The sequence below is a fragment of the Mustela nigripes genome, chromosome 13, assembly GCF_022355385.1.
Source record: "Mustela nigripes isolate SB6536 chromosome 13, MUSNIG.SB6536, whole genome shotgun sequence".
Lineage (NCBI taxonomy): Eukaryota > Metazoa > Chordata > Mammalia > Carnivora > Mustelidae > Mustela > Mustela nigripes.
In genome coordinates this window covers 30643673-30714092 of record NC_081569.1, presented here as the reverse complement: position 1 = coordinate 30714092, position 70420 = coordinate 30643673, and the positions used below count along the sequence as shown (strand labels likewise).

Below are 70420 nucleotides of genomic sequence, written 5' to 3'. Positions count from 1 at the left end.
TAAGGGAAGTTTTATTACTAACTTAATCTCTCTGCTTGTTCTAGATCTATTCAGATTCTCTATTTCTTCTTGATTCAGTTTTGGTAGTTTGTATGTTTCTAAGAATTTGCCCCATTTCTTGGGCTTATCTAATTTGTTGGCATACAGCTGTCCACGCTTTACCCCTCTGTTCCTTTTTCTTTTAGGTAAGTAGTAATATCCCCTCTCTTCTTCCTGTTAGTATTTCGAGTTTTCTCACTCCTTCTCTTCTCTGGTTTTTTGTTGTTGTGGTTGGTTGAGTTGGCAGCCTAGATTTTTTTTATTATTTTTTAAAAGATTTTATTTATTTATTTGAGAGAGAGAGAAGGAGCATGGGCAAAAACAGAGGGAGAAGCAGGCTCCCTGCTGAGTGAGAACCTTGATGTGGGGCTCAATTCCAGGACCCCTAAATCATGACCTCAGCCGAAGCAGCCACTTAACCAACTGAGCCACCCAGACACCACTAGATTTTTTTTTTTAAGATTTTATTTTATTTATTTATTTGACAGAGATTACAAGTAGGCAGAGAGGCAGGCAGAGAGAGAGAGGAGGAAGCAGGCTCCCTGCTGAGCAGAGAGCCCGATGTGGGACTCGATCCCAGGACCCTGAGATCTTGACCTGAGCCGACCGAAAGCAGCGGCTTAACCCACTGAGCCACCCAGGCGTCCCTAGATTTTTTTTTTTTTTTAATGCCAAGTTATGAGTCCATTTTCTCTATATAGCATTAACAGGGTTAATTTGATGTCACAAATGAGGTAAAACTGTAATATTTGCATATGAAAACTTCCTTGAAAAACTCAGATCTTTGTTAAAGTTATTGATTGTCAGATCAAAGAAACTACAATTCAAGTTTGTGCACAAAAATTAAAAAAAAAAATTTGCTACTTGGGAGGTTCCAAATTGGCAATTTTTGTCAAAATTACCAGGGGGAAATATACTCTCTCTACTAAGAGTGTCAACAGCACGTTAATGCTCTCTCTAAATCTACTTTATACAAAATGATGTGCATTTTGCGAAGAGTACGTAGGTACCTATTACCTCATTTTTGGAACTGGACTTAATTGCCTTACAGTCTCCAACAGGGTCAGCTGTCAAACTGTCAAAATTTGTCAATTTTGTTGATCTTTTCAAAGGAGCAACTTTTGGTTTTGCTGATTCCTGTATCATTGTTTTGTATTTCTGCTCTAATCTTTATTATTTCCTTCCTTCTACCTGATTTGTTTAGTTTGTTTTTCTTTTCCAAGTTTCCTAAGGTGAATGTTGAGGTTATTGATTTAAGGTCTTTTTTAAACTATGGTAGCTTATTTGCTATAAATTTCTCTCTGAACACTGCTTTTGCTGTACCCCATAAGTTTTGGTATGCTGCATTTTGTTTCCATTCATCTCATTTTACTTTCTAATATTCATTGTGATTTCTTCTTTGAGCCTATTGTTATTTAGAAGTCTGTTGTTTAATTTTCATACAGTTGCAAATTTTGCCGATTTCCTTCTTTTTTGTTTTTTTAAGAAATTTATTTATTTATTTGACAGATAGAGATCACAGGTAGGCAGAGAGGCAGGCAGAGAGAGCAAGGAAGGGAAGCAGGCTCCCTGCTGAGCAGAGAGCCCGATGCGGGGCTCGATCCCAGGACCCTGAGATCATGACCTGAGCCAAAGGCTGAGGCTGTAACCTACTGAGCCACCCAGGCGCCCCTGCAGATTTCCTTCTGTTATGAACTTCTAATTTCACTATGTGGTCATCAGAGAATATTCTTTGTACGATTTTAACTCTTTTGAGACTTGTTTTGTGGCTAACACCTGTCTATCCTGGAGAATGTTCCATGGGTACTTGAGAAAGGTAACGTATTTTGCTGTTGTTAGGTGGGGTGTACTAGATGTCTGTTAAATCTAGTTGGTTTGGGGCACCTGGGTGGCTCAGTGGGTTGAGCCTCTACCTTCGGCTCAGGTCATGATCTGAGGGTCCTGGGATCGAGCCCCGCATCGGGCTCTCTGCTCAGCAGGGAGCCTGCGTTCCTTCTCTCTCTGCCTACTTGTGATCTCTGTCAAATAAATAAATAAAATCTTTAAAAAAAAATAAAATCTAGTTGGTTTGTGTTGTTCAAATTTTCTGTTTCCTTCCTGATTGTTTATCCAGTCATTTTACCCATTATAGAAAGTGGTATTAAAGTCTACAACTGTCGCTGTTGAGTTATCTATTTCTCCCTTCCATTATGTCAGATTTGCTTCATGGATTTTGGGGCTCTATTGTTAGGTGTATATGTGTTTTTAATTGTTAAATCGTTTTCATAGATTGACCCTTTTATCATTTTAAAATATTCTTTGTCTTTAGTACCTATTTTGTCTTAAAATACACTTTGTTATTAATATAGCCATTCCAGCTCCCTTTTGGCTAAAATTTGTCTGATGTATCTTTTCACATCCTTTCAACTTGTGTCTTTGAATATGAGATCTGTATCTCTCATAGACAGCATAGAGTTGAAATTTTATATGTATAGTGTATGTTTAATATATTAAATAATACATCAATAAGGAGTATTATTTAACATATAAATATATTAATACATATTAATGTATTTATAGTATATTTTGATTATATTATATATTAATACATATCTATCAAAATTATAGAGTTGTATTATTCATTCTGCCAATTTCTGCTTTTTAATTTGAATGTTTACTATTTGCATTTTATATAATTGCTGATAAGGTAGGATTTACACATGGCATTTTGCTATTTGTTTTCTTTTTTTTTTTTTTTTTTTTTTTGGTCCTTCTATTACTCTGTTACTGCCTTCCTTTGTGTTAAGTAAATATTTTCTAGTGTACCCTTTTAATTCCCTTGTTCAAAGTCACAAATCATAAAAGAAAAATTCAGTAAGTTGAACATGATCAAAACTGAAAATGTTTACCTCTTGGGGAACTTGAGTGACTTAGTCGGTTAAATATCTGATTCTTCCTTTTGGTTCAGGTCATAATTTCAGGGTGGTGAGATTGAGCCCCACTTCAGGCTCATGCTGGCCATGGAGTCTGCTTGAGATTCTCTCTCTCCCTCCCCCTCTGCCCCTCCTGCTCATGCTCGCTCTCTCTTTCCCTCTCTAAAATAAATAAATAAAGCTTTAAAAAAACTGTTGAAAAGGGGGTGCCTGGGTGGCTCAGTGGGTTAAAGCATCTGCCTTCGGCTCAGGTCATGATCCCAGGGTCCTGGATCAAGCCCCACATCAGGCTCCTTGCTCAGCGGGGAGCCTGCTTCCTCCTCTCTCTCTGCCTTCCTCTCTGCCTACTTGTGATCTCTGTCAAATAAATAAATAAAATCTTTTTTAAAAAAGTGTCGAAAGGCATGGTTAAGAAAATGAAAAGGCAAGCCATAAGCTAGGAGAAAATATTTACAAAACATACATGCTAAAAAGGGCTTATATTCTGAATATATTATTTATAACTTAATAGTATATTCAGAATACAAGCAAAAACCAATGGGTAAAGATTGGAATGGTCACATTACCAAAGTACAAATAAATATTGATAGCAAATAAACACCTGAAAAGATGCTCAGCACTTTAGTTATTATGGAAATGCAGGCTAAAACCAGGAGTTAATATAACACAATCTCTTGATGGTAAAAATTAAAGACCGACCATATCGATTGGTGCAAGGATGTGCAATAACCAGAACTCTTCCACAGCTGCTGGTGGATGGGAATGCAAAACATTCCAGCTCAAAAAAATAATCTAGCAGTTTCTTATGAAGTTAAACATATACTTTAAACATATAAACATATGACCCAGCAATGCCACTCTGATATTTATTTTTTAAAAGATTTTACTTATGTATTTGAGGCGGCAGTGAGCAGGGGGAAGGGCAGAGGGAGAGGAAGAGAGACAAGCAGATTCCACCTTGGGGCTCAGGGCTTGATGTCACAACCCTGAGATCATGACCCCTGCTGAAACCGAGTCAGTTGTTTAACTGAGATATCCAGGTGCCCTAGTTCTTTATTCAAGGTAAATGAAAATCCATGTCCACATGAAGACTTGAACATGAATGTTCATAAGAGCTTTATTCTGAATAATTAAAGACTGGAAACAACCCAAGTGTTCTGCAGTTAGGGAATGAGTAAGCAAATTGTGGCTTCTCCATAAAGGGAGTGTGGCTGTGCAGTACACATAACATGGACAGATCTTAAAAGCTTAAGACTAAATGAAAGAAATCAGACACAAGAGACACATATTTTATGATTCCATTTATATGAAATTCTAGAAAAAAACAAAACTTTAGTGACAGAGGCAGACTGCCAGGGGCCAGGAGTGGGAGGACAGGGATTGACTGCAAAGGAATGTAAGGGTTTGGACGAGCGATGGAAATGTTCTCGATCTTAACAGTTAGGGGGAGTTGTAGGACTGTGTACATTTGTCAAAACTCAGCCTCTGTGAAGCAAATAGATACAATCAGCAATCACAACATAATGATCAAGGTACAAGGAATAAATCTAACAACATGTAAAAATCGTCATGAAGAAAACGATAAAGCCGTGTGAATGATTTGGCAGAGACAGTTAATGCCCAGCAAATATACCATACGCTCCCTCATGTTTCACAGCCTCCTTGGCAGTTCCATGGTGGCCAAGTGACAACAGACTATGAGAGGAAGTGGAGTGCACCGCTGCTGGAGAGAAGGGTTCGTCATCACTCATCTCTTCCAGTTGTCTCCGCTCCTCCCACAGTGATCAGAGGACTGGGGGGTTCCAGCTCGCATCTGTGAAGACAGGGGCTGCCTGGCCTGCACAGGAATCTACTTGAGCTGGAATAATCCCTTATTGTGTGAAACCATTGAAATTTGGAGCTTTTTCTGTTGGGGCAGCGAGGGCTAATTAGCCTGAATAGTCAAAAAAAAAAAAATTAAAGAAGACCCAAGTGAGGGGGGGGATTTGTGTTCTGTTCATCCATAGGAATATAAGTATTAATATTTACGTAATTTCAAATGAGTCCATTGAATTCTTCATGCATCTTACCAAAGTGATTTTACAATGTATATATGATAATACAGAACCTAGAGTAGCCAAGACATTCCTTAAGAGAAAGAAGGTGGGGACTCGCTCAACATACTTTATAAAGCTATAGTGACTAAGCAGGGTACCATTTGGACAAGGATAGGCAAGCTAATAGTACTGAACACAGAGCCTCCATATGGACCCAGAAATGAAGTGTAAGTGACAGTGCAAATTACTAGGAACAACTGGTTGTCCGTATGGGGCAAAAATGAAGTTGAATTCTAGCCTGACAATAGACCAAAGTTAGGTCAGGTAGGTTAAGCAACACTTCACATTTTTACAAATTAATATAGAAGGATATCTTTAAAACAGCAGAGGCAGATGGGTTTCTTAAGCCAGCAGAAAAAAGACACTAAAGAAACACTAGACATTTTAGAAAATACATTGCTAAACTGGGCCTCACTTAAATGTAAAACCTCTGCTTATCAAAACCAAAAAAGTGAAAATCAAAGCCATAAATAGGAAGAAGACATTTGTAACATCTCAGGAACAAAGAATGTGTTTCCCAAATAGACATGTGTGCATGTGTGCGTGTGTGTGTGTGTGTGTGTGTGTGTGTGAGTAAAACTGCTACAAACCAATAACAAGATCATGGGAAATCAGGCAAAACACATGAAGAAATATTTCTCAGAAGAGGAAATAGGAATGGCAAATGAATATGTGAGAAAACATTCAACCTTACTAGTAATTAGGGATTTGCGCATTAAAACATACTCGGATATCACTAGATTGGGAAAAATAACAGAGTCTGATGATTCCACTTACTGGCAAGAACGTGGAGCAAGAGTAGCTCATACACTGCAGCTGGGAGTATAAATTGTTGGAACTACTTAAAACAGTTTGGCCTGATCTTGTAAAGCCAAGATTAATTCACCCTATGACTCCATTATTCCGCAACTGGATACAGAGCCTAGAGATCTTTTTACGCATCTTTCTCTGGAGCCACAGACAGAACGTTTCTTTTCTTTTCTTTCTTTTTTTAAGATTTTATTTATTTATTTGACAGAGAGAGAGAGAGAGAGAGAGAGAATACAAGCAGGGGGAGTGGGAGAGGAAGAAGCAGGCTTCCTGCTCAACTGGGAGCCCGATGTGGGGCTCCGTCCCAGGACCCTGGGATCATGAACCTGAGCTGAAGGCAGACGCTTAACCACCTGAACCACTCAGGCGCCCCAAGAACATTTCTAGTAGCAGTGTTTATAATAACGGGAACTGGAACTGACCAAGAGAGCTAGCTCCAGAAGAATGCCTATGGAAATGGGGGGCATATCATACACTGGAATGTAATGCAGTAGTGAAAATGAGTTAACTATGCTCCGTGCATCAACAGGGTCTCAAAATTACAATATTGAACAAAACCAGCAAATTGCTGGAGACCATATACGGCAGATACCACTTACGCAAAGCTCAGATTTTTACAAATGTACTTAGTGGTATAGGAAAGTGGAGGCGAGCAGGCAATGAAAAGGTAGATCATTTGTAAAGAAATGGAAAACAAGAAAATGAACTAAAACTCGGTCTGCTTTGAATTATCCCCAAATCGTTGATTCTGAGTGTTATTGATGAAATTCTTCTCCTTGCAAAGACAGCTACTTCCAATCCCCACCCCTCCCCCAACCTTGGTAAGCAACTGAGTATATGGTTGAGAGACATTTTATTTCGGCAATAAAAGTACCAGGAAAAGTAAGGGAAGGAGAGAAAGTTCAGATGAGTGGTTTTCCTTGGAGAGAGGGAGAGAGATACAGTTGGGGACCAGCACCAAGGCCTTCAAAGGAATTCCTTGTGCTCTGTTTTTTAAACTGAGTGACTGGTACATGGCTGCTTATATTTTTAATGTCTTATTTATGTACTTATTTTATGTATGTATTATGTGTTTATTTATATCTTCTTCTGTGTGTATGAAATTTCTACCCTCAGGAGAGAGAAAACTGGAGAAGCGGAATCTGCAGAGCCCAGGGCAGGACTAGAGCCCGTGGCTCTGTGGGGCCCTGGAAACTCCAAACTCAAGAAAGAGTAAGAGGTGGTTCAGAGAAGGGTCAGAGAAGGATGAGGAGCCAGGGGACCCCAGCAGCAGGGGTCCAGGCTGAAGCTCAGGGGCCCGGGGGCCCGAACAGAGGGGGCAACCAGGAAGGCCAAGGGCATGGGTGAGATCTCCAGGAAGCATATGCACAGTGAGAAGAGGAGGGCCTGGGGTGGTCTGAAATTACCCACCCTTGAGGACAGAGAAGTAGCCCTCTCATGCTGAGGCTGACCACAGAGGTAGAACAGAAAGGCAGGAGCGGGGTCTCAGCAGCCCCGGCGAGTCGGGTCAGCGGGGTCCCACCATGCAGGCAGCAAAGCTGCCCCTCGGGGTGCAGGGAGGGCCGCCCATGACCTGGTCTGGGGCCCCCAGAGGCAAGGAAGCAGGAGCCAGATTGCAGTGGAGGAAGAAGTGACTGGAAGGAAGGGACAGGAGGGTGGGAAGCTGAGAGAGAGCTCTCCAAGTCTGGCTGAGAAGCCGAACACCAGCAGCTGGGAAGAAACAGAGTTGAGGGAGGGTTTGTCAAACTTTTTCAGCGTTTTTTCACCAAGGTCATTCTGGCTTATTGCTGTGAAGGTGGAAAGGGGGCTTTCGGGCCTGCACCCCCTCACCCCCAGGCTGGCAGCCCTTGGCAAGGCTTCCAAGCAAGGGGCACGTCTGGTGGGGGGCTGCTCGTAACAGTGGGGAGGGAATATTGGATCCCCAATGTTGTTCAGAATTGCTGGTAGGTGGTGATGATGACAGATAAGAGAAAGCAACTGACTTTCGTCATTTTTATTCTTGCTTTTAAAATTTTCCAGACAACACAAGCTTTCTTGCTTGCACCCAGACAGACTGCTCCTTAGTGTGGCACCGGCAGAAAGGGGCAGGTGTGGAGTCCCCAGGACTCGGTGTGCATCCTGACCCCTTCATATTCTAGCTGCATGGTTGGGGGCAAGTTCCTTGCCCTGCTGAGCGTCCTGCCCTTTGGCTCACTGTAACGGAGGTGAATTCTGACTAGTCAGGGTGGTGTAGGTAGAGGGAGAGAAGGCGGAAGCACCCAGCGACTGGCACAAGGTGGGTATTTACTTAGTGTCCTTTTGGAATCAGGGAGCAGAGAAGACAGTGCCGGTGTCGCCTGCCCACATGCCTCCCATAGCCCACAGTGGAGGAGAAAGGCCCGGTGCCGGTACCTGGGGGATTTGTCCTGGGTGGGCAGGGGTGGTGGGTGTGGGTGACTTTCATTGGGACCACCCAGGTGCACTTCTGCCCTCGAGGTTTGGCTGGACTCCATCACTGTTGGAAAAGGCTTCCCTTTAGCCTCAAAGGCCAGCCCCGCGGGCCACCTCTGCCCTCCCCACCACCGGTCCCTAAGGAACCACGCGGCCTGGGCCGCAGGGGGCAGTTGTCATGGGGACACTGGGCCTGTGGAGCTGCCTTCCTAGCAACGGGACTCCGAGGCCGGTTCCCATGGAAACAACATCCACTTGGCAATCAGTGATGGGGACCGGGTTCCCTGCCCTTTTCTGAGGACTTCCCCTCCTCCCGCAGGCAGCCACATGGCAGGCAGTCCCCGCTCTGAGCCGGGAGCCCTGGGGACTTCACCGTTCCAGCCACAGATGGCTGCCTCTCCCTTATCCAGCAAGGCACAGGACGGGTGGGCACCCTCCACAGACCGGGGAGGTGGGGGAGGGGGTAAGGGCACCTGCCTGAAGGCTTCATGGAGGGCCTGGGGGCCAAACCCAGGGACCCTCTCTGTCAGCAGGGATTGGGTGCCCCACCTCCCAACAGCAAAGCCGCCCATCCCCAGTGTGCCCTCAGATTCCCCAACCTACACAGGGGCCCAGCAGCTGTGCCCCACTCTTGGCCTGAAACCCTCCATCCTGACCATGACGCCCTGCCCCAGCCATCACCTTTGGTCCCCCAGCCACCCTCTGAGGGCCCATCTTAGTATTTCCCATACTAAGTGGGAAATGCCACCTTAGTATCCCACTGGAGTCCACATGCACAGTGACTGTCCTCCTTCCCCTTCAGGGAGCACCAAGGAGTCCCATTCCTGGCAGCCGGTGGGGGCAGGGTCTGAGTCAGGGTCTCACATGTCCACCAGCTGACAAAGGACACACACACTCACTCACACTCCTCCTTAATGAGTCACCAGCCCCTAAACAAAGCACACCTGCACCCACAGCCAGCCCTCTCACACTCCCTCACATCTTTGCTCCCCTGCTCTTGGGGTCACAGGTTTGTGCCCCTCAAGTGCCCACATGTGCTCTAGGGGCTGTGCCCTCCCCACTCACCACAGCCTGGCTCTTGAGCCCTCCAGCCTACCCTACTGACCTTACTCGCTTCTCCAATCCCTGACCCCTGAAGAAGACAGCATCTGCTGGCATTTTTTTATTTAAATAAAATATACAACACGGTGCATTTACCGTTTTCTGTTTTAAAAGTGGTAGATTTGAAAATTGCTTGTGGGGGTTTGGAGATGGGTCGGCCCACTCATTGGACCTGGTTTCCCCAGTTTCTAAGGAGTGGCTGGGCTGGATCAGAGCTTTTATAAAATGCATGTGTGTGCGCGTGCGCACGCACGTGTGCAGAAAAGAGGGTGGTGAGGCCAGGCCCTGATGGCAAGGGGGATGGTCCTCACGCCTCATGCCCCTGGACACTCCACCCCTGCTCCTCTCCCTTCCCCCACCCCCTCCAGGACTAGACTGGCTTTGGATCAAGTCCTATGGCCTTCCTTAGTAGGGTGGGGGGCAGACTCAGGTGGAGGCTGCCACTCAAATCCTTCCAGCTCTGAAAACTCCCTAGGCCCAAGGGGCATTCTTAAGGGGCATTCTCCTGCCCAACAGAGACCACAGCTGGATGCTTTGTCTCTCCCCAGGTTCCCAAGATCTCTCACTACCTTCTGTCCTGGATGACTGCCTCCCTCTCATGTGGCCCCTCCATGGAGATATGGACCTGCCCCACATTCCAGGACAACTCAGGACCAAATCTGATCTTGACTTCATTCTGGCTGGAGCATGGAGAGGGGTTCTGGATAGACATGGCGGGACCAGCCCTCCCCACTGTGCAGGTCTTGGCAGCCAAACCTGTTCCAGCCTGATAGGCAGGTGGAGGGAGACCACTAACCTTGGCTCTGGCAGGGTCTGGTTGGAGAAGAGGAGTGTCCCTCAGGAGGCATCTGAGCTGCTTTCACATAGGCCCCCATTCTGAACCTGCTTCTGGCTCCCGGGTGCCTTCAGAATCAAGGCCAGTCCCCTCCGGCTGCCCTCCAACACCTCTGGATCCCCACCCCAAACCCTCTCCACACCTGCACATCCACCTCGGGCCCATCCTGTGTCCTCCATCCCACCCCACTCCCCTTTCTTGCTTCCCCCCTTCTCTTACCTTTCCTTCCTCTTCCTTCCTTCCTTCCTCCTAACTCTTCCCACCTCTCAAGGCCTGGCTCAAGCCCGCGGCTGGCCACAGGAGGCCCTTCAGGAGGCCCAGCCACCTCCTGTGTCCTGAGATCATAAGGTCCTGGAGCCCTCAGCCAGGGTTCTCTGGGCTCTCACCATAGCTTGTTGGAGCAGTGGGCTGGGCACATGAGGAGGGAACAGAAGAGATGTGATTTATTGAGCACCTACTATGGTGTGTGCCAGGCGCGAGGCTGGGCATTTCACATCTGCTACTTTTCTCATCTGGTCCTCATAGGTTCTTGTGAAGTGGTACCATAATCATTCCCATTTTACAAGCGAGGGAACAGACTCATGTCTGATAGCTAGCCCAAGGTCATACAGCTAAGAAGTGGCAGGACTGGGATTTGAACCCAGGTCTCATTGCTTCCAAAATCTGGTGTCTTTCCATACCACCATGCCTGGGGAGTCACTCAGTCCCTCTCAACAGTTGCTTCCGGAAGGGAACTAGGATTTGGCCTCAGGCAGTCATGGATTTAAATCTCCTGGCACTCCTGGCTCTGCCACTCCTAGTTACGCAATTCTGGAAAAATGGCCTCAAACTCAAGTTTCCTCACCTGTGAAATGGGGAGAATCAAAGTACCAACCTCATGGTCTTTGTGAAATTGAAGGGGTTAATGTGTGTAAAGTGCTAAACCAGTGCTTGGCACAGAGCAGACTCAATAAATAGAAGTTCCCCTCACCTCCCACCATACAGATAGGAAAACAGAGGGCCCGGAGGCGAGAGGATGTGCTTGAGCCCCACAGGGAAGGAGGGGGTCTTCTGCTTCCAGGTGGTGAGATATTGAGCTAGGACTGGACTTGAGACCAGAGATGGTGAGGAAGGGAGCCTGCTGAGAGGTCTTGGGGTCCTCTTCCCTGAGGACTGGAAAGAACACTTCCCCAGACCCTGTGGTGCCCAGCCTGAGGGCCAGGACAGGTTGCTGAATGTAAGGTGACCTGGGTGTCCTGGCAACATGGGGTTACAATGTGCACACATGTGAGTGGCTATCTACACAGCTCTGCAGAGCGCTACATAGCTATACATATACACATCTTACATACATATACATATACATGTTCATGTTCATATACATATCTTGCTAAGTTTGCAGTAGAAAAAAAATGCAAGACTCTCAGGGCCCTGGCCCCATTTTGTCTCAAAGACCCAGATGACTGAGGCTCCCCAGGAACATATCCAGGGGCAACCCCTTCCTGTGGGGGAAGAAGATGACCCCCACAGAATGGGGCTCCAAGTTCACAGCTACGGGGCCGGTGGTGACTGTTGCCATAGGATACGATAACAGATCTGCTCTAAGAAACCCCAAAGGTGGGTCACCCCTGCTGCCGTCAAGCCCCAGAAACCCCCACCTGCCTTCTTCTGGCTTTTGCCTTCGGGCCCTGCCTGCTCCCTCCCCCCTCCCTCCCCCCTCCCTCCCTCTAGTGCTGAGTATTAAAATAGTCTATAAAAGCAAGTGACCAAAAATCTATAGCTCTAAGAATACCTGGTTATTTTCTGCTGTCTTTTGTTTTTCTGGTGTGGGTTTTTTTTTTTTTAATGATAATTATTATTGTTATTGGTATATCTCCTAATCACAGTTAAACCTGAAGGAAGAAAGAAGGGAGAAAAAAAGAAGAGAGAAGAAGGAAGGAAGGGCCCCGCTCATAGATTGGACGGCAGTTTGGAGCGCACGGGCTCAGACCTGGCCCCAGGTTCCCTCTGGGGGGCAGCAGTCAGAGGGGGCCCCCCAGAAGAGGCGGCTCTTGCCCCAAACAAAGAGAGAGGGGGTGGCAAAGAACCTGAGGATGTCTTCCGAGGCAGAGTGACATGCTGGCCGGGGACAGCACCATAGGGCCTCCCCGGGAGAACGAGGCCCCCGCTGCCCCCGCTAACGCCGCCGGCCCTGGGGACGAGCGGGAAGGCCGCCACGGACTCCCCCGAGGAGTGCGGAGAGGCTCTGCGGAGAGTCTGCGCCCCGTCCTGGGGCAGGGCCGGCTGGGAGGCTGAGATGAGCTTGAGGTCCTGGGTGAGGCGGCCCGGGGTGAGGGGTGGCGTGCCGCGGCGCTGGGGTACCTGGGGAGCTGGGGGGCTGGAGGCGGGCGGCAGGAGCAAGGAACCGTGGGAGCCGGAGGCCCGAGGGGGGGCACTTGGGAAAGTTCTTGGGGGGCCGGGGCTGTGGCCGGGGGGGCTGAGACCTCCGCGGGGGGGGAAGGCTACGGGAGAAGCCCCCCCGGAGGCCCCTGCCACGAAGGACGGCCGCTCGGGTTGCCGCGGGGGCGTCTCTGGCGTACTTGGCTGGCCGGCGGCCAGGCCGGGGGACAGCTCCCCAGGTGGCTGGCCCAGCTGCCCGGGGCTGGCCGACGGGGACCGGGAGGAGGGCGGGGGCGGCAGGAAGTGCTCCAGGAGTCCCAGGCCCCCGCGGGCCCCCGGCAGCGGGGGCGGCGGCTGGTTGGCTTGCGGCGATCGGGCTCCGGACTGCAGCGGCGTGAGCAGCGGAGAGTCGGACGAGGACAGGGAGCCGCCCAGCGCCTTGTGGAAGTGGCCGAAGCCGGTGGCCGCGGTGGCGGCTGCGGAGGCCGAGGGCGTGGGAGCCGGGGAGGAGCCGCCGAGCCCAGGGGGCGGGGAGGAGCCGGACGAGGGCAGGAGCGGGCTCAGGCCCGCGGGCGCGGAGAAGCCGGCCAGCTGCTGGATGTGGAAGGAGGAGGAAGACGGCGTGTCCACCTGCGACGGGCTGCTGGCGGGCGAGGCGGAGCCCAGCGCCGACGGGATCAGGGACTGCAGCCGCTTCAGGTGCCGGGGCGTCTGCCCCGCACCGAGGCCGCCTAGCCCGGGGCCGGGAGGGGGGCGGAAGATGGCAGCGGGCAGGCGGGGGTGGTGGGTGAGCGCGATGGCCACCGAGGTGGTGGCCGCGGCGGCTTGCAGCGGCGCCTGGATCAGCGGCGTCCAGATGACCGGCGTGGGGGTCGGGGTGGCCGAGGCGGCGGCCTGGACGCGGTGAGCACAGTGAGCCATCTCGCGGTCATGCTGCACGATCTGCTGGATGATCTCGTTCTCCTGGTAGTTGAAGACGCCTGAGTTGAGGTCGTGCTGGACTTTGTGGAGGAGGATGGAGTTCTTCTTGCCTGGGCCGTGCACGGAACGAGAGCAGGGGCTCAGGCCAGAGCGGGAGGCCAGGGGGTGGGCGAGGGGGTTCCCCTCCCAGCCGCCGCCCGGCCCGGTCCCCTCACCGATGCGGTCCAGGCGGTCCAGCGCCACCGTCTCGAAGGCCCGCCGCATCATGGGGTACTCCTCCAGCACCTCATTGAAGTTGTCCACACTCAGCGAGTAGAGGCGGCAGTATGTGTCGGCCCTCACGCTGGCCGTGCGCCGACCCCGAGTCAGCAAGCAGATCTCTGCCAGGACAGCGGGAGTGGGGAGGGGGTGCTCGAAGGGGCCTCCTGCTCGCCCCTGACCTGGGTTCCCACTGTCTGGTAGGGACGCCTGACGGTAACAAGGCCCCATCCCCAGGGGTGACCACACTAGATGCCCCCAAGTGGGTGCCAGGCTCTTCCCGGGCCGCAGCTCCGCCCCCCACCCCCGCCCAGGGCCACAGGCCGTCACCTTCAGGCAGGGGCCAGAAGAGACCCAAACATCGTCCTCAGTATCTCTCCAGCCCATTCCCCTGCCCCCTAGGGCTCCGCCGGCCACCTCACCTCCAAAGTAGGAGCCATCTGCCAGCTTGGTCTCCTTGTTGCCCTTTGTGAGCACACTGACCACGCCATGCTGGATGAAGTACATCTTCTTGCCGATGGTGCCCTCACGGATGATGTAGTCCCCAGGCTGGAAGACCTCAAAGCGCAGCTTGGTCAGCATGGAGGTCACGAAGTTGGGGTCCGCGTTAGCGAACAGTGGCATGGAGGCCACCAGCTTCCGGCAGTTGAAGTTGATGATCTCCTAATCCCCAGACAGGGTGGAGAAGATGAGGGAGCCGCCCTGCAGGAGGGAAGCTCCCCTCCTGGTCGCCAGCCCCCGCACCCCCCCCACCGCGTACCTCCCTCAGCGGCTCGCTCAGCTCGCCCAGGATGCTCTCCTCATCGAACATCTTGCCCTGGTAGCGGTGCTCATAGTAGTCGTGGATGCGCTGCCGCGTGTCCGGTGGGAGCTTATGGAAGGACATGTACTGCTCCACCTGCTTGTACTGAGTCGGGGGAGAAGGAGAGAGGGAGAGGGCGTCACCTCCTCAGGGCCTCGGCCCTGCTGCTGACCAGAGCTGGCACGGACCCTGTGGGCCTCCTTGGCCCAGCCTGGCTCCTCAATGCTGAGATCCTCAGTGGGGGTGTGCCCCAAACCATGGTCCTGACTCCCAGCTGCCTGGGGCGGGGGAGGGGCTCCATCAGTGTGCCCAGGGCTCTCTGGAGGTGGCTGGGGACAATAGGGGCTATCCAAAGCACCATTCCAGGCCAACCGACCAGAGTCCCTCAAGTTTCCTCTGCCCCTGGCTCTTTCCTATGTCACACTGTGGACAAGAGAAAGCTCACGGGTCCTGGAGGAACTCTTTGCTACCAGTGATCACACTGGCTGGGCAGCAGGGTTGGGCCACATTGGGTTAGTGGGACCCAGAGGCTGAAGTCAGGATGCCTGATGGTCATACACTGTGTATCCAAACATGGCCCCTGGCTGGCTCCAAGGCATTTTGTGGAAGAGTGACTCTAGCCCATGGGGATGGCCAGGGTAGAACAAGTTCCTTAAGCAGAGGTTGGGGATAAGAGCTTTGAGACCTGAAATGCCCAGGGCTCAAGCAAATACGAAATGCTCCCATCTACCCGGGGTGAAGTTGTGGGGTCTGCTCCAGCATCCTGGGACTGCGGGTGCGGAGTGGGGGTCCACAGGGGCATGTTAGGCAGAAATAGTAGGCAAGAGCAGAGTTTTCCCACACTGAGATGCAAGGGAAATTCCTATACCCCAGGAAGAAGCAGAAGAGGGGAGCATGTTTTCACACATTGGGGCTCCCAATAGGCGGGGACACAGTATGGCTGCAGACAGATGCCAGCAGGCAACCGAGGCCTGGGAGATGAAGTTTCCATGCATTCTTCCAGCCAAGCTGGCTCTGTCTGCTCGAGGTTGTGCCCGGCCCCAGGAGACAGGGACTTCCCTGCGGTGTATGGGAACAGGGGCAGAACAGCTAAAGCTGTGTTTTAGAGAATTCCCCATGCCTGGAACATCCATAGTGGTGGGGAGGCAGGGTCTGGAGACGGGGCGGGAGTTGGAAGCTGGCTAAAGTGATCTAGGCGAGAGCGAGAAGTGGGGACCAAAGGGAGGTAATACATTTCAGAGAGATTTATGAGTGAATCATATTGGAGAGCCATTAGCTAAAGAACCAAATAAAGACAACTCCCAAATGGAAAGTCACAAGCAGCTTGACTCTGCCCTCGAATGAACCTTGGTGCTTTTCTAAACTAGAGTCCCGACTGAGCCCCCATCCCGGTCCCACACCAAGCCCTGATCCTGGTTTCACATGGAGTCCTGACCTGGTCACAGGCTGGGCCCTGACGCAGGTCCACATTGATCCTTCCCCTGGCCCTGGACTAAACCCTGGTCTTTATAACCTGACTCCTCCTCTCCTTCCCCTTTCCAGCCCCCTCATTCCTAACCCAGAACCCTTTGTTCAAATCAGGCTGATTTCTTTCCCACCCATCATACTCATCATGTGGCTAGCCTAGAATTCTCGCCTGCCTTCTTTCTCTGCCTCCCCAAACTGCCCCTCCCACCCTGGGCTGGCTCTGCAGACTCCTGAACTTTCCTTCTGGCAGGATGGGACCTGGGCCTCCAGGTCTCGGTCACCCCAGCAAGGGACAGCACATGGGGCAGGCAGGCAGCCAGTTAATCAATACACACTAAGCCCTGCTAAGTGCCGGACATGACACCGGCAATTCAATAGGGAGGGACAGACCTGGGTCCTGCCCTCACGGAGCCACCACCTGGACAGGCAGGACATAGACACTGAACAACAGACTGCACAGAGTAATCAAATATGGCAGGAGTCCCAAGTGTGGTGAAGGGGAATTAGAGGGCACCAGGGGTTCACATGATGGGTGGGGCTGACGGGGTCACAGAAAGCTCACCAAGGGGAAGTGCAGGCTGAGAGGTGGAGAAGTGGTCGGGTGAAAAGGAGCGAGGAGCGTTCCAGGCTAGTGTCCGTGCCAAGGCCCTGTGGCAGGAGGGCACATGCAAGGAGGAGCCTGGCGAGGCTCGAATAGAGGGCTGTAGGGCCCATGGCATGATCTGGGCATGAGAAGGGCAGGGGCCAGATTATGCCCCTTAAATGCCAGGCTGAGGAACCCCACTGCAGGGTTCCTCTGCATCTACAAGTAACAAGAAGATTCTGATGAGTTTTAAGCAGGATGATATGATCAACTTTACATTTTTTAGGTGCCTGATCTATCTGCCATGCAGAGTATGGAGTGGAAGGTGCCAGATGGAGCCCATTTAGCCAATAAATATTGAATAGCCTACGCCATGCTCACACAGTCTTAGCGGTTGGCACACAGCACTCCCTCCTCATAAACCCCATGATATGACCCCTTCTCCTTGCTGTCTCCATCTTACAGATAAGCAAATGGGCCACAGAGGTGGGAAGTAACATACCCACACTCCATGGACAGCTGGGTAGATCACTTGGGCCCCACTGCACAGGGAGAGCTAGAAGGACCAGCCAGAGGGGAAAGCCGAGAGTGTGCTGTTACAGAAACCAAGTGCCAAGCCAAGAAGGGAGTGATAACTGTCAAATACCACTGAGATGCCCAGCGGGTGGTGGGGGGGAACCAAAGGGAACCATTGGCTTTAGTAATGCAGAGGGCACTGGTGAACTTCAATTCCATGGGCCGAGCCACGGATTCAGCAGTCATAAACAATATGCAGTTTTGTTTGTTTCAGGAACTTGCCCATGAGAAAGAGGCGAGCTGCCGAGGCCAGAGGATGTAGAAGGCAGAGCACGTCAGGGGTCTGGTGGGGACCTACCCCGGCTGCCAGCCTGTGCTCCCTGGGGACCGCAGGTCAGGGTCCCCTGAGCCGACCCAAGAGGGACCCCAGGTTTCTGCCCTACCTTTTCCTGGTACTGGCGCCGGGAGGAGTCCAGGGACTGGATGAGGGCCGTGGCATGGCCGATGAACATGGCATAGCAGGTGGCGCCCACAATCATACTGAGCATGGTGAGCCAGACGTCCGACATGCCCACGGGCGCCTGCCGTCCGTACCCGATGCACAGCATGTGGCTCATGGCCTTGAAGAGTGCGTACGAGTACTGCTTTCCCCAAGAGTTGTTCTGCGGACAGGTGAGAGGGGGTGCTGTGAATGGCCGCCACTCTCACTAGCTGCTAGAAAGGCCCCTGCCGCCTCCCACCCCTCAGCCTAATCCTTCCCCAGTGGCTGAGCCCAGGGAGGCCTTCCAACCTTGCTGCTGGCTGATGGCCTCGGGTGAGGTGCAGGAGGCCCACGCTGGTGACCTGCAGTGACACTGAATCCCTGACTCGGGCCTTTCTCTTGCTCTGGGGGGTCAGGGATCAGTCCCCAGCAAAAGGAGGGGAGCCATCCTCACTCCCTCTGACTTCTCAGTCCCCATAGGGCTGCCTAGAGCCCCCCTAAGCAGCCAAAGTCTCCAGGCTGAGCCACCCTGCTGTCCTCCACTTGCTGAAATAGCTCTATCCCCGCCCCCCCCCCGCCCCACCCCTGCAAACTACTGCCAAGTGAAGCCCATTTCCCCACTGACCTCAATTATAAAACCAGATATGCTTCCCCTGGGGGGACAGGCTCCGGCAGACCGAGCCAAAAACACTGTCCTCATTTTGGGTGAGCAAAGTCTAAGCGCTGTGGAGCTAACTCGCCTCCTGGGTGAGCCCTGCCGGAATGGGTCCAGGGCTGAGGGCCCCCTAGGCCACCCCCACCAGGAACTGGGCTGTCTGGAACAGACACTGCTTGGGGGCAGGAGGAGGGAGGAAGGGAGTGAGTGAGGCTCCTGGCTATTTTTGTCTCCAAAGCCAGTCAGTGTCTCAAGGAAGTCTGTGTGGGAACGCTGGGCGCAGAAGGGCCATCTCCTGAATTTAGTGCGTGTGTGGGCCTGTCACCCTCACACAGAGGAAGCTGTCCCTGAAGAGGAAGCTGCCAGATGAACCCCAGCATCTGCCACCTCCCCACTGTCTCCCTATTCATACAGGGGACATGTGAAGCAATGACACGCAGGGCCAGCAGAACCGGTGCCCAGAGCCCCAGACCCTTCCATGGTCAGCAGGCCGTTCCTGGCACCTGGAGAAAGGCTCAGCAGCTGCCAGCCACGTTCAAGGTCACTCAGATGGTCCCAGACAAAGCTGAGTGGGTCTGGTGGCTCTCGGTGCAGACCAGGTTGGGAGGTCAGCGGGGCTGATCCCAGGGTGCTGGCCTCGGATCCAGGCCTGGGGACCTGGGGTGGCCCCCAGCTGCCTCTAGTCAGGGCTTCCGGCCTTACCACTGAGCCTCTGAGGACCAGGAAATTCAATCCATATGGCCGATTCATTTACACTAAGCTCATCAAAAGGCTGTTTTGTAAAGGCCTATTTGATGCTGGAAGATGCCTCAGGGTCTCTTTCACCTCTTTCAAAGCTGGTTTCTCCTCCCCTGGGGCTCTGGGGATTTGCCACCAGACCCAACCGTGCAGACCCAACCATATAGACTGGGCGGGAGAAGGAGGGAGGGTCACTAGACCCAGAGAAAAGTTCACGGGTCTAGGGGGTCCTCACCCAGCCCAGTGCCCACTCTATCTTTGGGAGGCGATGGGGGGTGGGGTCTGCGTTATGGCTTCCCAGCCCCCATTCCATCTCCCTCTCCCCGTCCCAGGGCTGGTGGTAGGGAGGTGGTCCTCACCCTGCAGAGCAATGTGTGTCTGAGAGGTGGGGCTGGGGGCAGGGAAAGGAGCAGGTAGAGGACAGCCCAGCTCAGCAGAAGGGGGCTAGCCCAGGCCTAGGCGCCGTCCACAGTGCTCCTCACAGGCTTCGCTTTCCTCCGGCTCAGCTTTTTGGGTTGGTCTGCCTCTGGGGAACCGAGGGAGAAGGGCAGGAGGAGCCCCCAGCCCAGCTTGGCCACACTTAATACGGTCTGAGAATGGCCAGGTCTCCGTCTCCTTGGGTGAAGTCACCAGGACTCCTGACGGCACGGGAGGCCAGAAGAAGGCCGGGGAGTGAGCAGGGCACAGCTGAGGGCCCTGGGACGGACCTATATCAGCTGGAGTCATGTGCCCGTGGGCACCAAGGGGGCAGCCCAGGACCCCACGTGCTGGGGCTTGGGAGTCCCGGACTGTGGAGCGACTCTGCCTGCCCAGGCAGCACCCGCCCCACTCTTGCCGGGCACTCACCACCATGTTGTTGATGGACACCCAGCAGTCGTCGGGGAAGTCCTGCAGCATGGGCACCAGGAACTGCAGGCAGCCATCCCAGTGGCAGAGCAGAAGCATCATGCCAATGAGGTTCACTATGCGCACCACGGCGCTCGCCAGGTCGTAGGTCATGTGGAAGATCTGGAGGCAGACGGAAAGAAACGTTAAGATGGGTGGCCGGCCGGGAAGGGGTGGCCCCACTCTGCCTGCCCCTGCCGCTGCTGCTGGGCACCGCCATATGTGGACTTGGCGGAGCAGCTGGCCTGGTGCAGGTGCAGGTGTGTGCAGGGTCAAGGGTGGCAGGTGGCAGAAAGGTGGCCTGGAAGAAGCAGGCTGGGGGACAGGGGGGACGGCTCCTGGGATTTGGGCAGATGGGGGAGGAAGTTCAGCCCTGCAGGCCGGATATCTGAAGGGAGGGCCCCTGGAGCCCCCCCGCAGCCCCAGAGTGGGCGGAGAAGCTGTCTCTAGGCCATGAAGACCACAGGGAGAAGAGCCGGCCAGCAGGAGGCTCCTCAGGGGACCACAGTCTGTCGTCACACCAGGGCCATTGTGTTTCCCCAGACCTGCTGCTTTAGGCGGAGGACCTACCAGTGGCTGGGCAGCGGCAGGGGGGTTGGGGGGGTGAGGAGAAAGGTTCTGCTCAGGGCAGCCACAGAACTGAAGCGGAAGCAGCATGGACACACGGGCTCCCCGATCATACAGACCTTGATCCCAGACCCACTTCTAACCAATTCCCAGCTGTGCAACCTTGAGCAAGCCCCTTAACCTCTCTGATTATATTTCCTCATCTGGAAAATGGCAATGAAAATTCTTACCCGAGTGGACTGTCAGGGGTATTAAATTATACATATAAAGCGCTCGGTACTATAGAAGTATTCCACAAATTGCGAACCATTACTCATTGATGGGTTGTTGTTAATAATTAATCTTTATGATTCGGTCATATGTATTAGTAGTCATGCTCTCCCGTATCGCTTAATAAAGCCCAGAGCCTGCAACCGCAGCCCAGCACCAGCTTGCACCTCCACTCCTGTGGCTCCTAGGAGAGGCTTAATGAAGCCTGGTGGGGCAGGGCCAGGGGGGCACATCCCAGCATCCCTGCCCTGCCCCCCCAGAGCTGCTGCTTGGTCTGGTATTAACGGGGATCCCCATACTGACGGGGCAGTGAGGGGACAGGGATCTGGAAGGAGGTCAGAGAGAGGTTTCTGGACTCTGGTCTTGCCCCGGCCTAGGAGACTCTGGGGGCAGGATGGGGTAGAGCTTGGTGGCTGGGGGCAGGTCATTGTGATAGTAGTGACTTCAGTTTCCCCTTCTGAAGTGTGGGCATAGTTTCGGGGCAAGGTTTGGAAAAGCCCAACATGAATATTGCTTGTCGGGCGCATCCAGGGTTGTGCCCACCTGCACCCGCCTTAGCACAACTCTGGATGTTCCAGCCAAAAGATGATGGAGACTTCTCAGGATGAAGTGGACCCTGGAAAGGTTCAGGGAGGGTGGCGGTCCATCACCCCTGTGGCCCTGGTGTCAGAGGGACAATAACACATCTGAGTGGGGGCATGTGGGCCCACAGCCATCACCTCATTTAACCTCACAACAACCCTTTGCTGAAAATATTATTAATCCATTTTATACCAAGGCTTGGAGAAGGAAAGGGACTGGCCACCGTCATGGTGGCAGTGGGAGAGGCACGTCTGAGCTCAGGGCTGCCCGCAGATTATCAGACTGGCCCAGTGTGGGAATGATGGTTTCCAGGAGTTATTTTGCAGATGGAACAACTCAAACCCGATGTGGCTGAATTCACACGGCAAAGGGACACAGGCGCGGCCGGAACTCGCCAGCATCTCACCTCAGTAAGCCCCAGGCTGTCAGCACATTGCTCCCCACCGAGCCGCTGCGTCAATGTCAACGTCAGGGGTGTGGGGCACGAGACACTGGCCAGGGCAGGATGGGTCTGGGACCCGTGTCTAGGAGCCAAGGCATGCCTGAGTGTGCAGTGGTGACTCTGGCCATCTGTCCACTGCTGGCCTTGCCGTGGGGCCTGGACCCTGAGCCTGGGAAGCTCCTCAACCTCTCCCCATCCCCAGCAGCTCCCGAGCACCAGCACCCCAGCTGCGGCTCTGAGGGGAGATCTCACTTTGGGCTCTTCACTGCTTAGGTGAACGCAATAGCTCTATGACCTTGGGCAAATCACTAGCCTTTCAGAGTCCAAGATGACCAGGATGCCACCAGCTCCCCAGACTCAACAGGATGGGGAAGGCAAGTGACGCGGAACCATCCAGTCTCAGAGATGGCCAGCACCTGCCCTCACGTCCTGCCACATCTCAGCCTCCCATCATCTAAGACGAGCTAGATATCTGCTCCCCATTTTTCGAGGTTTCTGGAGAATTAAACTGGCTAAGAAGGTCCTCTGGGCTCCAAACACAGCATGGGTAGGGTCTTTATTACAAAGCTCCTTGGTTTCCTAGACTGGATGTTTGTGTCCCCCAAAGTTCATATGTTGAAGCCTGAACCCCCACTGTAATGGCATTAGGAGTTGGGCCTTCAGGAGTTGATGAGGTCATGGGGGGTGGAGCCCCATGAATGGGGTCTATGCCCTTAGAAGAAGAGACACGAGAAGGAGGAGCTCTCGGCTGTGTGAGGCCACAGCAGGCAGGTGGCATTCCATAAATGTGGATGGGGGCCTCAGACAGAAGGTGACCATGCTGGCACCCTGATTTGTCCTTTCAGCCTCCAGAACTGTGAGAAATAAATGTTCGTCGAAGCCCCCAGGTATGTGGTATTCTATTCCAACGGCCCAAGCGGGGCCATACTTGCAGAGTCTGTGGGAGAGAGTCCTATGAGGCATCTGTAGAATTCAGTGTATCTTACAGAACCAGAGCTTCAGGTAGCCTGGGACCCCTTTGAGAAAGTGTCCCCTGCCTGGTGCAGCTCACAGAATCTGCCCTGGGCATGAATCCCTCTGGGCATTTGAGACAGAGCTATCCGGATTGGTATATTTTTATGCAATACCTGCTTTTCTTTGGGTATGACCTATGTTTCTGGTGCCTTCGTAGCTCATCTTCCTCCAGGATCGTCCTTGCCTAGTTTTGCCTTTATCATGACCTCAGCAATGACTGGGGCAGAGCACGTGGTGTGCTCTCAGGAACTGAGAAGTGCTTCCTGACAGAGGTAAAGGGCAAGGTGACCGTGACCGGGATGGGGAAGAGTGGGTCAGAGCCGCCACGAGTGTACGGGGTGGCATTTGGAACCCCCCCCCCTCTGGGCAGGTGCAGCCAATGAGAATTCCGTCTCTGCCTGCGTGGGAAGGAAAAGGTGCCTTTTCCTGGAGGTGGGCACAGACTCACATGTCCTGCAGAGCTGCGGGGTAGTCGGGGGGAGCTAGGCGCTGGGCTAACGAAGCAGGCGGTTGTTGGAAGGGGGCCCGGTGGAGGTGGGGAGGGTTGGGAGGGTGGGAGTTTTGGGGGCTCGGGACGGGTACTGTGGCTGGCTCTCAAAGGCCCAACATGGCAAAACCTGAACTTCCTGCCAAGAGTTGGTGGCAGGGGCAAAGACACCCATTTAGGTGAGGAGGGTACCCCGGGCGGTGAGCACACGCGCCCCAGGCCCAACACAACGGCACCCAGGTGTGGTTGCTGAGAGTGAGGCTGGCCGTTGCCGGGAGAGGCGGCTAAATCCTTGTGTGTCCCCGCTGTGGGCTGGGGCCGCAGGCCACCCGCAAGTCAGCTGCATTGCACAAATATTTATCTTGCTCTTTATACTTCATTAAAACCCCCTTTTATGATGTTGGTTCTGACTGTGACTGTGGGGGTTGAGTACCTTCATTTCCAGGCCCTGCAAGGCTCGCTGGGCGGATAGCCTGGACGGCTCACTCTCTGTGCCCCATGGGGCCCTCGGGGGAGGCACCGTAGTGTTCCCACCACAATGCGGAGACAGAGCAACATGTCTTCCACCTGGGCCAAGCGCCTTCTCTGCTCTGAGTAATGGGTCCTTATCTGTGTAATGGGTCAATAACTGCCAGCTCCCAGTGCTGTCTTGGGGATCAGGAGAGATGATGTCCACAGCTGGTATACAGTAGGTGCTCAATGCATGTTTGTTCCTTTCCTTCCCTCTCTTCCCCAGCCTTCAAACAAAGAGTTGGTTTCTCAGTCCTGGGGCAAGACCAGAAATTGGAGTTTCTGCCAAGGCCTCATCTTGGGGCTGGGTTGAATTCCCTCCCAGGGTGACTCGTTTTCTCCTCAGGGAAAAGGAACAATTTCTCCCTGCATCTCAGGACCCAGTGGCCACACTGGGGTCAGCAATCCGAGGCCCGAGAGGATGGCTGGTGCGTGTGTGTCCTGGAGACTTCCTAGAGGTAGCCAAATGGAGGGCCATACTGGGTCCCTTCCTGGGGCCTGGAGAGAGCGCCGACCCCTACCCCTAGGACCACTCCTGGATTCTGAGAGAGACAAAGAAAAATCAAGGTCCGTGGGGGAGGAGACTCATCAGGAGGCTCGGCCGCGGCCCAGCCTCCTGCCTCCAGCCTTCCTCCCACGGCTCCTGTCCGCTGAGGGAAAGAGGATGCTGGGATGGGTCACTGGGGTGCTGGGCCTGCAGGGGAACATCCGGGGTTGGGGGGGGATGGATGGACCATGGTTTCTAACAATAGCCTCCATGCCTGTAACAAGCTCACACCTCAGAGGGAGGGAAGAGGCTTGGCTGGGGAGGAGAACATTGACCTAGATCGCCCGGGTTGGAGGCAGAGGCTGGCGTCCTCTGAGAGGGTGGCCTTTGCCTGCCGAGACCCTCCACCTCCCCTGACTCCCAAGACCTGCTAATAGCACTTGAGGACTCTCTGACAGGGCGCTGGGCTGGGCTGGGCTGGGCTGGGTGAGGCAGCTGAAGCCGGGGGCCTCGGTCAAGCTGTTTCCTCTTCACAGGGGGGCTGACATTCTAGCCCCCACCCAGGGCCACAACAGTGTCCTCAGGGTCAGCTCATGTCACCCTTGCCAGGGGAGGCTGGAGTGGGGACCAATTCCCAACCCCCTAGAACATCAGGGCACACCTGACATTTGGGGAAACTGAGGCCCCCCAAAGGAAAGGGACTCACATAGGGAGTTATAGGAGGAAAGAGAGCAGGGTTTTCTCTACTGAATATCTCCTTTCCCAGGTCTCATGTAGACCTGGGACCTCTGGGTGTCCCTGCTATTGCCTCCAGGCTAAGCTGAGGTGAGAAGGTCCAGGGCCAGGGCAGGCTGTAGAGGATGTGCAGACGGGGTTCCTGGGGCCAGCTGGGGGAGCCCAATCCCATCCCAGAGGTGCAGCGGAAGCCCTTGGCTGGGCGGTGTGCCCACAGAAGCCAGCTTAAAGCAATTTCCTCCCCAGCTGGTAGGCTGGGGAAGGGTGTGTGTAGAGGGGGTGGGGAGTCATCTGTTTGGCCTCCTGGGATCTCCCCCCCTGCCCAGGACGCTCAGTACCCATGTCCAGTTCAGAGCCCAGACTGAGGCCTCCTGGGATCTCTGTCTATCCCAGGGAACGGTCTGGGGCAAGAGCCTGCCTGGGCAGTTCTGGATAGCCCAGAGGGTGGCCAGGGTGGGGTCTGCCAGAGAGGCAGTTGGGACCAAAGCCCTGGACCAAGCTCCCAGATGTCTGGTGCAGGGAAGTGAAAGAAGCACTTAGTTTCTCTTCCAGGACTCACTCTGCCCAGCCATGGGCAATTCTGTCAGCTCTCCCCCCAATAGTATGGCCTCCAGGGCCCAGGCGTCAGGAAGCAGCAAGGATGGTTCCCAGGGGGCCGGGGCCTGGAGACTTGAGCCAGTGCCAGAGAAGGGAAAGAGAGGCTACTTTTCTGCTTTTAATGATAGTCTAGCTGCAAGTTCAAGACACACAGAAGGCTGGAGGGGGTCTTGGGGACTGAGGAAGCCATCATGGTCCAGAAGTCTGCCTGGAGGTCTCTAGAGGCTGTGGTATTTCTACTTGGGACCGAAACCAAAAGACAAGCCTGTCAGGGAGTTCCAGGAAACCTGCCTCCATCCTTCCTGCCCCCACCCTAACCCTCTCCCCAATCAGGTCTGAGCTCAGATCCCCAGGCCAACAGCTCTCTGTGTCTAGATGTCCTGTAGGTAGCTCAAACTCAACCCATCACACAGAACACCCCACCCTACCCCTCCACCTGCTCGGCTGCCTGTCTTCCCAACCTCAGCTGGGAGGCGATGCTAACAGAGGAACAGACAACAGAATCAAAGTCATCCTGCTTTCAGGCCACCTAAGAATGCAGGAACCCAGAGTCAGGAGGCCCAGTTCCAACATCCTACCCCTGGGCCACCTGGAGCTTCTGACCCTGTTCCTCAGGACAAACAGGAAGAATCAGTCCCCCCTGCTTTACCTTGCTGGCTAGGTGTGAGGAGCCAGCAAAATAAAGGGTAAAAAATATTCGAGGGGCTCCTGGGTGGCGCAGCCCGTTAAGCATCCGACTCTTGGTTTCCGCTCAGGTTGTGATCTCAGGGTCGTTAGATTGATCCCGGCATCAGGCTCTGCACTCAGGGTGGGGTCTGCTGCTGGAGATTCTCCTTCCCTCTCCCTCTCCCCCTCCCACTCGTGCGCGCGCGCGCTCTCTCTCTCTCTCTCCCAAATAAATAAATAAATAAATAAATCTCTAAGGGAAAAAAAAACTATTTGAGAAAAGTAACACCCCTCACCCACCCACAGAGACATAGAGGGTTACACAAACAAATGGGCGGGGAGGGACCTTTCCCGAACCATCCACCAGGCTCCCTGCTAAGTGTCTTATAAACATCGTCTCACAACAATCGAGTGAGGATGAAACCCACTCTGCGGATAAGAGACTAAGGCTCAGGGAAGCAAGGTGACCCCAAGGTCATGGAGCCAGGCAGTGTGGAGCCAGGATTTTAATTCGGGTCTCACATGCATAATCCTAGCTCAAGCCCCCGGACCTTCCACTGCCCCAGGCAGGGACCCCTCATTGCTACGAGTCCAGAGAGCTAACTGGGCTCTGCTCCAGCCCCTCCAGAGGCCTGGCTGCCCGTGTGACCTTGGGCAAGTCACAGCCCCTCTTCTGTCAGCAGGAATACCGCCAGTTCTCCTAGACAAAGAGAATTTCCACCACGGAGTGATGCTGCCAGGCTGGTGTGGGCACTTCTGCAGCACAGGCCTTTGTGATACCCCTGACCTCAATCTGCCAGCACCCTGACCATCGGCCGTGTGTGCTACTGGGGGGGCCCAGGCTGCCCCTGGGGTGAGGTGAGGGCTTCATGCCCCGAGCACAGGAACTTCCGTCCAACCAACCAAGTAGGGGAATCCTGGGGACCAGAAGACTGGCAGTGAGCCGTGGCAAGAAACGCACCTCTGCATGAAGCTCCCCCAGGCTCCAGCCCGCTCCGGACCCCAAGGTGGGTGGCCTCACAGAGCACAACTACCCCCACGTGGGCTCCTGCAGGTCAGCCTGCCTGCCGCTGCAGCCCCAAGGCATAGTTGGGTGGTGGCAAACTGAGACAGAAGTGCTTGCACGGTCAGATGGTCACCTGCCTTTTTCCGAACTGCAGCCCACAGTCCTCCCCAGTTCCTCCCACAGATGATTGCATTCAGCCCGTGGCTCAGCTAGGTTTGTTCAGAACGGTGTTGGCCCACCCAGTTCTTTCACAAATTTTTATTTCATTTCTGGAGCCGGTGCTTTACCCACAGGCCCTACGATCTCTTTACAGTTCGCATACACACAACTCCAGGCTCCTTGGATGCTTCTCACTCCCTGTAGTTAGCCCCTGTGGCTCTTTATCAGAGACCCGCCCCAGGCTGCTGGAAGCTGCTTTGCCTGCTAGCACCGAGGGCAGGCGGGGAGTGCCCTGAACCATGGGCTGCCATGCAAGAGGATAGAAAAATTCCAACTCTTTACCCGAGGTGTGAGGTACATTGTCCCCAGAGCTCCCCGCAGCACTTAGCTTGGCTTCCTTCCTTCCATTCCCTGTCCCTCTTCCCTAGTCCCTCAGCAGATAATTCCTGGAAACACTCCTGCCTCAGCCTCGCTGGGAAAAAAAGCCACTTTCATGCAAATCCTCACCTCAGGGTCTGCTCCAGAAGAACCCCCAGGACACCTAAGATACCTGACAACTAAATTGGCACAAAACCCCAGATTCCTGCTTCTCATGATCAATCTGTAGATCTCACAACCCTGGGCTGATTCTTACTTGGCAACAAGTGGCTATGGTGGAGTAGAGGCAGACGGAAGATGTATTCTTCAGTTTTCCCCAGTCTGCCATACTCCCTACTGCCTCCCACTGGCCCTTTTCACCCATCACATTCCCTGCCTGGCCCCTCAAGGCTCCTGAGTTTGCGTTCCCTACAGTATAGCCCAGTGATTAACTGTGCAAGCTCTCGAGTACAGGTTCACCAATTACTGATTCTGAATCCCTTTCTGCCTCTTGGTTTCCTTTTGTAAAAAAATGAGTACCACTACAGTTGTTAGAGACTTACAAGGGATACCATCTGCAAAGTAATTTTCATAATATCTAGCCCAGGATAAGAAGTCAAGAAATTACTATCATTTGTCCTCTTGGAGAAGATGTGCCTGCTACCATCTGCCAGCCCAAATCCAGCTATCTGAGACTGCCTGCTGGGCCCTCACCCACCCTGTGGGGAAAATATCCCTTACCCCCAAGAGGTTTAGGTCTGGCCACTCACCTCTTCCCACTGGTGAATGTATCGAATGAGGCGGGAGAGACGCAAGAGACGCAGGAGGCTGAGGATCTTGGTGAAGCGGACGATACGCAAGGCCCGGGCTGTCTTGTAGACCTCAGAGTCAATGCGTGTCTCTACGATGAGGAAAATGTAGTCCACAGGGATAGAGGAGATGAAATCTACCACGAACCAGCTTTTGAGGTACTTCATCTTAATCCGCTGGGGGTCCAGGATGATCTCAGTGTTGTCCTCCACCACGATCCCTGTGCGGAAGTTGAGGACCAAGTCGATGAGGAAGAATGTGTCCGACACCACGTTGAAGACGATCCAGGGCGTGGTGTTCTCATCCTTGAAGAAGGTGATGCCCACAGGAATGATGATGAGGTTTCCGACCATCAGCAGCAGCATGGTCAGGTCCCAATAAAATCTGCCCGGAGACACATGGATCAGTCACCAGGAGGACAGAGAGAATAAGTTACAGACTTTAAGAGAAAACTCCAAGGGAGCACACCTATGGAAGACGGAAGTCTTCGGATGTTCTGAGTCACTGCGTGAGGTAGGCACAAGGGTACCATGGGCAAAATATGGAGAGTGGCACAGAAAAGCTCTCTTTTCCCTAAGGATACCTTCTGCCTGTCCCCATCTGGTCCCCAGTGACAAGCCTCCCTCTCCCATCCCCGCTCCCCAGTGGGAGTCAGGCTGAAATGCAAACCAAACAATGAGATCCAGAAAGAAGAGTGAAGCTGTTTTAGTTTTAGTAGGACCAGTTCGACCTATAATTCTCCAGGCTCCAGCCAGGCTGCTCCATCCTCCCTGAGGGTCAGCTATGGCCTGAGACAGGCTGGCAGGCAGACAAGCTACAGACCGTGACCAGAGAGCAGGTGAGGACCAGACACATGGCAGGTACCTGGGTGGCAGGAGGCCCGGGATCCAGTTCCAGCTTGGTCACTGACAGGTTGTGTGATGTCAAGAAGGTGCCCTGCCTTCTCTGGCCCTTACTTTTCTCACTGTGCAATAAGGGTGGAGTCTAAACACTGCATCCCATAATTCTGATCTGGCCTTTACCCACCCTGGCTCTCTGGGGTCCCTCTTTAGTCTATCCCCTATAGTCAGAAAATGCCTGGCCATCTCTCTCCCCAAGAGGTTTGTGTTCTAACAGAGGGCTGGGGAAGGACAGTGAAATCTTCAAGGGCAGGAAGTGTTAATGAGGGGATTTCAGGCACCTGTGTGTTGCCACTCAATGCAATGGAGTGAGATCAGTGGGGGCTTACAGTACCATTTCTCCTAAGGTGTCAAAGCAACTGCAAGGTCTTCCTGAGGGAGGTGGGAAGGGCCCCTCAGGGCGAAACCACCTGGCCTAGCAAGGCCTGCATACCCCTCTGGAGTATGCAGACAGCACAGACAGGCACACATCCCGTGTCTAGGAAGATATGACCGATCAATCCCAGGGACCCTGCCCGAGTACCAGCCACCCTGGGGCTGGCCCCAAGATCTGAAACCTGTACTGCATAGCTATTCCCTCTGCTATTAGTTTAGACAGTTACACAATGACAGATAAAGGTATTAAGTCAGGCAGAAATGAGCATGTCCTCTCCCAAGAGAAATAACCTTTCAACCATCTTTAATTCTCGACCGCGAGAAAGCCAGGAGAGAGGAGACAAAAAGACAAGCCTCCCTCGAGCCTTCAGAGGGTCCCACTCCAAAACTAAAGTGTTCCTGCCAGAAGAGTTCCAGGTTTTTTTGTTTGTTTGTTTTAATTTTTTTAAGTTTTTTAAAAAATTTTATTTACTTATTTGACAGAGAGAAAAAGATCACAAGCAGGCAGAGAGGCAGGCAGAGACGGGGAAGCAGGCTCCCTGCTGAGCAAAGTGCCCTATGTGGGGCTCGATCCCAGGACCCTGAGATCATGACCTGAGCTGAAGGCAGAGGCTTTAAGCCACTGAGCCACCCAGGTGCCCCAAGAGTTCTAGTTTTGAAAAAAAAAATATTACTTCAGAGCAAACTGCTTTCTTTGCTAGATTCAAAATGGTGATACGAGTCAAAGAGAGAGCAGGCTCTGCCTCACTGGAGGTGGGCGAGAGAGCCATCTCATACCACACAGCTCAGGGAAGAGCAGTTCCTTTGAAAGCCAAACCATTCACAGCCTCAAGACAGGACCCCAAGTCAGGGCCTCTCAGGCTTAAAGCTTCTCATTCTAAAGCTGATGCTAAGGTCAACTTCAGAGCTTCTCTGCCCTCCATTCCACCACCATTCTCTAGCCCCAATCCCCCATGCCATCTGAGACAGCTCAACCTAAGACTCAGGAGCCCACCCCAGCCATCACACCCACCACATGGAAGACAGCACGTCCTGCTAATGACACGTGGGCTGCAGGAGGATGGTTTCAGCTTCTATGCGATGTTCCTGAGCTGTGTACACTCTCTACACAGCCTCATGCACGTCATTCAAAGACAGCTGCAGACACTCATTAGGAGCTACAAACAGGTATCCCCATTCACACACAGAGTCTGCAAACACCCCTATATACACATGGCCACCATTCCCTTTCATTTCATCTCTTGGGAAAAACAAAACAAAACTAGCATCGAGAGGCTACTGAGGGCCCCATGGTCCTCTGTACATAAAGCTAATAATACACACAGGCTAGAGGAGTTTCTAAAATTAACAGAGCGGCAGCAAGGCGGCGGGGAATGCTGACTTGGGCAGGCCTGCCACTCCAGCGGGTTTCTACACTTTCCCCAGCTCTAGTTCTCTCAATTACAGACCAAATTTGAGACAGTAATTAACAGGAGAATGTTTGCATTTAGTGGTCTTCATAAAACCAAATTACATGAGGCAAAAACAACCATTTCCTTGCATTCTGACTAATTATTTCAATCGTTGAGTTTCCAGATGCTAAGAGATATTGCTGGTGCCTGATCTGGGCTGGGGTCGGAATGCTGGAGCATTCCTTCCCAGAAACCACTATCCTGTAGCATCATAGAGAGGCTTTCAGAGCCGGCCAACCTGGGTTCAATTCCTGGTTCCATCATTTACTAGCAAGTCACTTAACGTCTCCATGCCTCAGTTTCTTTGTCTGCTCACTGAGAATAATAACGGTATCTAACTTAGAGTTATAAAAATGACTTGAATTGATATATGTAAAACCCTCTGGACTATACCTATCTATATTATTAAATGAGTCAATTAGGAGCTCAACTCAACAAATTCACCGGAAAGAGATGAGGGAGGAAGATGAAATCTTCCATAGAAGAGTCAAAGCAAAGCATCTACTGGGGGTGGGGGTGGAAGAGAGCTCGTCCAGTGCTGGAAGTCAAGGACCACAACATTCCGTGAACAGACAACAGAACCAGTCTACCTTGGCAGACAGATGCCCTGAGTTCAGCGAGCTCGTGGTCTAGTCAGAATACAAGGCTTAGACAGAAGACAAGTTGGGCAATGATGAAAGAAACCATCCTAGGCAGCAGCCCAGGTATGGCTCACAGTGGCCCAGAAGGGTGAGACCAGAAAGTGCTCCTGGAGGATCTGGGCTTTAGGAGATGCTATTGGCCTTGGGAACTACCTCTCCTTACTCTTACAAGATGATGGCACAGATTTCCAAAAGCAGGGCCAGGTGAGGGGGGCGGAGAGAGAGAGGGGCAGCACCACGGACAGCTCCCGACACGCCTGCCAACCCCATTCTGCTGCTCTAGCCAGGCGGACTTGGCCGCAGGCTCCCCACTGTATCTTCAGCTCCCAGACCCTGATTCTCGCCAAGCCCAGGGATAAGAAACATCTCAAGTGATTCCTTAAGGACTTGGGCTTTTTTTGTTTTGCTTTGTTTTGTTTTGTTTTTCCTGGCTTTTTTTTAGGGGTTCCTTGGTGACTGAATTCATAAAGACCCCATTTCACATGTATCAAGCACTTAGTTCGTGCTTCCCATGTGTTACTTCATGTAATCCTCACCCCAACACTCAGGTGGCTGCTGACGTCTGTGTTCTGCTGATGATGACACTGCGACTCAGAGAGGGGTATCTACCCAAGATCACACAGTGAGTGAGGGACAGAACAAGATCCCGAGAGGTCTGGGGGGACTTGAGAGCCTGACTGCTTAGGATTTCAGGCACCTCAGTGGGATGCAGGGAGGGAGACCAGCCTTACTGCAACCTCTGCATCACACAGGGAGGTAACCTATCACAGTGGCTGTAGTCCTCTCTTGTAGACAAGAGAGGAGAGAGAGATGGGGCCAGACGGTGACTACACTTATAATGGTGAGCCCTGAATAATGCATAAAATTGTTGAATCACTATGTTCTCCACCTGAAAGATGTAACATTGTATGTCACTTCTGCTTCAATAATAAAATTTTAAAGAGAGAGAGAAAAAGAGAAGAGAGAGCTGTGAAGAGTTTTGGAGGGGACCCATGCTCCTGATGTCACAGACTTCCGAGATACTTCCTGGGTGGGGGAAGTAGCACACCTCTCAAATATTAAAAGCATCCTGGTTAATTGGACACAGCTGTGCCATCCTGTAGAAGGAGCGGAAAACCTAAGGTCTGTGGAGGAGGGAACAGTAACATTTCCAAAACCTCAAGCTGTATGTGCCATATTTCCCCCAGCACCCCACTGCCCCTAGAATCAGTCATGATTAACTCCCACAATCCAGGGTATGTGTCCGTGGTGGCGGGTGGCACGACCTGGCAGGGAAGTGAGGGACAGCCAGACTCAGAAACATTGGAGTTGGCACATGCCCGAGTTAGAGGCCTTGCTCTCTCCAAAGCCAGATGACCTGCCCTATCCCAGTGTTCTCTAAGCTAAAAGGAAGATGCCTCATCCCAGTTGCAGCCCCAGAAACCCAGGCTTGTCCTCCCTTAATCCTGGACCTCACTTCCTACCTGGTATCCAAGTTGGCAGGTGGGTGTAGCCTACAGGCCAGGAGCAGGTTTCATGCAGAAGAAACGGGAGATGGCAAAGAGCCAAGCAGCCCTTTTACACGGACATCTGGAACATTTCACGGATCTGTCTCCAAGGTAGGTTATTCCTCAAGGGAGCTGAAGCAAGAGAAGACCCTGACTCTGAACTCAGAGACTCAAGGACCAGACCAAGGACCAGACCAAGGACCAGACCAGACCTCTCCTTCCCCAGAGGCTAAAGAGGAGTGAAGGGTAATAAAACGGGGACAGGGGAAGTCAGAAGAGGGATGTTCTCCTCCAGCCTTGTCTTGTTCACACACACCCATGCTTGCCTTTGAGTGCATATGCTCTCTCTCTCCCTCTCTCTCTGTCTCTCTCTCTCTCTCTCTCACACACACACACAATACAGTTTTATACACATTCTCATCTATGCACTTCTGCTAGTTTTCCCCCTGTACACACATGCATACTTTCTTGCACACCTACTTGCATACATTTTGACTCAAATGACATCCACTAGGGATCCTGCCAAGCTGGAAGAGAGTGTCAGTTGTTGGCCCATTACATTTTTTCCCATCCTTCAGGATTCATGCTACATCTTCCAGGCTTCTCCTGCCCCTCACTGATGGGCCTCGGCCTGGACCAAGCCCCGACTTTGGATATCCCAAAACACTGTGGCTCCCTGAAGGCAGGGCCCTGGTTCCAGGCATGGCTTGTGATCCTGCCATACGGACTCCAGGCCAGGGTCTCCACGCTTTCTCCCAGTGAGTGGCACACCCAGGGCCCCATCGTATATCCCTTCCCTCTTGGTAGACACCTCTCCTAGCACCAGACCTGCATTCTCATCTGCCACCTGGAGGGCCTGCTGGCTCTCGTGAAGGCTGCAAGGCTGAACTCAGCATCTTCCTCCTTAGAGCTGAATGGCGCACTCAGCATTTCAATACCTCAAAGCTAGCCTCAGCTGCTTTCTTTTTCCTGCAGACCCTCTGTGCAGTGACATGTCTGGTCGAGCATCTTTTTTTTTTTTTTTTTTTTTTTTAAAAGCACACCCAGAGTGAAGTCCAAGGCAGGGCCCAAATTCGTGACCCTGAAATCTAGACCTGAGCTGAGATCAAGACTTGGGACACTCAACCGACTGAGCCATCCAGACACCCCTTGTCTAGCATCTGCTACGGCGGCTTCTGAATCTGTCCCTGACTGCTCTGTCACGCTCCTCGCCTGGATCCTTGCCCCTGCCGCCTACCTGTCTCTAGCCTCCACGCTCTTTCCTTCCAACTCACATGATCTCTAGGTTATCTTTCCAAATTTTATGATTACATCACCCCTTGCTTGAGCCCTCTTGGCAAACTCCCCATGACGACAGAAGAAAGTTCAAGCTCCAAGGTCTGGCATCCCCCAAGCCCCACGTCCTGTTCTCCCTCCTGCTCCCTACACAGCAGCCACCGGATACCCACACCCTGGCCTCTATCTCCATCCACATTCTGGCTCTTCCTCCTGAGAACTGCCCCTGCCTCCTGGACCCCCATCTCGTGAATTCCCTTCCCTCATCAAAGACCCTGTTTGACTGCCTCCTCCTCCAGGAAGCCGGCCTAACGAATCACGCTGTCTGGGAGTAGCTGTCCCCTTCGTCAGGCACCACCTAGCTCTCCTCTCAGCCTGCCAACAAATCATGGAAACTAGGAATCCAGGAATCCTCCTGTCTGAGACAGCGATGGGAGTGGGGAGCTCCCCCTGGGTTCCCGACCCGGCCCTTGGTTTTCCAGGCCCAGCACAGAGACTGCCCTGGGGGACAATGAGACGAGAGCAGGATGGCGGCCAATGTTTTTTGGACACTTACTACATGCTGGACACTGATCAGAGTTCCTTATGTGGATGATCTCATTTAACCCTCTTAAAATCCCCATGAGGGAGATACTATGATGGTGCCTGTCTTACAGACGAGGAGACTAAGGCACAAGAAGTGGAGAAATTTGCTATATATATGGTGGATCAAGAACTAAGCCCAAACAGCCTGCTCCCAGAGTCCCACTTTTCCCTTAAGCAAGCTTTAGCTGAATCCTGAGGATGTCACTTTCCTAAAGCCCATGCACCTACGAGTCAGGAGTGGGGCCAACCTCCTCCCCCTTCTCCCGCACTGGGGCCACTCCTTGCCTGTGCTAGGAAGGTTTTCAGGACCCTTTGAGAACCCTGTCATCTTCTGGCCATCCTGCCAGCATCCATCTGCCATACCTGGGGACCCTGGGCATACAGGCCCTTGGTTCACAGCCTTCCATTCCATTTCAAACCCTGCCTTTGTCCTGCATGACTTCCACTCCTTACATCAAGCCCAAACACCCAGCCCCTCAGTGGCTCGGTGTCCTGACTCTCCTGCCGCGCACGTCAGTCACCCACTCCCGCAGCAGGGGACGGACCATGTCACCCCTGCCCCAGTGGTTCCATCTCTCACTCCCACCTCCTTTCCCTCCAGCTCTCTTAGCCAGTTATGCTAAGAGCATATGTAGCATATGTAGCACCTGCCCCAGGAACCGTGAGTCACAGGACCCTCCTGCCTCCTCCCTTCCCCCGGGACACAAGGGTCCTGCCCTTCTACCTTGTTTACCCCATCCTTCTGGCACCTACTTCACAAGATCATGCCTTGGATCAGGGTCACCATTCACCCTTTGCATGTTCCATGGGAACTGTGCAAAAAATCCCACAGCCTCAGACCTGTCCTGCTAAATATGTAAGCACCTTAGCTCCCGTGCCTCAATTTCCTCATCAGGGTTTCCATACTCTGCTGGCCCTCTCCCCCACCCGCCCCACCTTTCCAGGAGACCCTGGGAAATTTTCCCCACTGTTCTCCTCTAGCAGCCACTTCAAAGTATCTTCTCTCTCTTCAAAGCTCTAAAACCACTCTTCTACCCTACTCTCAGCAGATACCACCACCCTCTACTTCACAGAGAGAAGAGAAGCCACCCAAACGCCCCCTTCCTCTTCCTGCCACCAGACTCCTGCCCCGCGTGCCTCTCCCTCATCTCCCCACTCCTCCTCCAGTCACAAAAGCATTGGCAACCCCTCCACCAGTCTCTTGACAGGCATCCCCTCTGCCTTCCCAGGGACCCTGGACCCAAAGGTGATCCCCTCTTGTCTTATTCTTCAGCCTCCCTCCCCGAGCGTCCTTTCCCACCAGCTCATTGTTTTAAGCTCCCTACATTTAAGAAATAAAATAAAACCACTCTCGAATCTCCAATCCCTCTGCCTTATCTCTTTACCCATTGGAAAGAAGCTTCCTGGGAGAGGCCCTCCCAGGGCCCACACTCCCCACACTCCTGCCGACTCCTCAGCAACCGCGTGCTGTTCCTGGCTGACCCCCAGCATCACCTGACCCCGCGGGCCACTCTGCCGAGACACTGGTTTCCTCCCTTCTTTCTGTCTCTCCCTTTCCTTCCCCTGGTGGGGTCCTCTTCCCTTGCATGACCTTCAAGTGTGTTTGCTCCTTTGGGCCCTGGCCTCTTCTCTCTCTGCACACTCTCCCTGCGTGACCTCGCCAGTTGCCAAGGCCTCCATGATTCTGCTGGCTTTCACATCAGACCTCTCTCTGAAGCTCCACACCGGTGTGTTCACTTGCTGACTACATCTGACCCCTGGATGCCCCCGTCATTCTTGCCATGTCCAGATAACTACACAGCTTCCTCCCAAACCCTTGTGCTCCCAGCACAGGCTCCTCCGCCATCCAAATGTCCATCGAGAAAGCGGAGAGTTCACCTCTATCTCCCTCGCCTACCAACAGCCAGCCAGTGGGACGCGGAGTCTCATCAGCCCACCCCCCGGCCCACCCCGTGGCTTCCTAACTGGGCCCCTGGCCTTTCCAGGACGCTGCATACTTCAGGGTTCCAGGTGGGCTCCACGTGCTCCCAGCAATCCACTCTCCAGGACTTTGCCAAGCCAAGTCCTGGGCTCCCAGCTAAACCAAGTCCCACTGTCGTCCCCCAGGCCCTTCTGGATCTGGGTTCTGCTTCCTTCCCATGTCTTGCCACCCTTCCTCCCCTCTTCGCTCTGCTCCAGACAAACCAGCAGCTTTCCATGCCCCCAAACGCACCACGCTTCCTGTCCTCCAGGCCTGCCGACCGGCTGGTGTCTGCCTCGGACTCTCCTCTCCACCCCGGCCCACCCCAGGGCCCCTGGTTCAGAGGAGGTGTTGTTTCTTTGAATCCTCAGAAATCTGGTTAGGTGCCCCTTGTACGCATTGCTCTAGCATAGTATTTATCACGCTATGACGGAATTGTGTGTTTGATTTGTGTGTTTATATCTGGTGGCCTACACAACTCCCTGAACTTGGCAGGGGGCCTTTTATGCAGTGCGTCCTAATACATGCGTGAACGGTGGGCGAATGAATGGAGGCGTGCTTTAGGCCGCAGAGCGGAGTGACAGGTGGCCCAGCAGAAGCCACAGGAAATGGTAGCTCACTGAGACCCACGAGGCTTTCACAGGCTTCCGATGATCTGGGTGGAACATGTACTGTCCAAGTCCCTAGGATGCCAAGACTCCCAGGAACATCCATTAGAGAATGTTCCCCACCACCCCCACCCCCGAACCTGGTGGTGGAAAAGTCATAGAGAAGGAAGGGGCAGAGCTGGTGGGGGCAAGGGGGGAGGGGAGGAGATGAATAAGAGACAGACCAGGAGAAGCATGGGGATTGGGGTTTCCGACAGAGTGGAATGACAGAAGGGGCTGGTAGGGGGACACTGGCCTCAACCTAGGCTTCGCGGCACAGACCTGTGGTGGCAGAACACCTCCTCATTAGGGGCGTGCCCTCTTAGTGGGGATTTTAAGGATTCTCCCTCCTCCCAAAATAGGCAAAATAGGTGAAATAGAGCCCAGAGCTCCAGGAGGTGGGGGCGGGTAGGAAGGAGAGAGTCCCACCTTATCCTAGAATCCGCCACTTTGCAGACCCAGGATGAGTCGTGTCCTCCCTCAGCCCTGCCCTGCCCCCCAACCCCGACCCCAGAGAGCAGAAACCATTGCTCTTCCTTTTCCTAGGAACACATAACTGGGCCTGGGACTGGGGAGTGAGAAGCACAGGAGCCTCTTGGCAGAATTGTCTTATTGCTAAATGGCTGGGTGGCCTAAAGGCTGTTGCCAGGGGTAAAAAGACTGCCAGAAACAAAAATTAAGAAACTACCCTAAAAGGTCAACACTGATCCCGGCTATGTGGTGGGATTAGGAGTGATTTTGTTTGCTCTGTCATACGTTTCTAGATTTCCTACACTCCGTCTATTTCTAAGTTCTTTATTTTCTTAAAAGTGTGCAAATTCTTATTTCTTTTATAATCAAAAAAACGAAATTTGCCTTTAGCCGGTGCCTGGTGGCCTGTGCTGGGGAGAGTCCCCTCGCTGGAGTCAGGAGAGAGACACATGGGGTCCTCCGGCAAACGCCTGGGGAGCCAGCATCCACGGGCAGAAAGCGTGTTAGCATGGCACGGAGGTCAGGATGAGCAGAGTTTCTGGAGGAGGGCGGTGATGAAGGAGGGAGGGAGGCATCTGAAGGGCAGGCTGACAGGCAAAGGAGACCACGTGCCTGCCCACGACACACACGTGGGCAGCCACAGAGAAGAGCCTCCTTCCTTGTCTCCCTCCCTCCTGTGAAACCTGGATCTTCAACCAGTCCCTCTCTGTCCCCTCCCTGTCCCGGCTCCTGCTCAGCACTCTCTGAGGCAGAGCTACTGCCCAGCACTATGCCCTCCCAGAGAAGCTGCCGGCTGCCTGGGCGCTGGATGGGGTCTTCCCTTCCTGTGCCCCAGGGCTGGCATTTTAGATTCTCCCTTCCCCTCAGGCCGGAACTCCACACCCCACAACCTTCCAGAGCCAGGCTGGGTCCTGCAGCTCTTGCCTCTGAGGTCATAACCCCCCTATCCTCGCCGCCCCCTCTTCTGGCCCAACCTCCCTGACTTGGGGTCCCCCCCCCATAACAGACAAATTGCTCTCTTCCTCCCACTCGCCTCTGGCCACTAGGCTCTATTTTTAACCCACCTCAAACTCTCTGACTCAGAATCACAGGGCTCCCAGGTAGCTGCTCCCTGGGCTGCCTGGGGCCGCCTCCAGAAGTTTCAGAGCCAAGGGCGCCTAGTGCTTTTGTTTATGGGTAGGTAGCTGGGATCTGGGTGCATTTTTTTTTTTTTCAAATTGTCTATGTGACTTAAGGAAGAAAATTTGGTTTTGGTTTTGAAGACCCAAGAAGACCCGTGAAACCCCTGACACTTCGCGCAGCCTTCCCGGTCCTGGGCTGCGGCCCTAGCCTTTATCACACAGTGAGGGCCAGTCTCGGCTGTTCCGAGGTGAGCTGAGGGCTGTCCCTGATAGAATCTTCCCCCTTGTGTGATCTTTCCATCGTACGGCACAGTGCTCTACACACTGACACCTAGGGATTGTATCTAGACACAGATAGGGCTGCACTAGGCAGGGGGACTGGGGGCTGACATCTGCCTGGCTAATAGGCTCCCAGTGACAGTGAAGCTACTGGTCCCAGGACCACACCGGAATAGCCAAACCGTAGCAGACGGGAATTCAGGCCTTCTTTGAGTGTCTACATACCTGGCTGTGTGGCCTCAGACAGATCATTTAACCTCTCTGAGCTTCTTTTCTCATGTGCAAAAGGAGAACATGAATCCCACCTCAAAGGATTCTGGGAGAATTCAGCGAGATATTTATAATACGCTACACAGTGTAAATCCTCAGGATATGCTGGCTGTTATCATCATCATTCTTCTTTTTTTTTTTTTTTTTTAAGATTTTATTTATTTGACAGAGATCACAAGTAGGCAGAGAGGCAGGTAGAGAGAGAGGGAGAAGCAGGCTCCCCGCTGAGCAGAGAGCTGGATGCGGGGCTCGCTCCCAGGACCCTGAGATCATGACCTGAGCTGAAGGTAGAGGCTTTAACCCTCTGAGCCACTCAGGTGCCCCCATCATCATTATTCTTATGACAACTAAGAGGCAGGTCCTGGCCTGAGGGCTCTGGGGATACTGGCGCATGTGGACCAGTCTCACCACAAAGAGCCCTCATTCGTAGGGACAGACAGACCCACCCCCACAGGGGAGCTGATGATCCAGACCAGTTCCATGGGCAGATGACCCATAAGCTGGAGGTGGCGGGTAGTGAGGAGACTGTCTGCTCTGCAATGTGGACCAGGAAGAGCGGGAGGGCAAGTTCAGCCAGGCTTGAGCACAGGGGCAGAAAGGAGCAGAAAGCAGCACGGCCTGCTGCGTATGAAAGCCCCAGAGAGGAGGCGGCCTGAGTCTGTGCCCTGGGCAGGAAGGTCAGTGTCGTTACGGGAAGGAGGATTATGCTACACAGCAGGTGTCCAGCCCAGAGGCCCACGAGTCTTGGGTTCTAGTTCCCGCTCCATCTCTAACCTACCGTGGGCCCTGAACAAGTCCCTGCCCTCTCATAATCCTTTTTTCAGTTTCCCCAGAAGGAGGGAGCTGGCCGATCTCTAAAGACACGCCAGTTCCAGGAATCCCTGCAGTGCGGAGGCTAGAGGGGCCAGCCGAGGGCAGCCGGCCAGATGGAAACTTAGGAGAGAAGAGTGCAAGCCTTAGAGAACCCTGGCCCCCTGCTTCCCCCCACCCCCAGCCCCCCGACCCAGTACTGGTCTGAAGAGAGTCAGGGGCATACTGAATGGCAGACGGAGTTGTCCGGACTCTTCCGGGGGGCCATGGGAAGCCATGAAGTCTGCAGAGGAAGACAGTTCCTCGAGGAAGGGATTGTGATGGCACCTTCTCAAAGGTACAACTGAGCACAGCCGGGCTGTAAGGAACACCAAGATACCAACCCACTACTTCTCTGAACGGCTGAGACTTTCAGTCTGTGCACGCACAGATACACTAACGTAAGAGTGCACACACACACACACACACACGCACGCACATGCACGCACGCGTGCACACACATATCCCAACGCGTACTGCAAGTCATCTGCTCTACAGTGCCCCGAGATGCCAGGATGCTGTGTTCCCTCAGGCTAGTGGCCTAACCTCTCTGAGCTTAGTCTGACAAGACTATCTGGGGAAAAAACAGGGAGGCGGCGAGCAGCTGGAGCACTTGCCCGCCCAGCTTCCAGGAAACAAAGGCTCAAGCACAGCTGTCCCCACACAGGAGACTGGAACAAAAATAGCAAACGGCTGAGGAGTAGCACGTGAGCGTAACCTCAGGGGAACTTGGGTAGGAGAGAGCTCACCTGCTCCCGAAGGAGGGGGCGCCAGGGGGACGGGCTCAGGGCAGAAGTGGTTCTCTGGTGAGGATGGACGCAGCAGGAGGGTCTCCCTGGAGCAGGGAGCTAAATACTGGCTCTGGGAAGGTCGGCGTGGCCCCCTTCTTGCTGGGAGGGGGGTTCCCCTGGAGGTGCCTGGGCTCTTGACAACAGGAACCAGATGGGACTCCGCTGCCTTCCGTCTAGGAAAACACAGTCTGACAAGGACATGGAGCAAGGGCCGTGGTCCTTGGGGTCCCGCCAGCCCCCAGAGGGTTAGGATTCTGGTTGCTGACAGAAGAAAAGGTAACGAGTCCCTGCAGAGGGGCCTGTCACACATGGGCTTGGATGGCAGACTGGGGGAACAACCATGTCACCCCCAGGCTCCGGGGAGCCCTGAGGGACTGAGGCAGATGCCCTTTGGCTGGAGAACTGCGGACTATTAGTGTAGGGAGGTCCCAGCCCGCCGGCTCCTCAAGTGACCGAAGCAGAAGCAATCTCCCCAAAATCATACCCCCCGGTGCCACACCAGGCGTCTGAAGTCACACGAAGCTCCCAGGTGTGGCCCGCTGATTTCAGCTTCAGGGGCCTGGGGTCTTGCTAAAAGCCAGCCCTCTCCAGAAGCACTGTCCAATTTGGAGGAAAGCAAGGCGCCCGGAGGAGAGGCCTCAGCCCGGTCCTCACAGCTGGATGGGGCAGAGCATTCACTGGCCTCTTATTCACTGCAGGGGCCCCCTCGGCTCTGTCCCCAGAAGCTGGGGAGTGACACAGCGGGAGGATGACTCCTCAGAGCCTCTGGGACAGGATGAACAGCTTGCCGCATTTCCTTCCCCTGCCAATTCCAAAGCCCGTGGTGCTGCAGGCCTGCCCCCCAGGACTCCTCCGGGCGCAGCTGTCTAGGATGACCCACACTCCCCATGGAGCCTCTCCTCTGAACTCTTCCAGGGCCAGGTCTGAGCTTCCAGGAGGGGACAACTGTCCCCCAGGAGAGATGGCTGGGAGGACAAGGGAGCTGCTGTCCTTTGCCCAGAGAACAAAAAAAAAAAAAAAAAAAAAGGAAAGCCTGATGTCCACTCCCTCGGAGGCCATGATCTCGTGGGGGCTGGGGGGTGCTCAGCGGACCAGACAGACACTGCTGGGGAGCCTCCACCTTGTTCCCCTCTGTCTCCCGCCCCCCAGGCACAAAGGGCTGGCAGAGCCTCCGTGGAGAGAGGCCCGTGAGGCAGGAATTCCCGCTGCCCCAGGAGCCCTGGGGCTGCACTACTCCAGGTTCAAGCCTGGATTGGCCTCTGCAGAGTCTTGGGAAAGAGGGAGGGAGGGAGGTTCTCATCAGCTCCACTCATCAGCTGCGCTGTCCCTGCCCTGCTGGCTCAATTTGTACTAATGGGGTCAGGATCGCGGGTTCAATACCTATTTGGGCAATTAGCTTTGCTCTCTTCTCAGCCTCAGACTGAGCCCTGACCCTGGACACTGAGACAGGAAAGGACTTTGCTGAGGTCATACAGTGGAACAGGAGGAGGGTCAGGAGGGCCAGCTCAGCATGGGGGGGGGCGGGTTCTAAGCTAGGAAAGCTCAGGAGGAGAGAACACAGGGCTCCAGGGTGGGCCAGCCCCGATGCTGCGCAGACGGGCCCCAGCTGCAGCGTCTCCCCCGCTGGACCGTGTTTCTTCTATGAGGCGCTGATGGCCCTGATGGGGCCTGTGGGCTCGAGGGTCTCTCCTGTCCCTGCAGGAGGGAAAACCGCTGTGTATGCTGTGATGGAGGATAGGTGGGAGAAGCTGTCTTTGGACAACCGGCTGGGGACTCGCGTTAATCATTGACAGGGGCTGCTCCAGCCTACAACAGGGAACTGCAGGGTAATTACTTCTGGGCTCCAGGCCACACGCTCAGTGACATTAATGTGGCGGCAACACCTGCCTTCCGGGTGTAGAACAGCAAGAGAAGGGGGCTGTCTCGGAGGTTGGGCAGCTGGGCCCGGGACTGGGGCCAGGAGAACTCCCTGGGCCACAAGGACCCAGGAGGAGAGGCCAGACAGACAGACACACACACAGCCGCACACCCGCAAATATATGCACACATACCCAGACAGCAGCAGGGTCAAGACGGGGGTGGGGGGGCTCACGGTCCTTAAGGGAGAAGCACTGAGCTTAATAAGTACAAGTCCAAAGAGGCAGATTTTGAGTAACCCGCTCTTAGGGGCTACCAACACCCTCCCACCACCCCCAGTCCCTTAGCTCCATCTCCCAGAAACCTACTTCCAAGAAAGCGTGCAGAATGGTTCTCTCTTTCCTTCAAATCCAGCTCTGATCTGCTTCCTCCAGGAAGCCTTCCCGGACCATCAATCCCATACTGATCTACCCTAAGAGGGGCTGAAATCCTATTTTCTTTGCCGGGTGGGTAGTGACCCCCATCCTCCAAAATGGGTGACAACAGTCTTGGAATGGAGCATCTGATCTCTGAGGGGGTACGACCCATTCCCACCCCTTAAGCTTGCCCCTCCCCAGGCCCAGAAGACGGTACATGAACCAGCCCAATGTTACATATTAATTTTCTGAAAGCCTCGTTCACGCAGACATAACACGTCCACCCACATGGATAAATGCTTAGACAGACACAAAATCATCAGCAGCCAATTATCAGGCCCCCGCAGCTGCCTCGAGCAGACCCGGAGGCCCCACGGCCGGTCTCAGAAGTTTGTGGGGCTCAGAGTGTGGTGGGGTGTAGGGAGTCCCTCTATCAAGACAGCACACATCCCAGCCAGCTCTGGGCTCCCGCACTGCCCAGCCGGAGCCCCGCTGTGCGGAAGCCCTGAGCTGGCCGCCTGGGTAGGCAGACAGACACCAGCCCCAAACAATGAGAGAGCAGCGCGGGGCGGGGAGCCGTCACGTGTCAGGTTCGGAGGCTCTGGTGTCGGCAGCAGTGGCACTGCTGTTTATTTATAATTTGTACTTTCCCTCCCAGAGAGGACCAGAGGCAGCTGGCTCAGATGCTAAGAGGTGTAGGAGCTCAGGGAGCTTAGAGAAAGGGAGGGCTTCTTAAAGGGGAGGGCACCAGGTGGAGGTGGCCCCCACGCGCACCTTGCCCAGAGTCCTGAGGCCTCAGGGAGGCACTGGGGTTGGTTCCAAGGCTTTGTTCGAGGACTCCAGTCCCTGAGCCCAGACCCAGGCCTTATCTCGGTCTCAGGTTCAACCTGGATCCTGGTCAGCGTGGGGCTAAACTGTGGCCTCCGAGAGACACCTGACCTTGATCACACCCTGAGCCCCACCCCTGGACACACAGTTCTGAACCAGGACTCCACATCCTCACTTCTCTGAAGGATGCAATGGATAGACCACATGACCACCAATTTCTCTGGTGGAAAGAACACAGATTCCACAGGCTACCTGTCCCCTTGAAGAACAGGTGTATCCACGGCATCTGGATATGGTTCCAAAATCCCTAAGTCCCCCGCACCAGTCAGGGTCCTGATCCGGCATCCCCAGAGTGAGAGGTTAGGGCAAGCACATCCAAGCCTCCAGACGCTGCCTCTTCAGGTACGGAAAGACTCCCTTCTCACTGGATTGGCTTAAGTTAAGAAGGGACTCAGAAAATACCCATCACCCTAAAATTCGGGCATGGAGCTGGGGCAACCGTGTAAACGCCGGGGTCAGGGCGCCTAGGGGGCTCAGTCGGTGACCGAACCCCGCGTCAGGCTCTCGGCTCAGTGAGGAGTCTGCTTCTCTCTCTCCCTGTGCCCCTCCTCATGTTCTCTCTCTCTCATGCTCTCTCTCAAATAAGTAAATTAAAAATCTTTAAAACAGAAAAACGCTCCAGTGACAAAACCTCTGGTTGGGATCTAGGGATAGACTGTGCAATTTTAAGATCTTTGCTGCCAGACATTACATAACCCACTGGGTTCTGATTTCATCTCTGACATGGACTTATTCTGTGACTTTGGGTCAGTGGCTCCCCCTTTCTGGTCCTTTGCTCCCCTTTGATGAAATGAAGGCTTTAGGCCAGCGGCTCGCTAAGGCCTGTCCAGACCCGGTGTGCTGGGGCCTGTTGCCTCTCCCAAGGCGGCTCCCACAGCACACCTCACCCCTCCCCGCCGACGATGTGTGCTCAAACATTATCTGCCATGTTTTCATTCTCAGGAGAATGTTTTCTTGAACTCTGTTTGTAATTTAGCTTTCAAAAGCTAACAAAAAAGAAGAGGAAGGAGACAAAGAGAGACAAGAATGTATTTAGATTCCTGGTGGCATGATTTCGGGCAAATCTTTCTCTTTCTCCTGTCAGAGACTCCGTTTCTTTATCTTTAAACCGGGGATAGCAGAACATAAGGTTCAGGCCACCGTGAGTAAATAAAACAGGAGACAAAGTTTCCAGCAGTTTGGTACCTGTATAGATGGATGGCCCATAAACGGCGTTTACTGACCCGGCAACCCCTGGCTTCAGTCTCTGTTGGGTTGAATCGAGGGTTGTAAACTCAGAAGCCTACGGGTGGTGGGGGGAGGTCATCAGCTCAGGGTGCATGACTACACAGCTGGGCATGGGACATTAGGGACAGTGGGTGACGGGAGGGCACACGCCAAACTAAACGGGGCGGCCTCTAGTCTGCTCCAGCAGCCTGCTTTGGTGTGGGAACGTGGGGCCAGAGCCACCAGAGCTTCCAATTTTTCAGAGGAAGCCCGAAAGCCAAATTTTTATGTCACATCTTTCCATTTTAAAACACCGTCTTGGATTTGTTATGACACACTCTGCTGCCCAAACAGAACACATCTGGGTGCTGTATTTGGTCCATGGGATGCTGCTTAGCAACTTCCGATCTAAGCACTGCTGTCTCATGTTGAGCAGCCTTGGTGGTGGGGAGCGCACCCTCACTTTGTGCGGCTGCCACCTGATCCTGGGCGGGGGCTGATGATGAAGAGTGTCTTCGAGTCACCTCCTAGGCTTGGGAATCGCAGATTTCCAGGGCCCTGGCAATGCTTTCTCAGTAAAGCCTGGCTGGCAGGGAACATCCTCTCCCAAGCCAAGGCAATGCCCCTGCCCTCCCCACGGCCCGCTCTGGCTGGGAATTGTGAATTCTTCAATATCCCCTGGGCCCCAGCAGGCCGGCCTGGCCGGCCTTAGTAGCCCTTCTATTAATTAGCCACTGGCAGTCGCAGCTTTGTAAGAGTTCTTGAGCCAAGGGGTGTATGTGCGGCAGCTAGTGGCCTCCTTGGATCTGTGATGAGCCCCGCCTCCCCGCTGGGACTGCACCTTCTTACTCAGGGCAAACTCCCCCAGGATGGCCAGTGTTGTGACAAGGGGCCACTCAGGCTGCTGTGACACGGTCATCTCCATCATCTGTATGGAGCCTGCTGCCTCCCACGGTGGGAGGGGGCAGAGAGAAGTCCAGCCCACGGGGGAGGCTGCTAGGCATGGTGTGGGCCAGTGGAGGGGGCACTGAGGTTCAGACAACCCCCACCCGCCACCCACAACCTCAAGGTGTCAAACCAGCTGCTTTTACTGGACGTCTCTTCCTCTTCCCAGGCAGCCACTGTCAGGGCCACCTCACACCCACTCTCCTGCCCAGACACCTCTGGTCTCTCTGCTGACATCTGCTCCTTCCCAGAAACCTCCGTGCCGCACAGTGGTCACTGCACTCCCGGCCCCTGCTCCTCTGGCCGGGTGCACTGCCGGTGGGAGAGAAGCCACCCAAGTGACAGACAGGATGGGATGCATTGGTAAGGGCCCTCTGGCTACGTGGCCTCCCCCTGCCCACCCCCATCGGCCAGCCTCCAGGGCCAGCAGGGTCCACACAGCAGTGCAGGAGGTGAGGGAGGGCTGGGAATCCAACACCCCCAAGCATGTGGCTGACTTCCGAGGCTAACAGTTTCTCCACCGGTTCACAGAATTCGCCCGGCTGCACTCAGTGCTTGAGGCCACCAGTAGACGATCTCTGCCCCCAGGGAACTCCGTCAGGGAACCCAGGCTAAGCAGAGAATGTACACATGACCTGAACCCCACTCCTCAGAGCTCAGCTCTGGGCTGCGCAGCACAGCATCAGTATCACCTGGGCCGGTGGCAGAAATGTAGATTCTCAGACCCCGCGCCTAATTCTGACCTGGTGAGTCAGAACCTGTAGTTTCACCAGATCCCCAGGCAAGTCGGATGACATGACAATGTGACAAGTGCCGCATTCGAACAAACACAGAGCTCCATCCCAATGCCCTGAGGTGGTTAGGCAGGGGACAGATGGATGACAGTGGCCGCGTGGCCCGAGAGTACACCCCAGAAGACCCAGGGGCCCAAAAGCAGGGGAAAGGAAGACAGGTGGACAGGCAGACAGACAGGCAGACAGCTCAGCACTGTGTGAGGCTGGCCACCTGACATAAACCTCACAGCTCACAGCTGCTAAGGGAACAAAGGGGGGCGGGCCGGGCAGGGGAGCAGCCCCCAGGCTCATCAGGCCGCGGTCAGACCGTGGACTGAAGCCTCTCGAGGGAGAGAAGCTGGAGCCCTGGCCTCCCCACCCAGGCGACGCAATGGGACCGGGCCCCATGGGGCTTCTGCACACCTCCCATCCCAGGAGCACCTCTGCCCCAAGCTGGCTGCTGGCCTTTGCCACCAGCCCAGGCTTATCAGGGGGAGCACGTCCTCATCACTGGAGAATCCTGCTGCCCACTGTGCCCGCTGCCAGCACCACCCAGGCAGCTCACCTTGGAATTCCCCTCTGCACCAAGGCGCCCTTCCCCCGCCCCCAGCACCGCAAAGCCTGCAGCTCCTCTCTGGGCATGGCTTTCCACACAACAGACAGCGTGAGCACCCACATTCCTGAGAGCAGAAGCCCGTTTTTTGGGTAATGGCTCCCAGGAAAGACCCCCACCCCCCACCCCCTAGCCACCAACCCAGAGCTGGGCTGCTCCCTCCTTCCTCCTCACCACCTCCTATGCAAATAGTCCGCCCGGTTTGAAGGGAAGACTGCTGGGTGTGGGACTGAGGAGAGAGAAAAGTAACTAACTAGTCCCCAGACTACCTCCTTCAGCATCTAACTCTGCTCCATTTTCATGTCAGCTGTGGGAGGCTGGGGTCTCAGGTTACAGACAGCCCCAGGGAGTGTGGGCTCTAAGAGGTGAGCACCTGCCCCTGCCAGACCAGACACTCTTTTCTGGGATGGTCTAGCTAGAGTGGGGTTCATGAGCTACATGGTCTTCAACTTAGGGAGTCCACAGACCCCAGAAACTCAGCGTCCTATTGTGTCTGGATATACATGTATCTTTCTCCATACGCACTCTAGAGTTTTCTGCACATTCTCACTTAGGTCCCTGACACTGGTTCAGAAGCACTGGCCTGAGCCAAGGACGGAGGCCTATGTGGTCCATCCAGGACATCCAGGAGGCAGTGAGAGTGGGGGCGGTGTGGCTCCCAGCAGAGTTACTGGGCTCAGACAGTGCTCTGGAGCTGCTTGCCTCCACAGGGTGACCACGGGTGCACAGGTCTGACATGGGCAAAAGGATTCCCATTTTGCTAGGTGGGAAAACTGAGGCTCAGAGAAGGCTCATAACCCAAGCAGAGCCCCACAGCAGAGAGGGCTGGGCACATGATGTGAAGTGGGACAGTGGCAGTGCCTGGGGCTGGGGGCCAGCCCCAGAAGTCAGGGTTAGGGACTTATCAGGCCACTGGCCCAGGTTCCATGATTTCAGGGTCCAGCGCTTTCTGTCCCAAGGAAAGGACCCTTTAGCACACTTCTTCCCTTCCCTTCTTCACAGCTTCAGAAGGCTCAGGCTAGGAGAGATAGAAGCAGAGGGAAGAGAAGGGCCAAGCTTCTGTCTGCCTCCCCTCTCAAGGCCAAGCTAGAGCCTGGTGCACAGGAGTACTCCATCACGAACATCCCACATGGGGACTTCCCTGCCAGCCCCCAGTCCGCCCACACAGCTCCAAGACACCTGCTCAGACAGACACCTAGCCATATACACACCCAGGCATACCCCCTGAGCCTAACACTTGAAAGCCTGACAGGCTTCTGGGAACAAAACCAGGTACATTTCACTCGGGTCCCTTGCTCCTTTCCTCTCTCTTTGGAAAAACACTATGTTTTATTTGTTCGGGGTTCCCACTGCCACACGGGGCTCCCAGGACATGGCTCATGCGGAAGGAAGGAACCATCTGGGACCCAAGAGCCCAACCAGCCTTGGGCAGGAGCCCAGGTAGCACCATCCTGAGGGGCTGTGCATCCTGGCCTTTTCCCTCACCAAACCTTAAATATAAATTTTAAAAGGCAACTGGGAAGTGAGGGGGTGGGGAGTGGGGGCCAGGGGGCAGACTAGCCTGTAGAGCCCAGAAAATCCTCTTATTAGCCATGGCCCAGGTTCTGCAGATCCCTCAGAGCACAGTCCACTTGGGCCCTCAGAAAAGGCATCCAACCTTCCTCCCCCAGGAACGGGAGATGCCAGAAGCGGCCCATGACAGTGAGCCTTGAACTCCAAACCGCAAACTCAATCTATCATGGTTTGCTGGCGATTCTTTATTAAACCAATTCTGCAGGATCAATGCTTCCTGCCCATCAACATGATGAATAAATCCTCGACTGGCCTGAGCAGGGCTTGCAGAAGCTCTTGGGAGGCTGAGCTGGGCAGTGGGAATGGGCTCCACGCAGAGGCCCATTGGCCAGGGGCTGAAACTCTGCTTGGGGTGTAGGTGGGGGTGATGCCAAATTGAGTGGTGGGTTTCCTAAGCTTAGAAGACTCAGCCAGGCCCTTGCCTCTTTAACCTGGGGCAGCTGTTTTGTTCTAGAGGTCTGACCCCTGCCCCTCCAGACACACATAGATGGTCTTTCTTGGATTTCTTTTCTTACACTCCACCCAGCCCCAGAAATGTGGGCTTCCAGCTACCTGTCTCTGCCGCTTGTGGTACAAGCAGATTCAAAGCCCAGTCTGACCCCTTGTCCTGTCACCCATTTATCAATCCTGCTGCGTGCACCCCTCCCGATCCCCACCACCGCGCAGCCCCCAGCCGCCCCTGCCATGTCCCAGGCAGCCTGCAGTTAGTGAGAGAGTCTGCAGCAGGGGGACTGCGGACAGACAGCCAAAATGGGCAGAGGAAGATGGGGAAGGCGGGGAGATTCCCATGAGGCAATCAACCCAGTCCTAACCCTTCACCATCCAGGATAAGGGAGAACTGGGAAGACAAGGCCCAGTTCCCAAAAGGTGCTCAATCAAAGCCTGTTGTCTGTAGAGGCCGGGGAGCTTGGGGTTGGCCCCTCACATCCCCCACCATCCCACGCGTTGGGGTTGGCTAGGAGAACCCTGACCAGAGGCTCTCGGACAACCAAGACAGTGGGGAGATTAGCAAGGGGAGGGGGGCCCCTGAAGGCCCTCAAGTGGTAGAGATGGGCACAGCCAGCCTGCCACCACCTCCTGGGAGTTCTGAGGGGGGAAGGGAAGCCCAGCCGTCACCCCCCTCACACTCCACCTCCGACCCCCGATGGTGCGGGATATACAACTCCTGTCTACTCCTTCCTAGCTTAGGCTGGGAGCCTTAAGTCATAGCACTGACCAGAGGGGAGCCCACACTTTGGGAACCTGGTCCTGGGGAACAGCCACAGTTCCTGGTGGGAGGGTCCCACATTGGCTCACACAACTTGAAGACTATGCTTGTCTGTTTATCCTGTGGCCTCCCACACTCCTGGAAAGGGAACGCTTGATATTAGGGTTACAAAGAGCCATCCCTCAAAAAAAACAAACAAACAAACAAACAAACAAGAAGGGTGGGGTGGGGGCTCTGGTCACCACTATTTTAAGCCATCGGGTGTTGCCTGACTGGTCACTCCCAGCATGAGAAATCTCTCCCATTGGATGGAAAATGGCTTTGCTCTCATTACAAACCTAGCTTCCCTGGAGTTTGCAAAAAGGGCTCTGGATTGGCAAAATGCTCATTTATATTGGCAGGCAAGCAGGGTAGGCAGGGAAAGGAGCGAATAGGGGGCAGGGCTGGGGGGGGGGTGCGGAGAATGAATTAGACCCAGCTTTAAAGGGTAGCGTTTTTTAGACTGTCACTTAAGTCTGATGTATCAGGAAAACTCAGGGGGTGCTGGGGGACCCCAAGACCTTGACTGGGATAGGGGGGCATCCCTATTTAACCTCAGAGGTAATCACCAACCTCATGTTTTGCAGATACCCCCACAGGCCCCGAGTGTTGCCTGTTCCTCAGTGGCATCTGACTCAAGGGCTGGGGGAGGGGGCAGGGCCCCTCTCCCTGCCTGACAGTCACACCATTTGTCTGGGGACCCATGACTGAGCCAGGAAGTCCTAGTAGCTACTGGAGTTTGGGCCTCCGGGGTGAGGATGGGGCACTGGATGAACTTGGGGCCACAGACCAGCTGCTCATCAGTCAGGACACCAGGCATCTTCCCTGACCACTATGAGCAAGGTCATCCTGTCCTGCTGGTCCCGATGCCAGGTGCCAGGAATGCCTGCTCCTGGTCCACCACTTGCCATGAGGGTCTGGACCCTGGGTTAAGGTGGGCATGGAGAACTTTTATCCTGCACCTCAGTCCTCTGGGGGGCCCAGCTCTCCCTCCCCAGCTGCTACTTCCCAGAAGGAGATGAGAACACTTGGGGTCAGTGCCCAAGGAGCTGGCACCTCTGCCAAGAGGTCTGTCTCCCTTCGTGGCCCTGCTCAGCAGGCGGAATGGCCTGGAACTGCCTATAGGATAGCTACCCTGACTGCAGCCCAGCGCGGGGAGGTGGGAAGTGTGGCTTAAAGTGGCAGAGCCCACTCGCGGCTGCCTGCAGGGCTAGGCCAGGCTCAGAACCCCTTTTCAGCTGGCCTCTAAAGTGGCCCAGACCCCAAGAGGGCGAGGACTGGAGCCTGAAACACAGAAAAAGTTCCCAGCGCGGTGCAGGCGGAGGCCTGGGGGTGTCTTGGTGCCTAGAGGCGCCCCACATCTCTCGGAGCTCCCCGCGCGCGAGGAAGGAAAGTTAACTCCGGCTGAGAGGCAGGGCTGAAGGAGGAAGCATGCCTGCGACCGCTCAGGGAACCCACAGGATCCCGTCGGCCTCCTTACCTGAAGTCGCTGTAGGGGTGGATAATCCAAAATCCGGCCGATTTCACCCTCTCCTGCTCGCGCTCCACGGCTTTCTGGCTGCCAAACATCCTCAGGGAGAATTTGTTGACCCCGGGCTGGAGCATGGCCCCAAACTGGCGCTGCATGAAGCCGGCCTGGCCCAGGCGCACCTCGGCCTCTGGGAGGATCTGGTCGCCGGCGGCCGCGCCTCCTTCCACTTTGATAGCGGTGTCCACCGAGGGCTGCTCGCAGGAGGCGGAGGCCGGCTGCGGCGGCTGCTGGGGCGGCGGCGGCGAGGCTGCGGGCTGAGCCGAGGTGCCGGGGCGCTCTGGCTCGGCCGCCAGGCCCGGGGGCGTCCTGTCCTCGCCGGGGGACGCGTCGCCCTCGGCGATGAGCCGCCGCTCCTCCGCGGAGTCATGCAGGTGCCCGTGGCTGCTACCGCCCCCCACTCCGGCGCCGCCGCCACCGCCGCCGCCGCCCCGGCTGCCCAGTGAGGCCAGGCTCCCGCGGAAGCGCCTGCAGTCGCCGTTGGTGCTGGACTTGCCCGCGCCGCGGGCCGGCCCCTCGCCGTCCGCCGCCCCGAGGGCCGCGCCCCGGGCCTCCGTGCCGCCCGCGGCCGCCGAGGGTGAGGGCGAGGGCAGCGGCCGCAGCCGGATGCTCCTGCGGCTGGGGTCCTGGCGGCCCCCAGTCCCCTCCTCCTCGGTGTCCTCTTCCTCGTCCATGATCCACGCCTTGGCCCCCACCTGCTGCGGGAGGCTGTAGAGCCGCTTGCGCATGGACGGCGGCAGCTTGTCCATGGCGCCGGGGGCCGGGGCCCGGCCAGGGCAGGGGCGCGGGTGCGGCGCCGCCGACCTGATCCAGGTCCGCCAGCCGGTCAGTCTGCCCGCGGGGACGCGTCCTTCGCCGCCGGCTCCGCGCCGCCTCAGGCGCCCATGCTTGGGCAGGCTGGGTGCCGCGGGGAGGCTCCCAGTCCCGCTCCGGGTCCCCGGGCTCGCCGCGCTGCGCCTCCTCCCCGGCCGGGCTGGGCGCGGGGACCCCGCGCTCCCTCCCTCTCTCTCTCCCGCGTTCGGGGGCGCGGCGCGCGGCCCGGCTCCAGGCGCCCCGCCCCCGCGGGGAACAATGGGCGCGGGTAGAAGCGGCGCTGCGGCCGCGGCGCTCGGAGAACCGCTCTGGAGCGCAGAGCGCACGACCCGCGCGCCTCCCGGGCGTGCGTCCCGCGGGCAGGAGGGCTGTCAGTCTGTCCCGCCGCCTCGGCTTTGCAGCCAGCCGCTTGCAAGCTCGCCTCGCCTCCTCTGGCCGAGCCCGGCCGGCCAGTCCCGGGGCTCCAGCCGCAGCCGAGCGGAGCCCAGCGGCCCGCCAGGCTTACATCAGCGGCCGCCTCCCCCGGAGCGCCCTCCGGCAGCGCTCGGCTCCCGCGCCCCGGAATATTCATGAAGCCGCCGCAGCTCGCGGGTTGCCATAGGAGCGGCTCCCGCAGCCGGGCCTGCCTACCTGGGCTTCTTAAAGGAGCAGCCGCGCGCGGGCCGGGGGCCCGGAGCGGGCGGGGGGCGGGGGGGAGGTAAGGGGTGGGGGGCGGGGAGCCGGCCCCGCGGGAGCGCAGGGTGGACCCTCTCCAGACCTTAGAGGCTGGGGGGAAAGGTGTCCTTAATCCTACACCCTCAAATACCTTTCCTTGGCCGAGGCTGGGAGCGCGCCCCAAGTCTATGATTCCAGCTTGGGCTGCGAATTTCCACCCAAGACTGGGAGGGGGGAAGGGGCGGGGGACGGGGTTTCCCGATCTCTCCTCCGAGCTCTAGGCTCGCCTTTCCTCAGCTTCTCGGCTGAGCCTCCGGCCCGCCTCTGGGGAGGCGGGCAGGTAGTCCCGATGCGGAGCCCCAGGCCTCTCCGCCAGGCGCCTGGAGGGGGCTTTCCAGGAAAAGCCCTGCCTCTGGGCTGCTCCCGGGGTTTTCCTGTGACACCGGCGGGGGATAAAGCCCCCGCCGGTCTTTCCCTTGCGGAGCCTCGCAGCAGCCGGGCAAGGAGGGCGTGGGGAAAACTCCGGGAGGCACCAGGCGCGCGGGTGAGACCCAGCCCTTCGAGGTAAGACTTCGAGGAAATGCGCCCACAGCGGACGCGGGGTCGGATCCCCGAGCGCACCTCTCCGCGGGTGGTTCAAGTGGGGGTTCCTGAGACCAGCGGGGCTGCTGCGACGAGCCAATAGGCAAGCTGTTCGGGCAGCCTGGCACTCTGGGGCTAGCTATCTGGGTTCCCATCCAAATTGTGACACTCCTATGTGGACAAACGCTAGAGGAGTTCCCGCTGCGCTCCACCCAGGCCCCCCACCCCCCCCCCCCCGCAGCCGTGCGAACCCCCCCCCCCCCCCTCCCCCCCCGCCCCCCCCCCCCCCCCCCCAAGCAGCTGTACAATCCCTCCCCCTTCGATTCCGCTCCCCACCCCCACCCCGGGGGCCAGAAGGCCATCCAGCTGTGTGCTCTCTCTCTGTGTATGGTCTCCGGGTTTATGGACAAACCCCACCAGTGCAGCCAGAGATACCTCTCTCTTCCCCTCCACACCCCAGGACAGCCTGACACCTCCCACCCGCACAGGTGGGACTGCCAGATCCCCTTCTCCTTGGCCTGCTGCAGCCGCAGCGTAGATGGCCCAGGGGTTCCTCAGATCTTGTCAGAGCCAGCATCCCAGATTAGCTCAAAAATGGGGATGAGGCATTAGAGGGAAAGGGTTAACCAGGGAAGGTTGGAAGTAGACCCTCAGCAAAAGGTGTGACAGGAGGGGGACAAAAAGGTCCACTAGCCCTGCCATCTCTGAAGAATTGCATGAAGTTTTTCTTCAGAGGATTTTTTTACTCTCATTCTGAGCTCACTTGGGACCACCTCCCCCACCCCATTCAGAGCAGAAATTTTGGAAGCAAGATGGGAGGAGGGAGTCTGGCAGGGGCTTTTCTGCTCTACCCACTGGACCACAGGACCTCCCATGGGGAGGGAGGGAATGACTAGGGTGATGACATCACCGCTAGCTGGCATTTCTACTTTTGAGCAGCTCTGAGCTGACAGTTACTGCACAGATGCTTGGAGGCCTAATCCTTGAATGTCCTTGGGTCTCCTTGAGAAGGAGTGTTCTTAACAGGCTGGGAGCCCCGCCTGCCCTGATGTGCCAGCCATCGGAGGAGACCTCTGTTTAACTCACTTCTTTGGGCTTCTAGACACAGCCAGAAGCTAGTTTGCCCTACACCAGCTTCAGGAAGTCAGCCCCAACAGGCTTCCCAATGACCCATGGTAAGGGCATCCTCTCTTCTAGGCACTCTTGCCAGCCGCCCAAATCTTGGCCATGCCCCACCTTTTAGTCCCGATGGCCCAGGAGCTCCCATCAGTCTGGGAAATGATTACACAGAGCAGTCTGTGTCCGCAACAAGACTGAGCTCCCCGAGGGCAGGACAGATTTGACTCCTCTCAGGGTCCTCAGCACCAAAACTAGGAGAGACAGAGAGCAGATCAATAAATGTAAACTATGCATGAGCAACTCTGGAAGTTAGCTAAGGCCACGGAAGGGGATCCTTGAAGTAGACGGAGGATATGACTGAGGTTCTGCTTGCTGGGATACCGCTGCTGTAGGCTGGCCAGGGGCCAGAGTCCTTGGAATCCACTCCCTCTAGCACCTCACCTACCCTCAATTTCGTTAGCACCACGCATAGGACTGTTCTTGGGTGCAAAATGACAATTAGGTAAAGTAGGCATGTGATGACACTGGCCTCTCCTGTCTCCCCTGTGTGAAAACCCTATTGGAGATAGCTGTGGCAGGTAGAGGAGGAAGAAACAGCCTTCGCCCAGCCCCTATTGTGGGGAATCTTAGACTCATCCTTAGGAAAGAGGACAAAACTCAAGATAGGAAAGAAATGTGTACTAAAACATGCTTCAACCCATGAGAGATTTGAGGAGGGAGACCTTGCTGAGCTTGGGGTAGTTAGGGAGGGCTCCCTAGAGGAAGGGGTCAGATTTGACGAGAGACACATATCTAGCACCTTACAGTTTATACTTCATCTATTAAACCACGTGAAATTTTTGCAGACCATTTGATGGTTTCAGTGGCTCTACCTGACATTCTTCCTCCCACCTGCAAGCAAGAAAACTAAAGCCCAGGGAGGTGCTTGCCAAATGTCTCACAGTACAAAAAGCTGTGGAGCCTGGACCTCCAGCCAAGGGCTCCACAGGTCAGGCTCTTCTCGGCTACCCAGCTGACTCACACAGGTGGGGTGGAGGGCAGGCACAGGTGTAGGAGGGAGGATAGGTGGTTCTGAGTCTGGTTTGGTTGAAGCAGAGAAACCGTGAAAAATGGAGCTCCCACATTCTGTATTCTCATGGGTCTCATGCCTTCTCATTTCCCGTGCTGCCTAGAAAGCCTGGGGTCTATTCGGGCTCATCTGGTAATATGGTAGACTGGACCTGGAGATTCTGGCAAGGGGAAAGCCCTGCCTCTGGACTGACATAGACAGACCCATGGCTCTCAGCTTCCGTGGGGAACTGAGTGTCTCTGGGAAACAGATGTGCTTCCTGCAGGGCTGCAGGGGGCCTGGGTGTTCCTGGAATGCAAACCGAGAAAAAATCTGGGTCTAAGAGAGAAGGGACTGGGGAAGATGGGCTTTCCTTCCCTGGAAGGGATACTAAATTCAGAAGACCAGCTGGGAGCGGGGTGGAGATGTAGCTGATTATTATAGGTCAGTCTCAGAACTTATTTGGTGGGAACCTGGATGGGCAGAGGGGTTGAGAAATTCTGAAAGTTTACTTGCTTGCTGGCTGAGGGCATTGTTCTTGTTTAAAGAGGCAGCTCGGTGGAGGTAGGGGTGTGGCTCCCACACTGTGTAATGCCAAGGTTTTGGCCAATTCTGCTTGAAATTTAACAAAAAGAGAGAGAGAGAACAATGTAGGATATTTTAGGGTAAGGTTGCCAACTGTCCTTCTTAGAAGTCTGTCTTTATTTCTAACATTATATCCTTGCCACATTTTCTGTGTTGAAATGCCCTTTTATGAAATAGTGCTCGGAGATGGTATTTTTTATGTCCTTGGCTAAATAAAAAGTTGGCATGGGATCCTGTGTTTGTTCCCAAAAATCATTTTTGAAATATTGGTCTGCAAATTCCAGAAGTCTGGGGGCTTCCCGCTATAAACAATAGAGCATGGGACTGGGAAACACGATTAAGTATTTCTCTGTCCTTTACTGCCTGTGTGTGCCTTAGTCTTCCTCATGTGTAAAATGGGTTTAATGATGTCTGCCTTCTAAGTTATTGTGAAGACTGAGAGAATGAATGCATGGAGTATGACATCTTATTTGTAGTAGGTGCCCAATAAACACTGAATAATGGAATAGTGAATAAAACTTGCAATAGCCAATGGAGGCCTTTGCCCAAGGAGGAAACACTTGGCCTTTTGAATCCAATTTAGATCATATATTTGTCTTAAAAATTGCTGTTGGGACAAAAGTGATGTCTTGCTCTGCAGGATTTTCTTCAAATTCTCTGCCCCTGCTAAGTCCTGGCTGAGTCTCCAGCGGCATACTTTCTTCTCTCTGGGAGGAGCACTTGTCTAAGTGGGATCAGAGGAAACTGACTGTCAGTTTCCCCACCATACACCGGTGCAAATTCGTCTTTCTGTTTAGGGTAGATATGGTCCTCCCAGGACACCTTTTGTTCTGCTCTGAGGCAGGTCTGCTCTAGGGGCTGGAATTAGGCCTGACCTGGGGACAAGGCCCCAAGAGGGAATACTGGACTCTGCTACATTCCCTCAGGTTTCCTATCTCAGGGCTTCCCGACGAAGAAGAAACTGGAAGGGGGAAGGAATGTAGAGAACAAGGCCAATTGCATGTAGATGTGTGGCGAGAACAGATCAGTCACCTGGTCTTGACCAAGCCTTGGTACCCACGCCTGAGCACAGCCACAAATGGATGGAGGCCGAGAAGACAGGGAGATGTTCTAGATGGGCAGTTCTCAGTGGTCAAAGACCATTCCAGAGTTTTGTAATCAAGGATCAGAGTAAGTGGTTCAGAAGCTCAGAGTAATGGTGCTCCTGAGTGTGGTCAAGGCAGACTTCCTGGAGGAGGTGTAAAGTGAATTGGGTTTTCTATACAGTGGTGTGTGTGTTTCTCATGGGGGAAGCAGTGACTGGAATAGCCTGGCGAGGGTGAGGCCTGCTGCATTCTCTGTGGGGGTAAATGAGGAATTGCCAAAGGATTGGCCTAGGGAAAGGGTCCACCACTAAGGGGTTGCTCTAAACTGACCTAATGAGAAAGGCTATTGTCCCAATAGAAGGAGGGTATTGGGTCCTTCTGACCCCCCTCCTCCCAATACCCTCACCCCCAGAGTCTGGCTGCAGAAACTACTGCGAACCCACATGCCCACCCTCCCCCAAGGACATTAAGGCTCTAGTGAAGGAAAGTCACTAGAAGGCTCGGTTTCCTGTTGGGTTTGCCATCTGCTTTCTTCTCAGCTCTGCCTGGTTTCTTTAGGATATGGAAGTGTGAGCCATGGCTTTGTCCCTTTCTCCAGTCCCCTGTGCAGGACCCAACCTGTGAGTGCCCAGAGCCTGGCAGAGCCCAAAGCCCTTTCATTTCCAGGCCAGCCCTTGATCTCTCCACTCTCCCCATCCTGTACTCCCAGCTGCTCCCTTGGGACTTGGCCAGGGCACAGGCCAGGACATCATGCCCCTCTCCTCCCAGGGAGGAAGAAGAAAGATGTGCTGACAGCCCAAGCAGGTCTGGACAGTGTCTCTGTGTCCCACTAGGGCTCCAGGACGTCTGGGCCACCTGGACTCAGAGCCAGGCTGGAGAGTGAGGCACTTGGGTGGGGGGAGGCCCCCAAGGTGCTGGCTGAGCCTAGCTGCCAAGCAGCTAAGTGCCAGAGACAACTCTGTCCCAAGTCTGGAATTCACTGTATATCAGAGCTGAAGTGAGTTCAGACAGGGGCCGTGGGATGGTTTCAACAGCCTGGGCTGGAGGAGTCAGGGAGGGAAAGGAAGACACAGGGTCGCCAGGGAGAAGAGGAAGAAGTGGCAGAGAACTGGCAAACGCGGTGAGGTGGGGGGTGGGTAGTGAGGAGCACTGGGGGCCTTGGAGAGTGGGCTCAGCCTGCAACCCCCACTAATGCTGGGCTCCCCACTTTGGCCACGCCTTGCACCTGCGGTCCCCCCTGCCATGCCCACTGTCCTCTCCCTCACTCCTCTACTCATTCTTCTTACCCAATTTCACATAATTCCTGGTTTTGTTCAACCATTCACCCGTTTATTGATCTAGCTGGCTTGTGGAGGACCTACTATATCACATGAAAGATCCAACCCCTAATCTTCAGCCACCACCGCCTGTGACAAGAATTGAGACAGAGACAGAGACTCTTGTAAAGAAGCCAGGGACAAGGGTCATGTGATGTGGCTGGAGAACAGAGGGAGGAGGAGGAAGGACATGGAGGAGGGGAACGGGGAGAGATGGTCCCGCTTGAACTGGCTTTTGCAGAAGGCATGTGTGATTTGGGAAAGTGGAAGCAGAGAGGTGGGCCTTGCCAGGTGAAGGGCACAGTGTGAGCTGAAGAGGGAAAGGGGAGTCCATCCCTGGGATGGCTCAGCAGTCTGGAGGATGGCAGCCCTGGCGGTTGGCGGTAAGCACCAGGACCCAAAGGTAGGTTGGTTCTGGTGGCAATCGGATGTGAGTAGACCTGATGAGCTAGGACTTTGGGAACATCCAAACAACAAACAACCAACCCTGGGAGCCCAGGCCTATCTATACTCAGTTCTGCAGTAAGTGGACAAGAAAAGAATGACACAGTCCCTACTCTTGGAAGCTCACAGTGGGGTCGAGGAGATTAAAGCAGTGACACAAAACCATTTAGTCCCCTGCCAGAGGGAAGGGCTTGGACCCGATGCCTGTGGGCCCATAGCGGGAGCCACAGCCCTGGCTGGCAGCTAGTCCGGGAGCTCTGCTCTCCAGCTCCCTGCAAAGCACATCTTTTGTGCAGGCCCCATGGCCCAGCCTCCCTCCCACGAGCCCTGCACATCAGGATAACCTGCTATTACATGAGCCTTTCGCTGGACGCCTTCCAGAGAAAGACAGTTCCACTGGGTAATGAGAGCTGTGCCCCACAGGCCACACTGCAGGGTCCAGAGCGGAGACTGTGTCAGGGAGAGGGTGATAGAGACTATGACAGGGGCTGTGACAGACACTGTGACAGAGACTATGAAAGGGGCTATGACAGAGTCTATGATAGGGACTGTGACAAAGACTATAATAGGGTCTGTGATAGAGGCTATGACAGAGTCTGCAACAGAGACTGTGACAGAGATTATGATGGGCTGTGATAGAGGCTGTAACAGGGGCTGCGATAGTTGCTGTGACAGGGCCTGTGACAGAGGCTGTGATAGAGTCAGTGACAGGGGCTATGACAGGGGCTGTGACAGAGGCTGAGACAGGGACTATGAGAGAGCCTGGGACAGAAATGTGACTAAGCCTGGAACCACAATCAGAGTTGGGACAACAGCTCCTGGAGCCCAGGCCCACACTCCCACGGTTGACAGAGCAGTTGGCGGTGACAGCAGCAACACAGCAAACACATGGGCCCAGCCAGGCCCAGGCACTTGTGGAAACGCCAACAGGCTGAAGCTGCCACAGGAGGAGAGCGAGAGGGGCTGAGGGAGGCCGGTTCCCAGCATCCCTGCCAGGGGTTCCTGTGTGTCCGTGGGTAAGCTTCCGGGCCTCGCTTTCCTTGATAATGGCGCCTCGGGGAGAGGCCGGATCACGGAAGGAGTCAGGAGCGGGTGTGGATGGACTGAGAATCCCTGTGAGACTCCGAGCTATGGCCAGTGGTTTTGGAGCCCCCACCAGCGCCCCAAGCACAGCCCGCTGACTGAAGAAGGAACACACCTTCCTCACACACGATCAGGCGCCCCCCCCCCCCCCCCCGTGTGTGGGTGCTAGTGTGACGAATAAAACACCGATTTGTTTTCAAGTAAAACAATCCATGACCGTGACGACTGAATTTATGGAGAGCTAGTTTTGTCCCAGGTGCCCTGCCCAGTGCTTAGCACTGATCTGCTCGTGTAATCCTTGCTAGAGTCCTGGTCAGGTAAGTGGTCTTATCTCCATTTTACAGATGATTAAACTGAGGCTAATGAGGCTCACTAACTTTCGGAAGCTCCAAAAGGCGGAGGAAGAGCCTGGGTCTGCAGGCAGGTACGTCTGACTCAGTATCTTACCCTCGCTCACCATTGACGGCTTTCTCAATCACAACCTGCCATCATGTCTGATGTATTCTGAAGTTTCAAAGCCAGAGACTTCTTCAGTGAAAAGGAGGTCCTTGTACACAATTGGCTGGGACCTACCATGTACAGCCTACAGCAGCCTTGCGAAGGCAGCCAGAGAAAATCACACGGTTGCCCTGATTGGCGCTTCCTCAAGTTCATGGTCTTTAATGTGCCTCCGTGCTGCCTGGGGATCCCACTGTGTTTCCCTATCTGCCTTGTCCTCATGCCGTAGCAACAGTGACCACTCTCCCAAGCATTTGACCTCTTCCTACAGGATCCTTCCCATCAGCATTTAAGCCTGATCAGATCCCTTCGATCCCAAAAGGTCCTCTTTGAATCCCACTCTCTTCTTCTCTCCCTCCCCCCACATCTAATTTTCTTGAGAGGGAGGGCTTCCCTTGCCCTCATGCCTTAGCATGCAGTGATCAGGCTCTGTTACCCCTGTGTCTTCAGTCCCTTACCCAGATCCACCTTTCCCCCCTTCCCTTTCTTGTCATCTGAGCATCATGTAAGGCAGCTGATCACTTCCCCATTCTGGAAGCATCCTCTTCCCTTGGCCAGGAACACATACTCTCCTGATTTCCTTTACGTCTCTGGCAGTCCTCAGTTTCCCTTCTTTGCCCACACCTCACCTCTTGGTGTCATTCCTGACTCTATTACAAGTGCTTTCTATTCTCATGCGATCTCTCTGCTCAGACACTCACCGAAGCCCTTGGGTTTGGTTTCCATCCATGTCCTCAGCCCAGACCTCTCCCCTGGGCCCCAGACCTGTTTGTTCAAAGGCCTCTTGGATGGCTCACAAGCACCTCACGAACTCCACACACTCTTCTCCAAAGACTCCTTTCTCCCACTCAATGAATGTCACCACTAACCTTCCAGTGGCTGAAGCCAGAAACATGGGCATCATTCCTGACTCCTTCTTCTACCACCAGCCCTGCCACCAGCCCCCATATCCAATTAATCCCTAAGTCCTGCTATTTCTCCTCCATAAATCTCTCTCAAATACATCTACTCCTTACTGTGTCCACTGACATAACTCCAGGTTATTTCTTGCCCAGGTTATGGCATCAGTCTTCTTGACTGGCCTCCCTACCAGCCTTGCATTATTTTTTATTTTTTATTTTTTCAACATATAATGTATTATTTGCTTCAGGGGTACAGGTCTGGGAATCTTCAGTCTTACACAATTCACAGCACTCACCATAGCACATACCCTCCCCAAAGTCCATACCCAACCACACTATCCCTCCCCGCCACTCCCCAATAACCCTCAGCTTGCTTCCCAAGATCAAGAGTCTCTTATGGTTTGTCTCCCTCCCAATCCCATCTTGTTTCATTTTTCCCCCTCCCTTCCCCCCACGACTCCCTGCCATGCCTCTCAAATTCTTCCTGTCAGAGAGATCACATGATAACTGTCTTTCTCTGATTGACTCATTTACTCAGCTTAATACCCTCCAGTTCTACGCCTGTCACAGCAAGTGGCAAGATTTCCTTTCTCTTGATGGCTGCAAACTATTCCATTGTATATATATATATACATACCACCTCTTCTTGATCCATTCATCTGTCGATGGACATCTGGGATCTAGTTCTTTCCATAGTTTGACTATTGTGCACATTGCTGCTATAAACATTCAGGTGCATGTGCCCCTTCGATCACTACATTTGTATCTTCAGGGTAAATACCCCGTAGCTGATTTCTGGGTCATAGGGTAGCTCTATTTTCAACTTTTTGAGGAACCTTCATGTTGTTTTCCAGAGTGGCTGCACCAGCTTGTATTCCCACCAACAGTGTAAGAGGGTTCTCCTTTCCCCGCATCCTTGCCAACATCTGTCATGTCCTGACTTCTTAATTTTAGCCATTCTGACTGGTGTGAGGTGGTATAGCTCATTGTGGGTTTGATATGTATTTCCCTGATGCCAAGTGATGTAGAGCACTTTTTCATGTGTCTGCTGACCATTTGGATGTCTTCTTTGCAGAAATGTCTGTTCATGTCCTCTGCCCATTTTTGATTGGATTATTTGTTCTTTGGGTGTGGAGTTTGATAAGTCCTTTATAGATTTTGGATACTAGCCCTTTATCTCGTATGTCATTTGCAAATATCTTCTCCCATTCTGTTGGTTGTCTTTTGGTTTTGTTGACTGTTTCCTTTGCTGTGCAAAAGCTTTTGATCTTGATGAAGTCTCAATATTTCATTTTTTCCCTTGCTTCCCTTGCCTTTGGTGATGTTTCTAGGAAGAAGTTGCTGTAGCTGAGGTCGAAGGTTGCTGCCTGTGTTCTTCTCAAGGATTTTGGTGGATTCCTGTCTCACATTGAGGTCTTCCATCCATTTTGAGTCTATTTTTGTGTGTGGTGTAAGGAAACGTCAGTTTTATTCTTCTGCGTGCGGCTGTCCGATTTTCCCAACACCATTTGTTGAAGAGACTGACTTTTTTCCATTGTACACTCTTACCTGCTTTGTCGAAGATTAGTTGACCACAGAGTTGAGTGTCCATTTTTGGGCTCTCTATTCTGTTCCATTGATCTATGTGTCTATTTTTGTGCCAGTACCATATTGTCTTGATGATTACAGCTTTGTAATAGAGCTTGAAGTCTAGAATTGTGATGCCACCAACTTTGGTTTTCTTTTCCAATATTCCTCTGGCTATTTGGGGTCTTTTCTGGTTCCATATAAATTTTAGGATTGTTTGTTCCATTTCTTTAAAAAAATTGATGGTATTTTGATAGGAATTGCATTAAATGTGTAGATTACTTTAGATAGCATAGACATTTTCACAATATTTGTTTTCCAATCCATGAGCATGGAACATATTTCCATTTCTTTGTGTCTTCCTCAGTTTTTTCATGACAACTTTATAGTTTCCTGAGTACAGATTCTTTGCCTCTTTGGTTAGTTTTATTCCTAGGTATCTTATGGTTTTGGGTGCAATTATAATTGGAATTGGCTCCTTAATTTCTCTTTCTTCTGTCTTGCTGTTGGTTTATAGAAATGCAACTGATTTCTATGCATTGATTTTATATCCTGACACTTATACTGAGTTCCTGTATGAGTTCTAGCTGTTTTGGAGTGGAGTCTTTTGGGTTTTCCAAATAAAGTATCATATCATGTGCAAAGAGTGAGACTTTGACTTCTTCTTTGCCAATTCAGGTGCATTTATTTCTTTTTGTCATCTGATTGCTGAGGCTAGGACTTCTAGCACTATGTTGAATAGCAGTGGTGATAATGGACAGCCCTGCTATGTTCCTGACCTTAGGGGGAAAGCTCTCAGTTTTTCCCCATTGAGAATGATATTCTCTGTGGGTTTTTCATAGGTGGCTTTTATAATATTGAGGTATGTACCCTCTATCCCTACACTGTGATGAGTTTTGATCAAGAAAGGATGCTGTACTTTGTCACATGCTTTTTCTGCATCTATTGAGAGTATTATGTGGTTCTTATTCTTTCTTTTATTAATGTATTGTATCACATTGATTGATTTGTTGAACGAACCTTGTGGCCCAGGAATAAATCCCACTTGGTTGTGGTGAATAATCCTTTTAATGTACTGTTGGATCCTATTGGCTAGTATTTTGGTGAGAATTTTTGCATCCATATTCATTAAGGATATTGGTCTGTAATTTTCCTTTTTGATGGGATCTTTGTTTTGGGGATCAAGATAATGCTGGCTTCATAAAATGAGTTTGGAAGTTTTCCTTCCATTTCTATTTTTTGGAATGATTTCAGGAGAATAGATATTAATCCTTCTTTAAATGTTTGGTAGAATTCCCCTGGGAAGCTGTCTGGTCCTGGGCTCTTGTTTGTTGGGAGATTTTTGATTACTGCTTCAATCTCCTTACTAGTTATGGGTTTGTTTAGGTTTTCTATCTTTTCCTGGTTCAGTTTTGGTCGTTTATATGTCTCTAGGAATGCATCCATTTCTTCCAGATTGTCAAATTTACTTTTGTATAGTTGCTCATAATATGTTTTTTTAAAATTGTATTTCTTTGGTGTTAGTTGTGATCTCTCCTCTTTCATTCATGATTTTACTAGTTTGGGTCCTTTCTCTTTTCTTTTGGATAAGTCTGGCCAGAGGTTTATCAATCTTATTAATTCTTTCAAAGACCTAGCTCCTAGTTTCTTTGATTTGTTCTTTTTTGTTGTTGTTGTTTGTTTCTATTTCATTGATTTCTGCTCTGATCTTTAATATTTCTCTTCTCCTGCTGGGTTTAGGCTTTCTTTGCTGTTCTTTCTCCAGCTCCTTTAGGTGTAGGGTTAGGCTGTGTACTTGAGACCTTTCTTGTTTCTTCAGAAAGGCTTGTACTGCTATATACTTTCCTCTCAGGACCACCTTTGCTGTATTCCAAAGATTTTGAACAGTTATGTTTTCATTGTCATTTGTTTCCATGAATTTAAAGCCTTTATTTCTTTGTTGATCTTTTGCTTAGATTATCTGTCCAATTTCAGTGAGGTGGGTGTTAAAGTCCCCTACTATCATTGTATTATTGTTGATGTGTTTCTTTGATTTTGTTATTAATTGGTTTATGTAATTGGTTGCCCCCATGTTAGGGGCATAGCTATTTAAAATATTTAAAATTGTTCGATCTTCTTTAAGTATGATATATTGTCCTTCCTCATCTCTTATTATAGTTTTTGGCTTAAAATCTAATTTATCTGATATAAGGATTGCCACCCCAGTTTTCTTTTGATGTCCATTAGCATGGTAAATTGTTTTCCACCCCCTCACTTTAAATCTGGAGGTGTCTTTGGGTCTAAAACGAGTTTCTTGCAGACAGCACATTGATGGGTCTTGTTTTATTATCCATTCTGATACCGTGTCTTTTGAATGGGGCAATTTAGCCCATTTACATTTAGAGTAACTATTGAAAGAGATGAATTTAGTGACATTGTATTGCTTGTAAGGTGCCTGTTATTGTATATTGTCTCTGTTCCTTTCTGGTCTGTTACTTTTAGGCTCTCTCTTTGCTTAGAGGACCCCTTTCAATATTTCCTGTAGGGCTGGTTTGGTGTTTTATTATACCTATTAATAACTTTTTTGATTTCAACTTGTTTATATTTTGGTTCATTTATTTCTCCAGAAAAAGAGATTCTCTAGTATCTTCCATGCTTTTTTTGAGCCCAGCTAGCATAGCACCTTGATAGTCATCATCCTGAACTCTAGTTCTGACATCTAACTAATGTCCAAATTCTTTTAGTTTTTGTTTGTCCTGGAAGCTTTTTATCTCTCCATCTATTTTCAATGACAGCCTAGCAAGTATTCTTGACTGCATATTTTCTCATTTAGTGCTCTGAATATATCATGCCAGTCCTTTCTGGCCTGCCAGCTCTCTGTGGCTAGGTCAGCTAATATTTCTACCATTGTGTGTTACAGACCTCTTGTCTTGAGCTGGTTTCAGGATTTCTCTTTGAGAAAAACTTGTAAGTTTTACTATTAGATGACAGGGTGTTGACCTATTTTTATTGATTTTTGAGGGGGTTTCTCTGTGCCTTCTAGATTATTATGCTTGTTCCCTTTGACAAATCAGGAAAACTCTGCTATAATTTGCTCTAATATACCTTCTGCACCCCTGTCTCTTACTTCTTCTTCTGGGATTCTAATTATTCTAATATTGTTTCATCTTATGGGATCACTTATCTCTTGAATTCTCTCCTTGTGGTCCAGTAGTTGTTTATCTCTCTTTTTCTCAGCTTCTTTATTCTCCATCATTTGGTCTTCTATCACTAATTTCTCTACTGCCTTGTTTATCCTGGCAGTAAGAGGCTCCATTTTTTATTATACCTATTAATAACTTTTTTGATTTCAACTTGTTTATATTTTGGTTCATTTATTTCTCCAGAAAAAGAGATTCTCTAGTATCTTCCATGCTTTTTTTGAGCCCAGCTAGCATAGCACCTTGATAGTCATCATCCTGAACTCTAGTTCTGACATCTAACTAATGTCCATATTGATTAGGCCCCTAGACATCCATACTGCCTCTTGTTCTTTTTTTGAGGTGAGTTTTTCTGCCTTGTCACTTTATTCAGAGAAGAATAGATGAATGAGTGAACAAAACACAAAAAGGGTAGCAACAACCCCAGAAAACCAAACTAACCAAATCGGAAGAGACCCAAAACTGGGGGTGGGAAAAAAGAAAGGAGGGGAAAAAAACCATATATATATATATATATATATATATATATAATTGTATATATATATATTAGACTGGTAAATAGAGCAGAGCCACAAACTTGATTGATTTTGGGTATATTTGGTCTGTTAGAAGAAACTGCCTCCCAAAATTTTAAAGAAAGAAAAACTTAGATATATAGACAAATAAGGGTAAACACAATGAAAGGACAGCATATGACTGTACAGATGAAAATTAAAAAAGGTTCTAAAAAAGAAGTTGATAAAATAGGAAGTTGGTTGAAAAAAGAAAAAAAAAAGATGAGAGAATTTTATCAGGCTGGAGACTAGAACAAAGCCATGCACTAGATTTAGGGTATATTTTGATCTGTTAGAAGAAACTGTATCCTAAAATTTTAAAGAAAGAAAAACCTATATGTATACAAAAAATAAGGTTAAATACAATGAAGGGACAGAATATGACTATAACAATGAAAATTTTAAAAGATTTTTTTAAAAGGTAGTGATAAGGGGGCACCTGGGTGGCTCAGTGGGTTAAGCCTCTGCTTTTGGCTAAGGTCATGATCTCAAGGTCCTGGGATTGAGTCCCACATCAATCTCTCTGCTCCACAGGGAGCCTGCTTCCGCCTCTCTCTCACTGCCTGCCCCTCTCTCCCTACCTGTGATCTCTGTCAAATAAATAAACAAAATCTTAAAAAAAAAAAAAAGGTAGTAATAAGATAAAATAGATTTAAAAAGGATAAAAGAGGTAAGAGGGAAAATTATAAAAAATAGAATAAGAAAAAAATTTTTAAAAATTAACTCTGAAAGACTATAAAGAATCATGGGGGGGGAAAGCCATGAATTCTCCATATTCCTTAGCTCTGAAGTTTTGCAGTTCTCGTTGATAGATGAACTTAGTTTTGGCTGGATGTTCTTGCTGACCTTCTGGCATAGTGGCCTGTTGCAGTGATTCACAAACGTTTTTGCCCAGGGCAGAATTGTGCCGCCCTTGCCAGGGGCCAGGCTAAGTAATCTCCTTGTGTTGGCACTGGCTCGGGAGCTTTTGTTCCCTGAACGCTGTAGAGCTCTGGAGAATGGGAATGAAAATGGCGCTTTCCTAATCTCGGCCTGGAGGAGGCAAGATCTCGGGGCTCTGCTCCTCAGTGCGCCTTGGAGAAAAGCAGTCAATCCCTCCCATCTCCCTGGTATCCAGCAACATTCTCATCCGGCCTGTGACTGAACATTTCTCTCTCTGGCGCAGGGCCCCATTTGGAGTCTCCAAACCCAGCAGATTCCTACCACGAGCTCCTGTACCTGCACTCACCTGAAGGAAATTGAGTCTCCATAGATCTGCTGCTTGTTGGGTCCCTGTTGGAAGAATAGTGGCTGGACTTTGCCTCAGATCCGGTTTAAGGTAACGGAGCTGAGAGCCCCGCCTCTGCTCCATCTCTGTAGCCGGCTTCCGTGCTCCTATACCTGGGAGCTGTGTTGCACTCACGCATCCCTGGTCTTTCTGTGACCCTGAGGTTTCTGAGACCACACTGTCCCCGCGAGGGCTCCACCCCTCGCTTAGCCTCTGGGGCAAGGTCCCTCGGTGGAGCAGACTTGTAAAAGTTTCAATTTTGTGCCCTGTTGCTCCGCCACTTGCTGGAGCTGGCCCCTTCCCCATGGTCTAGCTTCCCATTGCTTCGGATTCACTTCTCCACCTGTCCTACCTTCCATAAAGTGGTTGCTTTTCTGTTCATCGAATTGCTGCTCTTCTTTGATTTCCTATTGAATTTGTAGGTGTTTGAAATGGTTTTATAACTATCTAGCTGAACTCCTGGGATCGGATGATATTAGGTCTCCACCGCCGCCACTGTCTTGCCCCTCCCCCCTCCAGCCTTGCCTTATAATCCACTGTCCATGATGCACCCAGAGTGGTTTTCCAAAATGTAATTGGGGCATGTCTGCTTAAAACTCTTTAATGACTTCCACTGGGCTAGGATAAAGGCAAATAGGCTTTTTACTGGCCTGGTCACCATTATTTCTTCATCCTTCCCTCTCAACAGTGCCCTCCTTCCCCTGGTACTCTATCCTCAGGCACTTTCCTAGGCTTTCTGCCTGGGGTGATGGTTACACTCTTATTAATAGCTGCCTGGTAATTATGGTGACATTAGTTGTCGATGATTATGGTGGGGTGGTACATTTAAAACACTGCCTACCACATTTTAAAGGCAATCCTTGGATGCAGAAATGATCCCCCAATGCTCCCTTGCTCCAGCCTCCTGGAAGGTTGGTCATGTTTGCCCATCTCAGTGTCATGTTTGCCCCTACTCAGGGGACCCTCCCGTCAGGGTGCAAGCTATCTTCCTGTGTTGACTGTTG

The 70420-nt window shown here is 53.0% G+C and overlaps 1 protein-coding gene across 1 annotated transcript; it reads right to left on the bottom strand.

Annotated features, from left to right (window-relative positions):
• Positions 1-11940: 11940 nt before the first annotated feature.
• HCN4 (hyperpolarization activated cyclic nucleotide gated potassium channel 4) lies at positions 11941-53723 on the bottom strand. The gene is made up of 8 exons (XM_059371875.1): positions 52674-53723; positions 28537-28960; positions 19849-20010; positions 17572-17790; positions 14521-14667; positions 14183-14423; positions 13718-13882; positions 11941-13612 (listed from the first exon to the last, which is right to left on the bottom strand). Exons 1-8 carry the CDS (start codon positions 53468-53470, stop codon positions 12153-12155), a joined length of 3615 nt encoding a protein of 1204 aa, XP_059227858.1. The 5' UTR covers positions 53471-53723; the 3' UTR covers positions 11941-12152.
• Positions 53724-70420: the final 16697 nt, after the last annotated feature.

Excerpts from the sequence above, each read along its gene's own strand:
- HCN4 (XM_059371875.1), bottom strand. The coding sequence starts at position 53,470 with ATGGACAAGCTGCCGCCGTCCATGCGCAAGCGGCTCTACAGCCTCCCG. Across the intron at positions 20,011-28,536 it reads ACATTCACCAGTGGGAAGAG|ATCTTCCACATGACCTACGA; the intron begins GTGAGTGGCCAG and ends GTCTGCCTCCAG. Across the intron at positions 14,668-17,571 it reads GGCGCCAGTACCAGGAAAAG|TACAAGCAGGTGGAGCAGTA; the intron begins GTAGGGCAGAAA and ends CCCCCGACTCAG.